The sequence below is a fragment of the Epinephelus fuscoguttatus genome, linkage group LG9 (assembly GCF_011397635.1).
Source record: "Epinephelus fuscoguttatus linkage group LG9, E.fuscoguttatus.final_Chr_v1".
NCBI classification, from domain to species: Eukaryota; Metazoa; Chordata; class Actinopteri; order Perciformes; family Serranidae; genus Epinephelus; species Epinephelus fuscoguttatus.
The window spans coordinates 10,831,346-10,886,417 of record NC_064760.1 but is presented as its reverse complement, the minus strand read 5'-3'; the positions used below and the strand labels follow the sequence as shown (position 1 = coordinate 10,886,417).

At 39.0% G+C, this 55,072-nt stretch overlaps 2 protein-coding genes across 2 annotated transcripts; one reads left to right on the top strand and one right to left on the bottom strand.

Annotated features, from left to right (window-relative positions):
• The first annotated feature begins 2,461 nt into the window (after positions 1-2,461).
• aga (aspartylglucosaminidase) lies at positions 2,462-21,197 on the top strand. Its single transcript, XM_049585147.1, has 9 exons — positions 2,462-2,773; positions 8,518-8,671; positions 10,758-10,870; positions 12,200-12,312; positions 15,401-15,509; positions 17,563-17,638; positions 17,772-17,879; positions 19,182-19,315; positions 20,980-21,197. Exons 1-9 carry the CDS (start codon positions 2,608-2,610, stop codon positions 21,078-21,080), a joined length of 1,074 nt encoding a protein of 357 aa, XP_049441104.1. The 5' UTR covers positions 2,462-2,607; the 3' UTR covers positions 21,081-21,197.
• Positions 21,198-21,205: 8 nt separating this feature from the next.
• Positions 21,206-41,375, bottom strand: neil3 (nei-like DNA glycosylase 3). The gene is made up of 10 exons (XM_049585126.1): positions 41,162-41,375; positions 40,928-41,037; positions 37,895-38,029; positions 37,286-37,499; positions 33,871-33,945; positions 30,724-30,890; positions 27,195-27,358; positions 24,080-24,494; positions 23,582-23,762; positions 21,206-22,080 (listed from the first exon to the last, which is right to left on the bottom strand). The coding sequence occupies exons 1-10, from the start codon at positions 41,264-41,266 to the stop codon at positions 21,898-21,900; spliced, it is 1,749 nt and encodes a 582-aa protein (XP_049441083.1). The 5' UTR covers positions 41,267-41,375; the 3' UTR covers positions 21,206-21,897.
• Positions 41,376-55,072: the final 13,697 nt, after the last annotated feature.

Sequence of the window (55,072 nt, the reverse complement as noted above, 5' to 3'; positions counted from 1 at the left end):
CTTGCTGCACGTAGGCATATAGTGTCAGGATCTCACAGTTTTCCCATATCTTCCTGCTGATGCCTCACATCTTGTTGCTTAAAAGCTCAGTCTTTTAGTACAGCAGCTTGTAAAAACTTAGTTATGGATGTTTTACCATGTTGGTAGTGCATAACACCACAGAGCAGCTTTTAGGTATTTTGTGTTGCTTGCCAGCAGATGGTAATGACAAGTAGGCACCTTCACGCAATACAAAATCAGTGGAGAGCGATGAATTGTTTTCCCCTCCGGTAGGGGCGGGACTTAAATGTGTTCCGTCTCCATAGCTGAAAGTATTTGCCGAGTAAAGTTAAAAATTCACCACCATGTTACTAATGATTGGGGGCTATTGAAATCACTAATGGGCCCCCCCTGGTGCCTCTTTTCCACTTATATGGAATTGGTTCTGTTCCAGTTCCCGCACCAAATTTTGAACCATTTAAACATTTAGACGAAAAAAAGAAATTGGTTCAGAACTCCAAAAGTCAGTTCTCAGCTGGAACCAAAAAATAGCAGGTTTCTGTTGACCTGAAGTGTGAACGGTAATGACATCAGTGGGCGTGTCATATTCTACAGGTTAAATAGAGAGGATGGAGAGGGCAACAATGGAGAAGTCAAGGGAGAGATAATAAAAAAAAAAGAGTGTGCAGGGGCGCTGGTGGCTTGGTGACGGGGCGGGCGCTCCATGTGCAGGGCTGTTACTGCAGCAACCCGGGTTCGAATCCAGCCTGTGGCCCTTTGCTGCATGTCATCCCCCCTCTCTCTCTCTCTCCCCCTTCACACTTACCTGTCCTGTCCAATACAGGCAAAATGGCCAAAAAATATCTTTAAAAAAAAAAAACAAAAAAAAAAACAGTGTGCGGTAGTCTCATTAGTCGTTGAGCCATCTTGTTTTTTGGGTAAGACTTTGATGCAAGGACAGGTGTTTGTTACCTGCAAGGCATGTCTGCCTGTCACACCTCCGCCGGAGACAGCGGGCCAGCCGCAGGGTCATCAGCTGGGAGCCACTTTTCACAGATCTTTCGCCCCTTGAATGTAAGAACATCTCTAGGCGGTGGGGTAGTGGCAGGGACGTCTCCCCTCCACTCCGTGCAGCCAGCCCTAGGATCCTTGGTTCCTCCACTTTGGGTGTCTTCTTATCTGTATCAATAAAACAAAAGTCTGCAGGTAATCAATGTGATCCATGGTTTTGCTTCTGTTCTTTACTTCAGTTGTGCACTGTGCAGTGGCTTCTGTTGATGACACATCCTTGGTTAAAATGGTACCGCTAAAATTGGTGGAAATGCAGGCTGGTGTAAAGGGGGTATGGGTTACTCTTGTTCGCTAACAAGGGGAACCTGTCTCAGTATGAAATTTGTCTCCATTATTCCCACATTTTCTGTCTGATTAGCATAGCTAGCTTAGTCACCCATACAATGCAGCTTTTATACATTTCATGACATTGCCAGCCACTTCAATACATACAGTAATTCTTTACACAGAATAATTGTATGCCTTAATAGTAACTAAAAATAAATTCCCTGGGGATATCATAGTTATTTTTTGCCTTAAGTCCAAAAGTTACTGCCCTTTTTTAGGGGGATATTTTGCTGTTGTAACACTAGAGGGTGTGGTTAGCAGTTCTGTAGCCTGCTGGTTTTTGTTCTGGCAGTTACAAGTTGTCATGGAAATGGCAGGGTAATGTTTTCAGTGATGAGCCAGGTGCACTAATTGAGCACACTCTAAATGTCACATCACCTGGTCGGGAATACTTGTTGTGTTACTAGCTTTGTAAAATGTCTTCAGAAACATATTTGAGATGAAATGCTAAAGAAAAACCTGCTATTTTTTGTTTTCAGCTGAGAACCAATTTTCAGGGTTCTGTACCAACTTATTTTTTGTCCAAACGCCCTAAACAGTCCAAAATTAGGTGGAGGAACTGGAAATGGCTGCCATACCGCTTCCTGTACTGTACAGGGGGGCTGAAAAAATATCAAGCAGTACTAATAAAATATAGACCAAGATTCTGTAACCGCGGTTGCCTATTTCTCGCCCACAGTGTTTTCGGAAGCATATTTTCCTTACCATTAACCGTAATTCCAAATTGTTTGTTGTGTTACCAGCCGCCCGCCATGTTGTTTCCATTGGAACAACCGGGAATAACGGCCAAACTTCTCTTTCATCAACCAACACCTGCGAGCTGGTGCTGCAAAGCATTCTGGTAGTTGTAGGTTTCTACCGCTTAGGGCAAAAGGAACGGCCACAGCTCTGTTTCCTCAGTTTTCTCTGGTTATGTAGCACCAGTTTTAAAACGAACTGCGTCTTTCTACTTCCTAGTTGTATGAAAAGACCATTTCCAGCAGTGAAATACTTTTTTAAAATCATACATGTAGGCTCTGATATGCGTGAGTGTCCCAAAGTAGTTGTACTGTCCCTTTAAGTATGAACGCGGCACGCGCCCACCAATCACGTGACACAATAAGGAAGTGAACTGTAACGTTTCACTAAAGCGGTTTCTCGTTTTAAACATATTAAAATAATAATAATATGCTCTGACTGCTAAGGTTAATGCGTACTCATCGGGACGTGAAATATAGCAATGAATAGGAAATGACGTCAGCAGTCCTCTGTGTGCATGTTCATGTAGCGTTGCGCCAGGACAACATGTTTGTATCGCTCCTGATTTATACTTTATTAACGTTACTGTTTCCTCTTGGACATGCATCTCTGCCTGTCGTTATCAATACCTGGCCATTCAAGAATGCAGCGGCTGCAGGTAGGTTACATAGTACTTTGTTTATCCTGCTTGTTTACATGGAAATAGTCCAAAAGTTTAACTCAGTCTCGAGTTCAGTCATGTGACATCATTGCCGAAATCTGCAGACATACAAATACAGTGCCACAAAAATATATTTGAGGATGTTGGTTATTTATTTTTATTGTTTTGAACGCCAACATATTAATCACAGAGACAGATCAGGTCAGTCACAACAAACTCTATAATACTAATAAAGGTTACTCTCCTATTTAATGTGAAGATGATAACATTAACGTTAGTTTGGTCATGTAGCCTGCTTGTGCTCCCACTGCAAAACAATATGTTTATTTCTGTCTCTGTTTTTCTGAAAAGTAGCCGTCACAATAAAGATTTTATTCATGCCTGAATAACTCTCACAGTGCAGATTACTGAGCCAGAGAGTCTAACAACAAATACATTATTCAAGCCATTTCATAAGGATGTAAACACACCAAGTGCAATTATTTAACTTTGCAGGGAGAGCATTACAAGGTGAGCCATGACATTTGAGAGAGAAGCAGAGGTTGTCTATTATCTGCCCTCCTGCTGACTGTCTGATAAGACTTGTAATTCTGGGATATAGTCTGCTCTGTGCACTGTGAAATGCATCTGCTTTAAATTCTTAAGTAACAGCTACATGTCTAACAGGGGTGTCAGTTGCAGAGCAGTAGTTGTATAGTGTTATAACTGAATTGAGGAGCATATAGTCATAGCTGTGCACACTGTAATTTTGCAAACTAATAGATTAATCACCATGCTAAAGATGTAATTGAATAGTGGTGTTCTGGTAGGTCTAGTTGTACTGATTACATGAATAAGTGATGGACTCTTTATTTAATTTTTTTACTGGAGCTTTTATTGATTTTCTTAACAAATATAAAAAAGGAAATAACATATTTAACTCAGAAACCAGCAAAGATATCTATGCAGTGTGAGATAAAAGGACAAAAAAGGTGAAAATTGAAATAAAGTCAAATAGAATAAAAAGAAAAAAGGGATTATGCATAGCTTAGTGAGATGAGTGTAGAGCAGTGGTTTTCAAATGGTGTGCCGCGATGCAGATCCAGGTCTGCCGTGGGATTTTGTGATGACCGCACATTATTATTGCAATATTAAACTGAGCCTATACAAAAAGTTTTGAGTGAATTTTTAATTTACTGTATCAGTATGTTGTGCAAAGAGGCAAACTCTTCCTAAAAAGATAATTTAATTTAATTTAATTTAATTTAATAAAAAGAAAGTCACAGGGAACCTATTTGTTGCTGATGACGTGGGAATTAATAGTGTGTGACACATCACATGATCTTACATTATTTCCCTTTTAAATGGATGTGTAACTGGTGCTTTGATGTAATTTTAAAAAGTTTAAAATGAATTCTTGAATCATTTTGTATGAAATATTTTGTGAGTAATGGTTAGTTGATAATTGTTATTTGATTTTAGTAAATAAAGAAACATTTATGTTGTGATAAGAGTGGCTATTGTGCACAGATATAAATACAGGTGTGCCTGGAGAATACAGCTCAAGCCATTTATCCACTAGAGTAATACATAAAGGGAACATGCACCATTCATGTTGCTTCTAGAGTATGTCTCAAGATTCTAGGGAAAGCAGATATTTCATTAACTGTGTTAATGACCACAATTGTTTCTCATTAAAAACTTAAAAATTAGATGCAGCTCCCTTCATGGAGCCTGTCTCCAAGAATTTTTGAAGTCACAGTCCCTCTTTCAGCTGATCTTTATCCCTCTAATTTGTCGCTATCAGTCTTGTAGGTGTCATGCATCCAGTTGTTAAATGTTGTTTGTTATGTTTGGACCAGTTTCCTTTAACAGTGTAACTCAAAAGACACATTTCTGTATTACAACAAACAGTATAATGATGGACTCTTTTAAAATTTTTAAATTATTAATAAATTTACTGGGCTTAAAAGGCGATGTTTTTTTTTGCATTTATGATTCTTTTGCTTATTTAAAAGATTTAATTCTTGATTTTCATTTATCGTTTGTTTCTGTCACTTATAAATTAAATATATTAGCTATTCTCTGCTTACAGCTTCTAAAATGAGCTCGTCTCTGTCATATGTGATAGTAATCTCTCCAGGTTTTGGACATTTAAGATATCTCCTTTGGCTTTAGAGGGTATTTTTCCATAATTCCTGCCAGCTTAAAGATCAAACGATCAATTAAATAATAAAGAAAAAGACCTGCAGATTAAATGACAATAAAAAATACTGAAATATTTATTTTTTATCTAATTTACACCCTTACTGATTGAACTCTATGACTATTTTCCATCACGAAAGCAGACAGAGTGAGTGTGTGTTGTACACGTTGGAGTGCAGTTCCTGGCAGGCTCCATAACTATAAGTATTTTCAGGATTTCCCCCTCACACTATTATAAAGTGCTTTTTGTATCCCTGTGACTCCACTGCAGCTTAACGGTACAACTATGTACAACCGTCAGAGCCCAAGATGGGGATAGGAAATGGGCAGAACCCACTAGGCTTCATAACTGCCATTGCCAGGTCTGCCCTAACTCTATTTGATTTCCTTCAGGATGATACATTGGACATGTTCAAATTGAAATTGAAAATATTTCAGCATTGCTTGTGACTTATCTGTCAAGTGGATTTCCACCAGGTGCACACAGCTGAACACCCCACCCACCCCACCCACCCCCCCAAAAAAATGATAGAAACGGTGTTCAAAACATCTCAAGCAACACATCAAAACCTGCAGGTGATTAAAGTTAACTCAAAACATCTCGCCATTTGATAGATGGATACCCTTTAATTTATCAGATGTACATCACCTCTTCTCCCAGAGGTGGGTGTGAAAATGAAAAATGTACCCAGCTATCTGTTCTGTGGGTAGATATTTAAAAGTGTAGTCTGTGAAGCCCCTACCATTGATCTGCCCATGCAGATCTCTTTTCCTTAGGGGGCTTACAGAAGCAGCTGACAATAGCAGGCTAATCTCCTCTTCCATTCTGCTGCATTTTCTAAGTGGAAAGGATTGTAATGCTGAGTTTGATATATTAAAAAAAAAAAAAGAATTATATCCCGAGACAAGAGCACTTAGCAAAGATGGTAGACGGACAGAATTTAAAGATGGATAAATCAAAAATGATAGGAGGAGGAATTTGTGGCAGGATCCTGCTGAACACAGTGTGATGGTCTGAGAATTTGGTGGCAAGCTGGTGACAGTGCTACCAGTTGGTATTTTGATCCCCCATGGGCACTTGGGGGATCAGTGACCAAATGCTTGTCAGCCCACACTCCCTGTTTATTAGGGATCCATGGCACTGGTCATCCTGTGCAACATCTGAACCTTTAACTCATCTGCCCAGATATGTTAATTTGATGAATAGATTTGATTTATTTAATTATTTCCCCAACATATTCAACATGATTAAAAATCACACTCTCCCAGAAAAGCATTATTTTTGTTTAGTATATATAGGATAAGATTACTTTTTGAAACCCCAATTCAAAACAGATTTATAGTATAGAACATACTTAACTAAACCTAAGCAATATCTAGTTTGCAAAAATGTTTGTGGTGTCACATCTTTTTATATTAGGTGTCAGAAATGCTTGAAAACAAGATGTAAATTGTGTCACAGAAAAGTTTTCTCAGAACAGGACACAAACTTACTTTCTCAGCATGGTTGGTTATAAGTGACCTAATCTTACTTCTTCTACGATGAAGTTAAAGGGACAGTTCACCCCAAACTCAAAAATACATGTACTTCCTCTTACCTGTAGTGCTTCTTTGCACCATTTTGCACCTTACTGTCAACTATTTTTGTTATCGTGTACCTAACCATCTTTTTATATTGCATAGTTATCAAGGGATAAATAAAATTGTGTCTTATTTATCAGTCTAGATTGTTTAGGAGTGAGTTGCCGTGCATTGGAGATGTCAGCCGTAAAGATGTCTGCCTTCTCTCAAATGTAATTGAACTAGATGGCACTCAGCTTGTGGTGCTTAAAGTGCCTAAAAATACATTTAAAAACAGTAATGTCTCTTTCCCGGAATCATGACCCGAGTTATTCAAGATAAACCACAGACCTTGTTGTGAGCAGTTTCACATAGAAACTATTTTCTTTGTTTCTACTGAACTTAAATGAACCGAGTTTTCAACGTGTGGCTCCAGAGACAGAACGGGTGATCCACTAATTGGAAGCACTTCGATCCCCGTCTCCTCCAGTCTGCATGTCAAATTATCCTTGGGCAAGATACCGAACCCCAAATTGCTCCTGATGGCCGTTCCATTGGTGTGTGAGAGCTTGTGAATGGTTGCTGAGTAGCAGGTGGCACCTTGTATGGTCGCCTTGGCCACCAGTGTGTGACTGTGTGTGTGACTCATAGTCTAAAAGCACTTTGAGTGGCTGAAAGACTAGAGAAGCAAATGCAGTCCTTTTACCATGTATACTAAAAGACTGTTGTCTCTGGCAGGTAATATTACATCTGATGCCTGTCAAACTTTATTTGAAAAATAGCAGCTTTTGCCATCACACAGAAGATTTAGAGTCTTACAGGCTTGACTGAACAGGTTGAGGAACTCCTTTGTTCCTCAGTCTGTCAACCTGTTACATCAGAGTATGGTTTCTAAACCTCAGTGTGCCCAAGTCGAACACTGAATGTAATAGGAATGATAACTTTGTTGCACTGTTTCCTCGTTTTGTAATGTCTGAAGTGAAGTGTAATGTTTGTAGTGTGGTTTTGTGTATTTATGTGTATTACTGTGATACAGTGGGCGGCAAGGTGGTGCAGTGGTCAGCATGAGGGTTCTTGGTTCGATTAACTGGTGACTAACTTGTCCGGAGATGTGAATGTGAGCATGAATGGTTGTGTCTCCATGTGTCAGCCCTGTGATAGTCTGGCGACCTGTCCAGGGTGTACTCTGCCTCTTGCCTAATGTCAGCTGGATAGGATCCAGCCTTCCTGTGACCCCTAAGAGAATAAGCGGTTACAGTAAATGAATGAACTCTGAAACCACTGATATCCTGGGATGCTATATGGGAATTTAAATTTGAGATTTTTTTCTGATCATGAAGTGAAAACAAATCAAAAGAACAGCACCCACTAACTGTTACACTGTACAGTACAAAGCGTACATCTACTGCGAGCTCACCTAGCACCTCTGAGCTAGCTAACGTTAAAGCTCTGCAGAGGAGGACACAATTAATGTTTAGATCTCACTGTCAAAAGCCTCTTGTGCATGAGTAGATGCACTCTTCCTTCTGTGCAGTACAGTTAGCAAGTGTAGTTCGGTAAAAAGAAAATAGCTCCTATTTGAAACTGCTCACAACAAGGTCTGTAAATTATCATGAGTAATCGGCTAATGACTTTTTTGGACAGAGGCATTGCTTTACATTATATTTTTTGATGCTTTGAACACCACAAGCTGAGTGTCATCTTGTTGCATTATATTTGAGAGAAGGCAGACATCTCCAGCACTCGGCAACTCACACCAAAACAGTCTAGGATGATAAATAGCACTACAGGTAAGAGGAAAAATAAGTATTTTTGATTTTGGGGGTGACCTGTCCCTTTAAGCTGCCAAATATTTTGTGGAATACAACAGCATGGCCAAAGTCACTGTAATATCATTTGACTGGTGGAGGGTGTTTACCTCTTATCCAGGGTGTAACGTGTGTCTTGTAGTGTATCATAATACCGAATGTCTCTCTGTGTTGTGTTCCATCCTGTAGCATGGAGCGCCCTGCAGTCCGGTGGCTCAGCGTTGGATGCAGTGGAGAAGGGATGTGCCCGCTGTGAAATAGAGCAGTGTGATGGTTCTGTCGGTTACGGAGGGAGCCCAGATGAGACCGGAGAGACCACGCTGGATGCCATGATTATGAACGGGTAAAATGTGGTCATAAAAAGCACTTTTATTGAAAGTAAAAAAAAAAAAAAAAATAGGGAATGAGATTATAAAGGATATTTGTAATGTAGCATATTGAAGCAGTTGATTAAGCAGAAGATTGGTAACATGGAAAATGTATGTAGGCTATTGGAGTTTAACAGCTGTTTTGTTTTTATCTAGCTGCCAGATGTGCAACATAAATGCAGCTGTGGAAGACAAAATAAAAAAATCTTATGTTTGTAGCAAGTAAACAGCTTTAATCTCAGCAATGCTCTCACTCTAAATTCCTTCAAATTGAGAAAATATAAGCATAAAATGTCCATAAATGAACAGAAACGACCCGTATTTAATTAAAAATGATCACTCTCATTAGACACCTGCAGCTGTCATACTGTTACCATTACAATTTGTGCTGGTGCTGTCTGTGCATCTTTAACATTTACAGCTATTACTGGTTGACCTTTCCAGCCGGCCGTCCTTTAATAAAGCACTAATTAAGAGTCTCATTAGGATCTGAAAGCTTGCCCGTTATCAAGTCCTTAGCTACAAACATTTACACACTCAGAAGTTATCGTGGGAGGCAAATGTCAGCTCACAATGACACACAAAAGGGAAGCAGCATGCTGTTTGGTTTGTTGTTACTCCGCGGCATGCTCCTTCTTCTATTTTGCAGGAAAATTGACTTTTTTATTTTGGTTAGTCATGAATACATTGATGGTGGAAAGAGAATAGTCTCCCACACACAATCCAATATAGCTGCATGAGAAATACAGCTGCTATCACGAGCAGACATAGTATGACAAGAATGAAAACACCTGCACAGTTTAATGTAATCCAGTAGAACATCCTTTCAATAAATATGAGCTTTGTAAAACTTGAAACAAGGTTCCCACGTTTTCAGGGACAAAATTTCAAAACCTTTGCCATGACTTTTCAAGTCAAATGGTAGGGCTGTCCATTTCTATGAAAGTCAGACCCTGCACAAAGGAGTGAGATGGTGTATCCTTCATAGCGTATGAGCGTTGGAATGACCAATTTCACACTTTGTACCACTTCCTGTGTCCACGATGTGGCAATGGAGAACTCACTATTTAAACGTCATGTTGCGGTTTCAGGTAAATCAAAAGATAATTGTCTGACAAGTCTTACTTCCTGTTGCCAGTAGGCGGCGCAATCACCGTGACACCTAATGTGCATGTGGTTTGCTTTGGGTCTGAAGTATCATTAAACATTTGAAGTCTGGGGCAGATTGGACTACGTAGGCTGGAGTTACAAACCACTTCCTGTTTGGTGGAGAAATATTGACATTTGACACCTTGCCATGGTCACATGGTTCTATGAAAACTCAAGCTATAAACATATCCAAGGGGTTAGATGGTACAGAAAAAATTTGACTGCAGTCGGATAATAGAAAATAATAAAATAAATTAGTTGTTACGTTACGTTACGTTACGTTACGTTGTGTTGCGTTATGTTGCGTTACGTTATGTTGCGTTACGTTACGTCGAAGATAATCCATGGAAGATTACTGTAACAATTTCATTACACAAAACAAAATTCCACGACTTTTCCAACACGTTCAATGACTTTTACTAATTCCATGACTTTTCCAGGCCTGGAAAATGTGCGTTAAATTCCATGACCATGGGAACCCTGTTGAAAGTAGTATGTTATTGTTTTTATATTACATCTTGGTGAATTCAACTCAACTTTATGGCAACATGGAAACTTAAAGTTGTTGTGGGGTATAAATATTAGAGATACCTTACTATGATGCAATTCATTACATCACCACAACAAACTCCAGCCTCCAAGGTTTAACAGATTTACTATTAATCACAAGGCATTTCAAGTAAATTGCATCACACAGTAAAGGGGGTGCTATTTTTCTGTATTTCTCTGTGTAATTAGCAAATATCACACGCTGGGTATTTTGACGTCAGCCTGAGTAGAAATTTATAGGCTTGACTCAGTGTGCTTATTAGCTAAACTCATCCACAATATGGAAGAGATATCAGAGGTCAGGTTACCTTTAAAGAGTGACTAATTGTGTCCAGTGTTGATTTTCTGTGTCTCTGTCACCAGAGATACCATGGAGGTGGGCGCAGTTGCAGACCTGAGAAGAATCAAGAATGCCATTGGAGTAGCGAGAGCTGTGATGGAGCACACTGAGCACACACTGCTGGTGGGAGAGTCAGGTACGTGTGGATTAACGTTCACAAAAGTTTCTGTGAAAAAAAATCATGGTTAATAATGAAAGAGATAATCTTAACATTTTTAAATCTTTACTTGAAAATTCGTATTTACCATTGAATAGTTGCTTATTAGCATACATATACTTTTTTTTTTGTCTCTGCGCCAGCGATACCTGTAGCCAGACGCATTGTGTTTTCAGGTTGCCTGTCTGTCAGATTCTCAAGAACGTACCATATAGGCCCACGTACTAGCAAATGGTACGAAAAAATGTTTCTGTAATTTCTCTGCAGGGTCCTTGCCGTAATGTTATCAGACACTGTGCCTGTTAGTGGCAAAAACAAGCACTCGTCATGGACGTAAATTGACGGTGTACAAGTGCATGTAAGGATCACATTGCAGCTTGTTTTGCCTCTGCAGCTGCAGCACTCTCTCTGTCAGTACTGGGCCAATTTCAAAAATTTTTGTTCCTAGTAGACACACAAACTGGACAATAGGGTCCAGGTCTCACTGCAAGTCTTTCTAACCAAGAATATGTCCCCCATTCTAAAGTGAGGTCTTTGCGTGCTTTATAATGATTAGTAAAGAGCCAATATGCTCATTATATGCATGCTAATAAGCAGCAAGTTAATAGTGAATATGTTTACCTTAATATAAAGTGCCATCCCAAGTTTTTTTTTAATATATGCAGCTTTAAAGAGAGTGAATGAAGTGTGTTTTAAAGAGACAGTTTGGTATTTGAATTTGCATTAGTTATTTTCATCAGACGGCCAAAACATCTTAGGCACTCGATCACCAACATCCGCAGTTAGTGATGAAGGCATGGGTCAGAGCCACATCTAACACTCTTACCATATGTAAAATGATAAACAGTGCCCAGAAAGGACACATAAATAAGAGCGTTTGTACGTGAGGGCGGTAGGTAATTGAATAGAGGAGCACATCTTTGCAAGTAATTTAAACAAAAGTGAAGGCCACTATTGAAACTTTTCATTCGACAGTCCTAAGTGACTTGTAAATTAAATAATATGGTTCATATGTCAAAAGAAAAATGCTTTTTTTTTTTCCTTCAGTGAGATTCAATTCATTAAATCAAATATTCATCTCTCATCAACTGAAACATCATTCTTACTGGAAGCATAAGGTCACTGCTTTTCAAAACAGCAGCGTTGTAAGACTTTTCCTCCATCATGCGCCAAAACTACAAGCCCAAATGAGATGAGATTGCCTCCAGCCCCTCCTTTGTTTGTGACCCTTTGTTTTCTTATAACCCAAGGTCAGTGTGGACTAGAATGTGTAACTTGACCTGAAAGTATTACTTCTCTCTTTTATAGCGTCTGTGTTTGCTGAAAACATGGGCTTCATCGCAGAAGACCTGACTACCAACACATCTGTGAATATTTTCTCACAGTGGCTGAAGGGCAACTGCCAACCTAATTATCGAAAGGTGTGTGTATGTATTAGAGTGTGTGTGTGTTTTTCTCACTTGTGTTGGCTACAGGCATGCTGCCTCTAAAAGATTGATAATAAGCGGAAAAACTGACAGGCATACTAAAGGAGTTCATAAAAAAGTCAGCTTTTGAGGTAGAGGTGATGCCCTACAGCGCCGGGGTGTTGCTGTTCTTTAAAACGAACCTGTTCACTTCCTCAATAACGCCCCTAAATCTCCAGAATAAGATTTCTTTTTCCTTTTAAGTCAGCTGTTATTGTTCCAGAGAGAGTGTGCAGCGTCCTATTGATCCAATTTACACCATTTTACACTTGGGGCTGTCCAGTACAAGGACCTCTACTGATGGCCACTGATCTGCTTCACTGCAAACATAGGAGTTAAGTGCCTTATTCAAGGTTATCTTGACAGTGGTTGAGGAAGAGGCAAAGATACTTCCAGCGCCCAAGTTTTGCCAAACTGTTCGTGCCAATAAATCATTTATATTTACTCAGAGGTGGGGGACTGGAGTCAGAGCCCTGCATCAGGTCGGGCACCTGGTGGGTAAGCCACAAAAAAGATGATTTGCAGGTGGTATTTTTTCTTAATTTTATATCCTGGTTTGGTTCTGGGCGAAACAAAGAACATGCAGGTTGGATAACAAATATATTAAAATAAAATGAAAATAATAATTTAATGTTTTAACCTTTTAATCCTCTGACTGCTGACTTTGTGTGTGTCTGCTCTGTCCTCTGCACCAGCCGGAATATGAGAGCAGCTTCATTCAGGTGTGTTGCTACCAGGCACGTTAAAGCTCAATATTGTGAGAATAAGCAAAAAATATTCATTGGAACTGTATTTTCTGAATTACCTTCGTTTTAAAATATATTAACTTAGTTTCATATGTATGAAATGTCCCAAAATGATCATTTTAAATGTGCTGCCTAACCAAATTATTTGAGCAGCGCATAGTTATCAGAATCAGGATTTACAGACAACAGGTCGGGTCAGGTTGCGGAACTTATTGGCCATTTATGTGAGAAGCAGGGCAAGAGCGGTGTTGCAATTTGCAAGCCCATTTAATTTAAAATAGGATGGAAAAACATAAGGTAACACCTAAATGAGAGCGGAGTTGTTCTAAGAAATAGAGCATTCTATTTTTCTATGAATTGACGATAGGGCTGCAACTATTAGTACTAATCGATGACTAATCGACTATTAAAATAATCTGTGACTATTTTAGTAGTCGACTTATCAGTTTGAGTCATTTTTCATAGAAAAGTACTAAAAGTACCCCAAAATACTCTTATTGCAGCTTCATACGTTCAAATATTGGCAGCTTTACACACTCCCGTGACGGTGAACTAAAACCCTTTGGCGTGAGTACGAAACAAGACGGTAGATGACATAATTTTGGGGTTTGGGAGAGACAGACCAACATTTTAACACATTTTTCGATAAAATGATTAGTCAACTAATCGAAGAAATAATCAACAGTTTAGTCGACAATGAAAATAATCGTTACTTGCAGCCCTAATTGACGAGCAGTTTCACTTTCACTGCACCTGGCGTTCTGCTGCTCTGTCTGTGCCCAGAGTACGCTCTTCACTCTGAGAGTGTTGTGCTCTGAATAACAGAATGGTACATATATGTTCCAACAGCACTCTGAGTGAATGGTCCACCTCCAAAAATAAAAAAAATATGTTGCGGCGAATACTTTTTTGAGACGAGCTGCCACAAATCGATGAATGTGTGGAAAACCCTGGTCTTCCCTGACTTACAGCAGGGACTTGACTTGACTTGCTTGATTATCACCACAGTAACCTGGGACTTGCTTGAGACTTGCACATATGTGACTTACTCCCACCTCTGCATTCACCAAAATTTGTTATAGACTTGGTGAAGAGGTATAGAAAAGATTTAGCAGGAAATACTGACAAATAGCACAAGGCCAAATCTAACACTCATACTAGGGATGCACAATATTGTATTTTTTGTCGATACCCGATATGTAACAACTCATTTGACCAATAACCGATACCGATATATCCACTTTTTCCCCACCTAATTGTAGTGATCATCAAGTCTCTTCTGTTGCGGAATTAACATCATATTATGCATGCATACTCTCAGCCCATATGCGATACAATACTTTCTGATTTTATCAGCAATATTTCATTTTTAAAGCCAATATCGGTGATACCAATGATATGCCAATATTACTGGCATACCTAACTAAAACACCATACATTAAATGTGGCAGTCTTTTTTGTTTAAAAGTTCAGGTTGTTGTTGAGGTAACAGGAGAACAACTGAACCTAAATGTTTTATAATTGAAGAGACTGTTTTCAAGGGTTTTACCTCCACCATCATGAAATGGAATATTACAGACTTTGCTTTATGAATAATGCACAGGCACTTTCATAAAGCAGACTAGTTGATCCCAACTTTGGTTTATTTATGGCATGATGGCAGCTGGCTAAAAAGGTAATGCTGATACAGATACATGTTCTGTATGAAAAGACCTTTGTTTTAACATTTCAGTTTACCTTTCATGGCCCGCGTTTCGTGACTGCTCACTTAAACGCAAAATCTGACATTTTCTAGCAGTATCCCTCTAACATGTAACATCAAAGGAGCAGCATGAACTTTTCACACCTCCCTGCAGGTCAGGCTGGTACTCTCAGCCCCTCATAAGAGCAGAGAAGACACCTTGAGGTAGAGAGACAGGGAAACCTTTTCTCAAACTACACTACCCTCAGGTACAGTAGGTTGTCGGTCTCAATAAAACATGGGATTTGACTGCTGAAGGACACATTCTGGCTGCAGCAGGAATTTAAACTCGGATGTTTTGTTCCTTTAATGGTTCAGTCACTGGAAATAAGATACTAGAGCGAGTCCCAACGGAGCAAGACTCCCTACTGTTTATTATTAAGTGCCAAAGCTCTTGGTGACAATAGTGCTAATAGTTTTATTTCATTACATGACAGCAAATCAAAGCAAATGGCTACAATTTACCACATGTCTGGCCTGTGTGTTATTACAATAATTAAGTCCAAGGATTATGAAATTATGCAAACGGTGATGTTGTTTTCTTTCCTGTCAAAAGAATGTAATGCCAAATCCTTCCAAGTACTGTGGACCCTACAAGCCCAAGGCTACACTGCTACAGAACAGGAGGGTGCAGCGTGCCAATATACACTCCCATGACACCATAGGTAGGTTTTATCTGTTAACACAGTCAGCTCTCCTCTGGCATTTTATACCGTTTAGTATTTAAGCACTTCATTAAATCTAGACATGGATGAGAGAGTTTAGGAGAATAATGTTGCAAAAAGGAACATAAACAGACCTATTGAAGAAAAGGGGAGCAGGGAATGGTTCAGTTTTGAGGTCTTGATTTTTTATTTCTGTCTAAAAGATCAAATCTAGAGAAAAAGTAATGACTAATTATTGCTATTTTTACCTGCCTACACTCAAGTGGATTTCAGGTTTTGCTGATCCAGTGTAAAAGCTTAAACTGCTTTGATTTTATGCAACCAGCTGGACCAATATTTGTCATTACCACAATCCACACATTCTTGGTGTGGACTGTATTAATGACAAATACCGGTTAAGCATAAAATCATAAAGTAGTCTACATCTGCAACCTGTGCAACAGGGTGACCACGCTTAATCCAACTTTTATTGCATTATCAATAAGCAAAATGACAACGTGATTATTACGTTACGAAACTGGCCAACAGAGCCACCGTTTTCTGACAGGCCGTGTGCAATGTACTGCAGAGCCGAGGGTCAACATGAAGGAGATCAAATTTCAGTAGATATGGTACAGGGAAAGATACGCACGGTGCATGAAGTGTTTAAGTTCAGAGAACAGACGAGGTAACGTAAACCTGCGGGAGAAAAAAGTCGTGGCTGCACTCAGGAGCGCTGCTAAGTCAAGTGTAAGACCTCGTGGTTAAATTTGGTACACTGGTCTGGTGTTTGGCTTAAAATCAAACTGGTTTTAAAACATTTGCACAAGCTGTACCCTTACCTGCCCCATTTTTAATGTGGTCTGAGCTGGACTTGTGTACTGATAAAGGCACCTGGAGTCCCGAGGAATTTAGTGTTTTGCTCACTAAAAACCGTCAGTAGCATAAGCACTACCTCATGTAATGGCCTCATGTTTAACCCTTTGAAACCTGGAGCGACATCACTTTTCTTTTGCTGCTTTCAGACGCCTTTCGCAAGTATTTAAACCTTTGAACCCTGAGCAAACAGGTGTGACGTCTTTCAAAAACATGGGGAAAAAGGCAATGAGCAACTTGGAAAGAAATGTCCCACAAATTATAAAACAATTATAAGATTTAGAAAATTATTTAAAATTATGTTACAGAATTAATATAATTTTTTCAGCATTCTTCCAGGTTATTCTCTTGTTTGTTTGCTTTTTCTAAATTTTGTATTTATTTTTACAAATTTTTCTCTTTTTACTAGTTTCTTTCAAATTTTTGGGGGGCTTCTTCCCATGTTTATAAAAGACAATTTGCTCAGGTTTTAAAGGGGTCAAATAACTTTGCTGACTTTTATTTGGCTACTAGGATGCACTGGTGGTGGCTGACATTTCAATCGCAGAAAGGGCTGGACTCCTGAAAATGTCTAGTGAATGGGCCCTCACCAAATCTGCTTTATTTAATTCAGTGCATGTGCATGCTCTCTCTCCTAATTTAGATCATTTTTTATCAGCTCATATGGCGTTCTTTTTTTTCTTTTATACAATGGCTGCGCACAAAAAACTGATTTACTGATTTTAATCAAGTGGTTTTCTTGAGTAATGGTGAATGTTTTGTTTCAAATTAAAATGTGTTTAATATAATTATTTTTGGCATCAATGGGCCCCTCTGGTGGCTGCGCCCCAGAAAGCTTTCCCCCCATTTCCCCCCTCAGTCCATAGGGACTTGGGGTGGGAACAGGAGGGTTGCCGGTTCAAGTCCCTGTCCGGACCAAATATAGAGCATGGACTGGTGACTGGAGAGGTGCCCTTGAGCAAGGCACCGAACCCCCCAACTGCTCGGGGCGCCTGACAAAGGCAGCCCCCTCACTGTGACATCTCTCCACTTTGTGCATGTATAGGTCCTGTTTGTGCATGTGTGTGTCTTTCAGACCTGTGTGTTAATGACAAAAGAGTGAAAAAATTGAATTTCCCCTCAGGAGATTAATAAAGTATATTAAAAAAAAAATTAATTAAATTAAAAAATTGTATCTCTTCCTTTGTTTTGGCACCAGGGATGCTTGCTCTTGATCAAGATGGCCACGTGGCTGCTGGTACATCGACCAATGGACTAAAACACAAAGTTCCAGGGTATGTAGATTTGTGTCATCATCTAAACTCAAAGTCCACTCTCAAAAGAGTCATAAGCATTCAGTATTTTAAATATGCTACCTAAAATGAGTGTACACGTAACAGTGGTGTATGTTTAAACCCTGTCTTGCAGTCGTGTTGGGGACTCTCCTATTGCTGGAGCAGGGGCCTATGCTGATAGTTCAGCTGGTGCTGCTGCCGCTACTGGAGATGGAGACGTCATGATGCGCTTTCTGCCAAGGTACCTATTGTTTGAGATGATTTCTCCCTTAATCCAAAATGTAGTCATCCATCAGAATTTTTCCAACTGTGATGCATTTAAAAAGCCATGAGACATGCTGTCTGGATCACAACTCCTATTCAGGGTTATAATAATATGACCGTTTCTTGGCCTTTTCCTTGCCGGAAGGATTGTGTTGTAGAGAATATTGATATCTGTGACACATGTAGTTTTTAAACAGCCAATTTCTGGTGTGAACCTCTTGCTGCAAGTGTAACAATGGTATTATAAAGTGTGGAGGCGTGACTACATTGCCCCAAAACTGTCATTTGTACATTGCAGAGAGGAGGCGAGATTTTTTTAGAGACTAAAGCAGCTGTTTGTTTCCAGGCTGTGAGAATATGCCAGTCTCAGAAGGCTTATTTTTTAAGATTTATTTATTCAGGATGGTTTCAGGAGCACACATACTGTTGTTTTTTTTTTTTTAAGTTGCACTCAGCTTTACATTCACAGTCACACACAACCACACCTGAGGGCCGTCTATTTCAATCATAGTTTTCTGAGTCACTTCCTGGAACGATTGGGGGTTGTGTTTTTCAAGAAGACCTTGCTACTAGTGGACTGAAATGTGTTTATCATTCAGTGTCCGTGCCAATTTTTTTTGCCTTTGCAGGGACTTCACTGTCAAAATGTAGCAGTAACACATCATCACCAGCAAAAAGGCTGTTTTTAAAATACATCTGTTGTGTATGTTGGTCCAAATATCCTGAATCTTCCCTTTAACAAGTGTTATGATACATTTTTCTCAAACTAATTAGCTTGCTATATTGTGCAGAAAATAGCACCTTACATGGTACATCTCCTGTCAGAGGTACTCACTGAGAAATAAGCTTGACACATTTTCCACTTAAAAATCCCCAGTGTCAACAGAGGTTGATTTTAGGAAATTGCAATGTGTCAGTCATTGTTTTATACATTTGACCTCAGGCTAATGGAGTTAATGGTGCCCGTAGTGTCTGTGTAGAGCAGGTAATTGGCATTGTGGTGATGGTAAATTACTACAATTTCTCCCCATTTGCTGATTATACACACTTGTGAACTCCTAAAAAGTAGCGTAACAACTCTTTTGCAAACCACAGAGTGAGGCTGGAAGTCTTATTTTTCTAATCACATATAATCCCTGTTTCTTGACATCAGATTTGTTTGCATTACATTCATCCCATGCCATAATCTCAGTCACATCCCCATCATCATGTTGGTTGGTGGCCCTGAAAGCACTCGTTAGTTTTGCCTCATGTGTACTGCGTGTAATCCTGCCAACAGTTACTTGGCCGTGGAGCTGATGAGGGCCGGGGCAGATCCCTCGGCAGCCTGCAAGACGGCCATTTCCAGAATCAAGAGGCATTACTCAGAGTTCTTTGGAGCCATCATCTGTGCTAACACAACAGGCCATTATGGTGAGTGTTAAGGTTCACAAATACAGACTGTTCAGCTACTGCCAAAGGTGTTATGACACACACCTGATACACACACTCACATGTACAGGGGATGAGGACAAGCATGTGTATGCATACTGTAGATATATTAATGAGGGCAGTCTATTTGAAATGCATTTATACATAATTCAGACAGCATGTTAAACTTCCACAATGAAGTTCTGAGAAATGTATTCAAAACATTAACAACACAGTCCAGTGAAAACTGTGCCTGACCATAAAATATCTCCATGAATAATAAAACAGGCGGCTGTAATCTCAACAGGTTCCTGCTTCTTTTTGGTCATCATTAAAATACTACAGCTGGTTACTGAGTTTACACATGCTTATAGAATATGGGCATGTTTGAGGATTTAAAACAGGACTTAATCTAAAACCTAAAAAGTTAAACCAAAGTAAACTGAACTTCCAGAATTATTTAACCAGCTGTCTTTATAGAAATAATGTCTTTTACATAATGCTGCTACAGTAAAAGACTGTCTTCAGGTATCAGACAGTTTCAATCCAATTTATAAAGAAATTATATATATATATATATATATATATATATATATATATATATATTTATTTATTTATTTATTTATTTATTTATTTATTTTTACTTAAAAGCAAACATATGATACATCTGTCTGATTTTTTTATTTTATTTAATTCATTTTTTTTATTTGATATATTTTTTATTTCTATTTTATACATTTTATTTCATTATACTTGCATTATAACTCTGAGAGCAACCTGCTGAAAATAATAAAAGTGCAAAAGTTATCTGTCAAAATTATGCAAGAGGTAAGGTCATTTAAAAAGTATGGACAGAATGAGTAACTACACCTTTGACGAAAACCTTTTTTTCCTCAACATCTAGTCATCTAATGATCACTAAAACCTTGAGTTAAATAAACTTATGTTAAGCTCATGCAGGGTAACACAATTTTTTTTTTTAAATCTGAATATTACCTATTTAATTTTAGCAAGTTCGATCTATTTTTTTGAAATTCTAAAAGTTGGATTTTTGGATCTGAATTTGTGAACACTGAAAAAAAAATATATTCAGCTGTTCATACTGCACATCAATTTCGTATTTTATTTTCAGAGGTGAATTCAGAACAAATAAATTGAAATACATGTTTTTTTAAGCTAAAATGCTTAAATTATATAAATTCAATGATGTTTAAATTTAATACATTTAATTTATATGCTTACATGCAACAAAATTCTCAGAAATTCAAATTTAATATTATTTAATGACTTAAGGAATTGCAGACATGCTGAGTAATATCATAAACAAAATATTTAACACTGAAATTAGGCCTGGTAATAAATAAATAAATAAATACAATGTTTGGCCACTTAGCTTTGACTCAGATGACTGGCACTTTGACAGTAAACATTAGAGCCTGTTTGGCTTTAAAAGGATGAGTCAGACTTAATGTCAGTTTGTGATATTTGCTTTCACAGATGTCTTCAGAGATCTGTGTAATAAAGGGGATGTGATCAGGCTTAATAGCATTGGCACTGCAGATTACATTTTATTACCAGTATTAAACTGGGGTCTTAATAAGGACAAAAAAGTAAAAATGTTATCTTACCTGTAGCACTGAATATTGTTCTCTCTCTGATCTCCAAAGGTGCAGCCTGTAACAAAGTCCCTGGCTTCTCCCAGTTCCACTTCATGGTGTCAAACTCAGAGGCAGACATACCACTCCTGAAATCTGTGGACTGCTTTTAAACTGTGTGCAACTGAGAAGAATGAATCAAGTCTCCATGCTGTATTTTTATGCTCGTGATTTTGTTTTTAAATCAGAAATAAAATGTAAACAAAAATAAATGTCACATGAAATTTTAATTATTGTTGTGATGACTTTTTTGCATTCTTTATTAATCATATATATTTCTCATAACTTGGAAACATACGTGTCTGAAACATGGATATCGAAAGGACATGATACAAATCAAATGCAAATAAAGACTTGATCAGGTGCAGTTTTGTACCATTGTCCATTAAATGCACAGTTCAGTACAAATGTGTATTTCACAAAGTTCAGGATGCAATATGCAGGATTTTTCTACAAACAAAATATAGACTCACACAGATGTAATCCCTCTCAATCATCACTAATGACCCACGAGAAGTGTGTGGCGGTGTACTTATCTGCAGAGACTCTGCCCTCTGCCTCTATTTTCTTCTTATTTTCTTCATATTTTTTGTGTTCGGGATGTTTATGAACTTGTACCCCCACAGCGCTGAGGTGAAGTCAGGGCTTTATAAAAAGGTAGTGACCAAGTGCCAGACCGTATGTAGCAGGCATCCAAGAAACACAGAACTGAAAAATGCAAATATAGCGAGGCGAAACGCCAAACAAGTGTGAATATGGGGTTGGATTTTACTGTCACTTTTGCTGGCAAGTATGTTTACACAGAGTAAATAACAATCCTGCATAGTCTACCTTTAATGATTGAGTTGTCTGTTCCCTCTATATCCATTTATGTGTCTGGACGTATAGGCATCAGGGTTTCACTTAGATGTAATGCATTGCTAAGACACATTAACAACCAGGGAGGATGGATACCCCCGGTCCGTTCTCTGCCCACTGGAAAAAGTCACACTGTTTACCCTTTTGAAAGCTGCAAGTGTAGAAATTCCGGCCATTGTTGGGTCCAAGTTTCAGAACCGTCCTCATTAAACAGCGTTTCCCATGGTGACAGAAAGGAAAGTTCAAGTCAGCCCACTGCAACAGAGGAAACAAGATTTCTATAAACTTTGTTGTGAACTTGTATTTCAGGCATTTGAATTTAATGCAGACATATTACAGTGACTGTGTGTACATGCACAAAATATTATGTTTTTTTGTCCTTATTCCAAAAAAGAATATACTCCTACTAAGCTTTTAAAACAAGCTGAATATTTCACAAATATTTTTCCACCAGTGGCGGACTTGTTCCACCCTGTGAGTACACGCTCCCTCTTTCATTCAATGACTACCTCCTTGAAAAGGTTGGTATTGTGATATTTGTGCATATCCAAAAACCTGTTGATATCTTAATCATTCAAAATGTTTAGAAGCGGAGGGTCACATGGGATAACATCCTGCGGGCAGACTACTTCCAAGTCTGATTTCTTAACCAGGCTGTGTACAACGGCCTACCAACCCCGGCTAATCTCCATGTCTGGGGCAAGAGTGAAACACCATCTTGTGCTCTGTGCTCTAGATGAGAATCCCTCGAACACATCTTGAGTAGCTGCCCAAAGGCCCTTGCAGAAGGCGGCTACCACTGGTGACATGATCAAGTGCTGAAAGCAGCTGCCGAGACGGTAGCCTCAGCCATAACCACCAGCAAACACCATCGCCCAAAGACGATCATCACCTTTGTTAAGGCTGGAGAAAAAAAACATCCCACAACCAAGATCAAGAACTGGCCCAAGAACGAAACGTCCCAAGCCCCAGGAGCTGACTAAGCAGTGCAGGAGGCGGGGCTGGAACACCCACTTTGCAGGCCGGTCGCTCTGCAGGGTCCTTGCAAAGCTGGGGATAGGGGGGCTGGCTAAGAGGAGGGCCATGAAGAATATCATCAGTGCCGCAGAGAGAGCCACTAGGTTCCTCTAGCTGAGGAGGGAAGCCCCGTGGTCAACTGCTGCTGAGATGCAAGCCGGGGATTGATAACCTCCAGCGGGGTCGCCTGGGTAAAGGTGTCTGATGTTTGAAAAGACCTTAAACACCCGATGACCTCAGGATACATCACTGATGATGCATCCCAGCACATCCACAGGATGTTTTCTATACGTTAAGAAGTAGGTTTGTTTCTCCAAATGACCAGAAATGTGGGCATTTTTGGGGGGGCCTTGCAAACTGTTGGCGAGGTGGTGTGTGTACAGCGTGTCAATGACAGCGCACAGAGCTGACAGTAACAGACAGGGGGCTGTGTGTTGCAAACTGCAGTAAAAACCCTTATTGATACACATATTCTGAATACGTTGTATACATGTCACATGAATGCTTCTAAAGCCAGAATAATTTCAGCGTATGGAAAATGTTTAATTCGGAAAAAAGATATGCTGTTTGCATGACCCGTATCAAATTCAGATACTGTCATATGTGAAATAATAGTGGAATACTGGTCTGCATGTAAATGTACCCGATGTTTGTGGCTAGGCTTAAACCAAAGATGCTTTAAAAGAATATTTTTTTTCCCATGGCAATGCCATAGAGATACGCTGGTTTCCATTTTCACCTCAAAGAAGTTACACTTGGTCTCTCTGGGCAGCGAGCAGGCGTAGAACTGTCGTCCCTTATTCTCCCCCTCCTTGTGGACCACTCTGAGGACAGCTGGGCGACGATGGGATGCACAACAAGGGGCGCTGGGACTGGAAGAAATGGACGAGCTGCGGCTTGTCGCCTCTACTTTGCGCGTGCTGACAGGCGGTGAGGAAAACAGTCTTGTTAGTTTAAAATAAATTGAAAATGAAACACAAGCACACCTGTCACATCAACCCTTATTAGCGAGCAAACCACCCCTCTTCAGCCGTGTGTGGTGATATGTGTTAGTGATAATGGTATTTGCATGGTAACCTACTATTGCTATTCATCAATCTGAACTTTTTTTTTAACAATGTTGCATTGAAAATTCCACCGTCAGATGCTTTTTTATCCCACTTATCTCCCTGAGGTTGCAAAAAACTTCTCTCATTATAAACTTATTCATGAATAGCCAAGCGAGAGATTCACTCACCCTGAGTTGGGGGCTCCATTTTGAGCATTGTTACTGGGAAAGGGACTGTGATCAATTCTCATTTTCTTGGATGGGTGACTGTAGGAGGCCAGTGATTCCCCATTGGAGAGCTCGGCACTTTGCCTCTGCCAGCCACCAGAGGCATAATTGGGGCTTGTTGTCCCTTGGCAGACGCTGTATTTATATAAACCTCGCTCTGCCGCCAAGGAATTCAAATGACTGCCGGCTGGGGAGAGTGGGGAGTTTACAGGCTTTGGCTTCTTGCTCAAGTCAGAGAAAACAAGGGTGGAAGTCCCGAATGCAGACCTCCAGTTGACTTTGAGCTCCTCTTGTGGCTTCTTAAACGCAGTGCAGGGATATTTAATCAAATCGCTGGTGAAGGGTGATGCCTCAGTGTTAATGTCATCTTTGTGGACTGTGGAGATGGAGCCAGAGTCAGAAACTCATTTCATGTTCAGCAGCTGCAGCTTATTCTGATGCACTGGCTGCTTCTCATAAAAATGCAGGTTGCTGTTGGCTTTAAGTGGTTATCTTGCCATAAAATTTACCAGTAAGCGGCAGACGGCCGTGCTGTCGTCAAATAAAATGTCATACAATCTGTTGTGGTGAAGCCCTTATGCAAAATTCTGTGAAATGAGTCCCCGTATAATAAAGCTGAACATAAGTACGTGTTTTCAGTAATGGCGAACTACGATGCCTGACAGAGTCATTAACACAGAGCTGTGAATAAGCACTACTCTCCCCTCCCTCAAAAACCATTAATGTGCCCTTGAGCAAACCACTTAACCCCCAGCTGTTTTAGAGAAGCAGCTCAGTGGTCAGCAGTAGAAATATGTAACTGTACAAATGCAAATCGGGGCATTACTGAGGAGAACAAGTGTGCTCAGTCAACTTTCCCTGGAGAAATAAGAGTCCATTAATAATTTCACAGATTTTAAGGGAAGACACTGCCAATGGAAACTGTTTTTTCATGCACTGGTCAGTTTTGATATTTTGGGCTGTTTTGCTTTGGTGAAATGTCTTCTTTAAACTAGTGGAAGGAAAACATCCAAAATAAATACTTGGGTTTATTTTAGTTCAGATTTCTGTTCTGGAAAATGTGTGTTAACAGTGAATATTTAATTAGATAACGCCTCATCTGCATATTTAAACATCAAATTCCAGTTATATTAAAATATTGTTTTAATATAACTACTCAACTGGGGAAGTTTTATGGTCAAATCTGTTAATTTTTTTGATCCAGTTCACCTCTGGTGTCTTGTTTTTTTGTTTAAAAACTGTGATGGAAATTTACAGTACATATCTTTAAAGGCCATGTTCTCAAAATGAGTTTTTTGTCACACTCCGAACCAGAGATCTCAACTTCAGTGGCACTTACATACACCAAACTTTCCAGATTCCTTCCTGTCAGTATTCTGAGGGGTTTTACAAAGGGCTTTTCCTACATCATTTATAGCCTGATTTATAGAACATTTTACCCCTAAAAACGTGGTGGGGGGCGGTTTCCTCAGACAAGAATCTTGAACCTGGCTTTATCCAATGTCCAGATTTCTGTTCTGGTAATGTGTGCAAGTCAGGACATCTTTAATAAGATAATGCATCATTTGCACATTTAACTTACTTAAAAAAAGAGCCCTTACTATAAATAATAAATAAAACTTAATGGCAATATCTATTGGTTAAAAGTTTAAGCTTATTCACCTGCAGTGTCTTCCCTTAAATGAATAGTTTATCTAAATATGCAGATATTGTAATAACTCACCCAAAATCATTTCACTTTAAAACTGGTGAACTTTGCACATATATATGGAACACTTAGATTCAGACGACTCATATTCATTTCAATTTTGATCAGTTGAGGACAACACCTTTCAACAACTCATGTGGTTGCAAGTACAGCCCCTGTAAAAAGTATTCACCTTCCCTTGGAAGTTTTCATGTTTTAAAAAAGTATTTTCCAAACTTTTTTAAAACATGTAAAGTCTTTGAAATATGTTTTTCAGCAGAATTTCCCTGACCAGTGCTAAACATTTTTGGTAGAAACACACAGTGAGCGAACATGAACATGATTGTGTTTGTTGCAGCAGTTGACAGTTTAACCACTGCAATTAAAATAGCAATAAAAAAACATAAAATGTGGTTTATCAAACTTACGTTTACTTTTTTTTGATTGAACTTATTATAGTATGATTATTTTGGGAATTATGCATGACTGAAAAAAATCTCCTGTACCCCTTGCTGTACACCAAAGTACCCTTAGGGGTACCCTTACCACCATTTGAGACACACTGTTTTAAAACAGAGAATCAAAGGGGATTTGTTGTGGTCTTTTTTTTTGCATAAATCAACCGGCACCATTCCTTCCATGTCAAAGTGGAAATAAGATGTCTACACAGTTATCTAAATTAATTTCAAATATAGTATATGCAATGCTTTTTTAAATAAGCACTGTACTTACAGCCTCATGCCTGAAAATGGTTTCTGTCCTGTCTGAAGTGTAATTAATTTCTGCTGAGAACATTATCTGAACCTGCAGGAGTCGAAGCCAAAATGTAAGGCTGACATATGATAGTCTGCAGTTTGCCCATGCTTGGAAAGCTCTGCATAATCAAAAGAGCCATGGGCCAACTGCGGTCCTGAGTAAGTCTCATTCAGTTTTACAATCAGCTATAATTTCAAAAAAACGTGATCTGAAACTGGGCAGTATGATCCCATAAAGATAAAAACTGTGAAATACAACAAATAAACCATTCAGCTGTGGTTTGTTGCAACAAAGAGACAGCAAGGACATTTCTTTTCAAACACCAGTTCACTGCTGCCATAATGCATCTCAAGATAGTCGGAGAAAAATGGCCAACTGACAGACACGCTCATTACTTGCGCAGCAATATACTGTACACACACACAACTGCTGCTTGACTGCGTTTTCACTTCAACAGCTTGGTGTCTGGTGCCTTGCTCAGAAGTACTTAAGTGTCAGTGGCAAACAGTATCACTCAGGGATCATTCAGCTAAACAGCAAAACTACAGCTACTATTATTTTATCTCTTGCTAACAAGGACCTTCTGTCACCCCATTAAACTGAGTGACTGTAAAAATGGAACATTTCACTCACCCTCTGGTCTTGGAGTGAGGCAGGCATCACAGGCTTTTGCTGCTGGCGGGTTGATGAGCGTGCAAAGTTGACAGGCCCAGTCCTCTTCCTCCCTCTTAGCCACATTATCATTGGTTCTCTCGTTGTAGGCCCAGCCAATCAAACTGTTTCTGACCGGGAGCTTACTGGATAAAGAAACACAAGAGTGACAGCGTCGATCCTAACAAACCTTTGTTGCTAAAACAGGTTCACTAATGAGTCAAACGTGTGCTGAAGCAGAAATAATGTTACTGTGTAAAAATATAACTCAGGTTTCTATAGTGTTAAACACATGCACGCACGCACGCACGCACGCACGCACACACACACACACACACACACACACACACACACTTCAAGGACATTAAGAAAACTTGACACACACTTGTATCTTGTACCCATCAAAGTAGACAAAATCTTTTGAATATTTCTACATTTTCAAATATTTTGTCCACCGCATTGACATTTATATAAATTACAGTAAACTATATATTATTAAATAAAATAATATACTAAATGTAACTGAACATTATAACCTGCATGAAGAAATGATTTCTGGAGGGCTTTTGTATTATTCTACATTAGCTTTAACTAGGTGTGCCTAATAAACTCGCAAAGGAGTGTATTTCCATTTTGGGAAAATGGCTCCTCCTGCACAAAACTGTACAGCTCACAGTATATTGTACATATTTGTTGTGTTGTATTATTCTTAAGTTTCTTTTTCATATTTAATTGTAATATTTTTTTTCTATATTTATGTTCTCAACTGTTGCAGTACTTTGACTTTATTTTTATTTCCTCTTAATATTTTTATTGTATGTTTAATGTATGCAGCAAAGTCCAAAGCAAATTCCTTGTAAGTGAAAACCTACTTTATAATAAATCTGATTCTAATTTGTGACATAAATTATTCTTTCATTTTATTACATTCTAGTTTTCCGGACTTATTTACAATGTGTGCATATGTGAACATACATTTCCTCAAATAGAGTGAAAATCGCTCATAAAGATCATGGTTCCGCTGATCCAGGGTGTCTACAGATATAACCACGTTAAATTTAAGACCTTTGAAGACCTTTTTAATATCACCTTACATGAAATTTAAGACCAAACCTGTGTTTGTTCAAGATGAACAATAAGGACAAATGACAATTTGGTGAGTTTAAGTTTAATGTCTTTAATGTAAAAAGAAAACAAAATCTTGTTGCTATCATAAATGCTATTTATTATTGCAATTCCTCAGTCTGTCCAATGATTGTAAACAGTCATTGTATCTGTCAGTCAGGCTGGAGAAATTTTCACGATATTGTGACCGAAAATATTTAAGACCCATCATATCTGAATTTAAGACAATTTAAGACTTTTTAAGGAACTGTAGACACCCTATGATCTACCACTTCTATGGATCAAAAATCGGAGACAGAATCATTCCGATACAAATCCTGTTTAAATAATTTGCTTATAGTCATCATGTTGTCCACTTAACTGACTTTACAAGGTCTTTTCATACATGACAACATATGGAAAAATAATTAAAACTACAGTAATTCGATTTTTCGTGACTTTATACTATATTTTGCCTCATGGTTACCCTTCTGCTTCCAGCTGGCCACCCGAGACTGCTGCTGCATGCACACTGAAATAAGAGTTGCTCTGGAAATGATACGATACTGCCTAATATGGTGGATTGGGTATCAGCGAGTACGTGAGTCTATGCACCGATCCAATGCCAGGTAACTGATTAATAAACTTTTAAGTAGTTTCACACGTGGATAAAATGTCAGCTTTCCCTGAAATCAGTTTTTCCTCGCTGTCTTAAAACTGTAGTCTACACATAAAGCTGCACTGTGTAGCCACTGGCATTTATTTAAGAGCGGCAGGAAGAACTGATTTTTCGGTAAATAGTGTAACATTATCCGTTAGCAAATGTCAATTCAGGTAATAAAAGAAAATTCTATGGCATTAGTCATCTGTATGTATTTGTTCATGTTTAACAAAGGCTTTAACCAGAGCCATGCTGTACAATGATAATATTAATTTCACAACTGTGGATTAATAGGATCAACTGAAATGCAAGTTTAGGTATCGGAATCAGTAAAGGGAAGCAAAACAGTATCAGAACATCTCTGCTTGAAATCAAGATGGGAAAAAGACTCTCTCAATGAAAAACATTCTCAAAACAGTCTCCTTGATGCTGATGACGAACTGCCAAAAAGAGCCAACGAGATGCAGCAGCAAAGCCTTGTGTTCCTCTGGCTACCTTGTGTAGTCTGCTCTAACAAAGAGCAGTCATGCTTGCTTGTAATGGAAACAGAAAATAAATGAGCGCAGGGAAAGCACCTGTGGTTTAAGCTGTCCTCATCAAGTGGATTGATAATGTGCGGTCACATAATGAAGCAGCTCTATTTAGAAACAGTCAATAAAATTCAGTAAATAGCGAAGATGTCCATTTCATTACTTTACATTCATGTAATAAACATACAAATGCCAATTAGATGGTGCTCTGCATGAGAAATACAGAAGAGAAAAAAATGGTGATAATCCACTTACAGTGATGAATTTGACCCAAACAGATGTGCTCACTGTAAGCTGTTCTCACTGTACCTATACTGCAGGTAATTAGTCCTGAGGAGCTGCAGGTGCAAAATGAGCAATATAGAATATAATCAGCTATTTTTGTAACCTGATGATAGAGAATACAGGCAAAGAGGCGGCTTTAACTAGACAAACATTTGCAGTTCAAGCAGAGGGTGAAGATATGCGACAAGACGTGTTTCATTTAATTGCTTCAAGCATACATGTTAGTGCTCTGACATGAAGCTCGACTATGTTTGACAAGAAGGCAAATCTGCAATGCCAACAGTCACGGTGGAGGGAAAGTAGCAGCGGCTTTCAGGAAACTTTCCTCACAGATTGCTTTATCAGCTGTGTAATGCGTTGTAAGGGCTTTAGGCTCTAACCCCTCTCAAAGCTTTGCTCAAATACAACCCAGGAGGTGTTGAGCCTGTGCCCTGTCTGGCAAACACAGCCTTATATGCGCATTAATTTCCCCCCGTAACACTTCCCACTCCCTGCCAAGCCCATCTGCCTGCAAAGATGGCCTCTCTAAATTTGAACGTATTATCCTAAAAATGCTTTAGAACTTTCTGCAAAGAGTAGGTTTGGAAAAATGACACCTAGCTTTACCATGCTGCTTTTCTGGAATTAAATTGAAATCATTAATATGTGTTAAAGAGAATCTAAAGCCCAAAAAAAGGTTTCATCTTCTACTGGAACACTTTATTGGAGATAATTAAGCATCATCTAGTTAATTCCTAAAAAGTAAACACTCTAAATATAAGCCAAGCAGTAATTACTGCATAGATTGCTGGAAAAGGGCACGGTCTTTTACATACTGTGGGTACTGGAAACATTATTCGTATCAGATATTTCTGAGCAACCCACAGCCTGTACAAGAATACAAGACAATACCTTTTCAGTCAAAGTTCCAAAGGTCTGTGAGGATTTCTACCTGATGTCGACCCCGCTGGGATCTCCCTTCTGACAGCTCTCGCAGAAGTAAGTCATCCTGCCGTTGTCTCCAAGACGACAGACTGTGATGACATGAGAGCACTGGCCACACTGGGGACGCTTGTAGACTTTGTAATGTTTGTAGAGCGCAGAGCCAGATTTGCGACACTGATAGAGATGAGGAGGGCAGACATGAGTGAATAAAGAGAGCAAGGATAAAGAGAACAAGAAAAAAAACATTCACCTTTCCTTACTTGTCTCTTATGCATAGACAGGAATATTTGTTTTATCTACTCTCTAGGCAGCCGGGCTTTGACTTTCTCTCTCCATTAATCCATCACTGCAAGTCAGTCTAAATGAGGTGCCAGCTAAAGAAATGTGTATCCATTTTAATAAGCACATACAGATTTACGATTTACACCACAACAATTTTTAATACAGGGCTGGAAATACTACATGTATACACACTGTAGTGAACGTAAAATTTGAGCTATGCACGAGGGCTGCCCCTGAATAGTCGACCAAATGTTAATCGACCAGAGAGGTCATTAGTCAGCCAGATTTTACTGGTCGCTTAGTCGCAGAAATAAAAAAAACACAGAAAAAAAACCAAACTAACAAAAAAAAAAACCTACTGCTGTCAAACTAGCCGTGGCCGCCGCACCACAGTGAAGTTAGTTTAAAGTTGAATATTCAAGTGGACAGACATTCACTCTGGACCAAAGGTCGCCTCTTTCTCAGTTTCACTCCACGTTGGCAGTCGGACAGTTAGCTCACCTCCCAGCCTTCTGCTAAACTGCTGGGGGCTGATTGAAGGATCATCAACGTATTGCTGTTTAAGTAACACAAAACCCATGTTTTATTCAACACCTTCACACTAACATTAGTGAAAATTATGATTAAAATGATAATAAATTGGTCTCAGGTAGCACACTTATTTTCATTATTAATGTGCAGTTCATTTATTTTACATAAATATTCTATCAGAAAGTAATAGCAGTTTTTTAATAAACTCCATGTAGGGTGTCCCGGTGACTCAAATTTAATATGAAAATGTAGAACTACACAGGACGCAGCTCTTCACGCAGGACTTTAGTGCTTCTTTTACTTTATATTAATGTTTTTATGGAAAATACAGTAATAATATTTTTGTTAAACTATATCTTGCCTAACGGTAACCAGTATGCTTCCAGATGGCCACCTGAGACTGGTGCTGAGTGCACACTGAAATAAGAGTGGTTCTGATACCAATATCAGAAATGTCTCTGATGATGATCCAATACCAGATAATTTATTAATGAACTTTGAAGTAGTTTCACACCAGGGACTCAAATTTAATATCAAAATGTAGAACTCACAGGACCCAGCTCATATAGGACTTTAGTGCTTCTTTTAATTTATATTAATATTTTAATGGAAAATTACTCCCCCCCCCCCCAAATAAATTCCATGTAAGGTGACCTAGTAACTGAAAATTGATATCAAAATGTATCACAGGACACAGGAGGACACACGAGGACACACCTCTTCATATGGAATATAGTGCTGTTCATATTTCAAAATTAAATAAAACTAGACTGTATTTTGTTTAGTAACTTCCAGTGTGAGGCGTAGTTTCATTCATGCTCACAAACTGAACTGAAAGCTGTTGTTATAATGCAAATTTGGTAACTCAAGTGTAGAATTAACTATTTACTCAATAATATTTATTTGTATATAAATTATTTAATATGAATAAATATTCATATAAAATAGAAGGAAAGAAGTCACCAAAGAAGTTTTCAAACTGACAGGGAAATTCACCCATTTTTAAAATTCATACATGTTATTTTTATGATCTAAGACAGGGGTCGGCAAACTTTACGATCAGAACAAAAACAAATAAAATAATAAAACATTAAAAAATCTGTCTGGCGTTGCAAAACATATTTGAGCCTTATAATGTAAGTAACACAACCTATTAAGTCTTAATTAGCCTATTACCATTACCAATAGGTCTAAATGAGCATCCATTGATATGTTTTACTACAAGGTGGCTACTCTGCAGTGGCCTATTTCTAATAATTTAGTACTTTAACTTTGCAGCATTAGCAGTGAAAGCAAACAAATCTGTCCACACACTATTGTATTCTCTATTTTCCTCCGAGACTTTTCGGTTTTTTTTGGATTTGGAATCAATAGCTAGTTTAACTAGGAAAACTTAAGACAAGCCACTGCTGTTTAGGTCTAGCAAAATTCATAGGAATACGTGTCAGGCCACAGAATTTGAAACTTAAAACGTTAAACTAACCCTAACCCTAACTTTAATAATTAATTTCCATCCTCTTTTTATTTGGTTTTTTTTTTTTTTTTTTGTTAAAGCCACAGGAAGCAACTAACAAGGAGCTAAGGAGATGCATGCAGGTCCGGAGCCTCAGGTTGCCTACCCCTGGTCTTGGACAGTCCAAAAATGTTAGTAAAAATGAACAACTTTCTCCCAAATCCAAAAACTAGAGTGCTAAAACTCAAATTTGTGATGTCATAGTGTATAAAGTCTGGAGTGTCTCCATAGACAATGAATTGGGAAAGATGTTATATATGACACTGAGAGCACACAGGAGAATGTTCTGAGTATATGGGAACATTTTCTGTTTCAGAACTGAGAACACTACAGTGGAATAAAGCTCATTTGGATATAAAAATAAAAACAAACATTCTGTGGGTCCATAAAATCAGGCTGCCATTCACTATATGGAGCAGCTCCAGACGTTATACAATATGACATCACAAGTTTGAGACTTACTCCTCTGGCTTGTGGCTCTCAGAGAGAGCAGCTCATGTTCACAAATATTGATTAAACTTTCCTAGCCCGTGGAAATAACATATTGGAATTCTTAATTTAAGTGGCGCTCCCCTTTAAGTTTGCTGAGAGGCTGCTCAAAATGTTCCTGTATCCAAAATTGAAGTAGTTTCACAGTATGTCTCTGTAATTTTGATTAGATCTGTCTGCAGCCATGGCAGACGTGCAGATAAAGAAGGACAAGCATACCAGATGGAGCAGTAAGAATCTTTTTTTGGTACTTGTACATGTTATTCTAAAAGTTACATGTACGCAAAGAAGTATTTTGAGCCCTGATATGTTTGTGCTATTGATGTTCAAATGTCTAACCTTGTAAAACAGAAGAGTGAAATCCCGCGTCATCTTCACCAAGTGATGGATCTGCTCGTCAGTCAGCTGTTGAACCTAAGAATGAAGTAGCACAGTTGTTTACAGTTCACAGCACGAGAGCAAATAAACCTTTGTTTAGCTCTTCATTTCAAAACAGAGACGTTGGGCGCTTCACAGTCAGCAAATCAATAATACAAGCAGTGTTCAAACAGTAAAACACCAGACATGAATGAAAAACTGGATTTAAAATGATGCAGCAGAAAAAAATTATATAGAAAATATTTCCAAGACCTGACTTTCGCTCACATAGAGTAAAAAAGAAAAGATCTGAAGCACACAAACACACACCACTTGTAGCTCTTTCAGGATACCTCGGGGCTCGGTAATGGAGGGGAAGCTCATAAAGATTCAGTGGTCCCAGAAGAAGACGGGGCCAAAAGTCGTAGATTAATGTTTTGGTCCAGTGTGCTATATTCTTAAACCCCGACTTATACTTTCTAAGAGAAGCAGAGCAAAGCCCCTGGTAATAGTTGAGTAATAGAAGTATTCATGCTGCAAAGTGTCTCTCACTGACAATGGATAGGTCACTCTAAAAAAAACGGAACACTTTCCTTCTATAGTTTGCTTAATAAAAAATATTCCCTGAGAGCAATGTGAAGTGTTGGATCTCTCACATTTCACGTGACAGACACTGCACATTCTTACTGTGAATGTCTGCTCATTCTTTGGACAATTTTGCATACATCTGCTCAAACTACCACTTTAAAAAAAATGCACTGCTCTTTAGTTTTAATTCAGATAAATAACAGTAGTTTACAACACTTACAGATAACGACCCTAAATCCAAAAAAGTTGTGATGCAATGATCTGCAAATTCTTTTCGACCTTTATTTAATCGAACAATGTTCAGACGGATAAATTAGGGTTGGGCGATTATGAACAATTATGTACAATATATCTTTATATTTTCAAGCTTTTGCTAATATCTTAAATTTGTTTTTCATGTGATAGAAGTAAAGGTTGTTTCATTAATGTGTGTCATTGAATTTGCGCTCATTCAAATGACGTGTAATGAAGGACTGAATGACTTTAAAACTCTTTTATTTATTTTTTTTTTTTAGGTTGCCTAGGAGATCAAATGTGTGCACCGTTAATACCAATGTCTGATCTAAATATCATGTGAATATCTGCACTGAAAATAAGCTTCATGAGAAAACATTTTTGAATACTTTGTTCCCCAATTGTATGTTGAAAAGGATCATCAAATCATTGCATTCAGGTTATATTCACATTTTACAATGTTTGGGGAGTCAAGGTACATATACATATTTTTGTAGTATCTTTTTATTATAAATTTATAATATACAGTACAGGCCAAAAGTTTGGACACACCTTCTCATTCAATGCGTTTTCTTTATTTTCATGACTATTTACATTGTAGATTCTCACTGAAGGCATCAAAACTATGAATGAACACATGTGGAGTTATGTACTTAACAAAAAAAGGTGAAATAACTGAAAACATGTTTTATATTCTAGTTTCTTCAAAATAGCCACCCTTTGCTCTGATTACTGCTTTGCACACTCTTGGCATTCTCTCCATGAGCTTCAAGAGGTAGTCACCTGAAATGGTTTTCCAACAGTCTTGAAGGAGTTCCCGGAGGTGTTTAGCACTTGTTGGCCCCTTTGCCTTCACTCTGCGGTCCAGCTCACCCCAAACCATCTCCATTGGGTTCAGGTCCGGTGACTGTGGAGGCCAGGTCATCTGCCACAGCATTCCATCACTCTCCTTCTTGGTCAAATAGCCCTTACACAGCCTGGAGGTGTGTTTGGGGTCATTGTCCTGTTGAAAAATAAATGATCGTCCAACTAAACGCAAACCGGATGGGATGGCATGTCGCTGCAGGATGCTGTGGTAGCCATGCTGGTTCAGTGTGCCTTCAATTTTGAATAAATCCCCAACAGTGTCACCAGCAAAACACCCCCACACCATCACACCTCCTCCTCCATGCTTCACAGTGGGAACCAGGCATGTGGAATCCATCCGTTCACCTTTTCTGCGTCTCACAAAGACACGGCGGTTGGAACCAAAGATCTCAAATTTGGACTCATCAGACCAAAGCACAGATTTCCACTGGTCTAATGTCCATTCCTTGTGTTTCTTGGCCCAAACAAATCTCTTCTGCTTGCTGCCTCTCCTTAGCAGTGGTTTCCTAGCAGCTATTTGACCATGAAGGCCTGATTCGCGTAGTCTCCTCTTAACAGTTGTTCTAGAGATGGGTCTGCTGCTAGAACTCTGTGTGGCATTCATCTGGTCTCTGATCTGAGCTGCTGTTAACTTGCGATTTCTGAGGCTGGTGACTCGGATGAACTTATCCTCAGAAGCAGAGGTGACTCTTGGTCTTCCTTTCCTGGGTCGGTCCTCATGTGTGCCAGTTTCGTTGTAGCGCTTGATGGTTTTTGCGACTCCACTTGGGGACACATTTAAAGTTTTTGCAATTTTCCAGACTGACTGACCTTCATTTCTTAAAGTAATGATGGCCACTCGTTTTTCTTTAGTTAGCTGATTGGTTCTTGCCATAATATGAATTTTAACAGTTGTCCAATAGGGCTGTCGGCTGTGTATTAACCTGACTTCTGCACAACACAACTGATGGTCCCAACCCCATTGATAAAGCAAGAAATTCCACTAATTAACCCTGATAAGGCACACCTGTGAAGTGGAAACCATTTCAGGTGACTACCTCTTGAAGCTCATGGAGAGAATGCCAAGAGTGTGCAAAGCAGTAATCAGAGCAAAGGGTGGCTATTTTGAAGAAACTAGAATATAAAACATGTTTTCAGTTATTTCACCTTTTTTTTGTTAAGTACATAACTCCACATGTGTTCATTCATAGTTTTGATGCCTTCAGTGAGAATCTACAATGTAAATAGTCATGAAAATAAAGAAAACGCATTGAATGAGAAGGTGTGTCCAAACTTTTGGCCTGTACTGTACATATATTCTACATTTATGCGTCTTGATATTTGCAATACTTGCTTTTATTTTCATTTACTCTTCATGTATGTTAAAACTTTACTGGCAATAAACTGGATCCTGATTCTGATGGGATTTCCATATCAGGAGTATAAAGTATTTAATGTTAAATTTATGGTACAAATCAGAGGAAAACCCTCATTTGAGTCTCAATAAAGATCATATGCATTCTTAGAAATAAATGAAAACATTCCCAACTCAGTGAGAGGCATTTCTGTGTCGCATTGCGCTTGTTTGTCTCTTCCCTGTTTCACCCTCCTCATTGCAATGCATCACTCAGTAATACAAGGGCTTAAACTTTTTCGGTGAGAGTTCTCTTGCATTTTTATTCCCTTTTTTTGTTCCTCTGCTGAACACCATCTATCATCTTTTCCATACCTTCACGGCTGGGTGGAGGCCCGAGTCAAACAGGGCTTCGTTTTTAATGATGTTGCCGACTCCTGGCATGACAGCCTGGTCTAGGAGAACGTCACAGAGCATCCTGCTGCTTTGGCTCCTGACTGCCTCCTCTGAGCGGGAGAAGCTGAACTTGGGGGAGCACACATCCAGACTCTCCATAGCCCTCACCCTTTGCTCACAGTCCTCTGTCAACCTGAAAGCACACAGTTTCACAGCGCTGGAGGAATTTAGAAAATACATCGCTGGTGTTTGTGAAAGTGTGCCACGAGGTCACCTGGTGCGTTTGAGGTTAGACATTTCAAAATTGTTTCTTTCATAGATTCTGTTTGGGTTTGTTTGTTATGAGACAGGACAGCGCAGGTTAAATTTTCAGACAGTATAAATAAATGTCTGTCTGGCTACTGAACAGCACACCAGGACCTTACAATCAATGAACAGGACAAATGTCGAGGCTGTGTTTTTCATGCAACAATGGCCACTGTCTTCAGACACAGCCTAATGTAGGACATACTCACTGAATGAGACTCATACCCCAAGGTGAACTTCTGTCACCTCAATCTATCTAGGCTATGGCAGTGTCCCCGTTACCTTATTTCCACGGTGCTGTCAAAGAAGCACACAATGTCGTTAGTCAGGTGTATTTCCAGCACTGGTGCGGAGCCAGTTCTCTCCTTCCTCTCAGCAGGGTTTATACGCATCGATCCATTCATACCAAAGTGGACTCTAAAGGATGTGAGCATGAAAGAAAGAAGGAAAGGAAAGAAAAATTCCACTTAAAGATAGCATGTCTCAATTTATAAGACCTGACAACAAAAGGACAGAAAGGAGCCTGGTGGTTGGAGATTCGGTTGTGTGATAGGAATGTCACAGGCTCCAATCTAGCAGGAGCTTGTGTGTGTGTGTCTATCAACAGCCGTGCAAACTGCTAAAGTGCTCTCACATAAGGCAGTAACACTTCAACCTGTTTGTTCACACCAACACAGCTGTAAATCCCATAGACTGACTTTGTTTAAATAACTATAACACTGTAAATTGTTAGAATTAAGGTTGTGTGTTTTGAAATTTATATACATACACACAATATAAGCGTGTCAGCTATATAATTATATGATACTCTTTATGCAGTTGAAGTTTATACAGTTGAAATTATCCATCTAATATCTCCAAATCTACCCAATGTCTTTGTTTTACATTCAAAGCTTCTATTGAGGTTTTCGAATGAGGCCAGTCAGTTTTTGTCAGTTGTGGTCAGTTTTTTGACCACAGTAAAAATGTTGTTTTTAAAAGGCTAAGTGCCAACAAATATAGACTGAAGCAGGATGTTTTGATCGATTAAAATGTTGGGATTTTGGAAATTTATAAACCTGTCTTTTGTCAATACATTTGGAGTGTCGGACTGTACAGCCCCTCTGGAGTTACTGGAAATATCTGGAATACATGAATCAGAAACAATCCTACGCAACCACCACTGGAAATTTATCTGCTACTGTTCACAAATGTTCAGAAATAACGGGTTTAAACAGGACGGATACAGATACACACAAGAAAAAAAAAAGCTGCACTATTCAAATGTTGATTTAGAATTTGAATGTCGACATTATGAATAGGGCTGCAACAGTTTGAGATTTTCACAGTAATAACTGCCTCAGAAAATAATAATTAAGAACTTTTTTAATAAACTAACAAGGTGCTTTAGAAAGTCGAATCACAATTAAAACATGTCAGGACTGCAATGAGGCAAATAAAATCAGACAGTTACAATAATGCAAAAGTAACACCAACATATGCTCGGGCTGGGTGGCTGTCTTTAAAATTTCTGAGGCTTTTTCACTGGCATTCTCTCCTTTACAAAGCTATTCTTGGCCTACCTCCAGAATGTTAATATGTGTACATGAAGCAAAAAACTGAAAATGGCTCTGCTCTCTGTCCTCAGAACATGTTTTATTGCCTATACCTCAGGTACGTACAGAGTTTGGTCAACAAGCATTTATGTATGCAACTCCTTGTATGTGGAATCTTCTGCAGAAGGACATAAAGATGCATTCATCGGTTCCTCTTAACTGTTTCAAAGCCCTGTTGTACGCTATCATTTATATGGTAATGTCAGAGTGTATCTTAGCTGGACATAATCATGTGCAGTTGCCCCGTTTTCCATTTCTTATGGGTCACTTATAGCCAAAATTAACTAGGGCTGGTCAATATGAAGATATTACATTGCCATTGAGATATTAGACGATATATCATCGTAGATTTTGGATATCGTTGTATTGTGATGTGGCGTGAATGTTGTTTTTCCACACATGTTAAAGACTGTAATACAGTAAAGTGATGTAAATTAATGAACTAAGCGATTGTTCTATTTGTTTTAATACTTGCCTTAACCCACTTAGCTGTTACATCCACATTACTGATGATTATTGATCAAAAATTTCATTGCGTTATTTTTTTCTGGCCAAAAAACAACAACAACAACAACAAAAACAGTAGTTATCCCTACACTTTGTTGCATCAGAGAGGGTATTTAGTCAGAAATATTATGTTCAATTATGTCTCCCAGTCCTATCATTAATGAAATGCTTTTGAGGAGATATACTCTGTTTATTGCGGTATGGCCAAAAAGAAATCTTGATATAATTTTCAGCACATATCACCCAGCCCTAACATTAACATACTTTTTGGCTTTTCTATGTAGTATTCTCATTAGGTGTTTTATATTTCTTGTTTTGAAGCTCAAGCTGTATATATTTATTTTGTAGTTTTTGTTCTATGTTCTCTGTCTGTATCTTATGTCCCTGTCTGTCGTAGCCAAGACACTCAAAAATTCATGTCAAATGTTTTCTGGTTAAATAAGATAAAATAAATAATGTCAAAGGCAGAATTTATGCAACAAAATCACAGCTATCAAAGTTTGTGACTCTTTATAGTTAAAATATAATGGAGGCACCATGTTTAGTAACAGTAATCACAATATAATAATGTGACTAAGTATGATTAGTAGCAATATATTTATATATTCCTAATCAGGTCACATAATCTGATGGGTAATGGATTTTATTTTTTTTTTGGTGAAATATTGTGACAGAACAAAGAAAGGGTGGCAGCTGTACATGTATAGAAGGGAAATGGGACAAAAGCAATTGATTGACACAGACAATAACATAAAGCAGTTATGATGATGTATGCGGTGATATGATTAAGTCCAGGGCTACAGATTAGATTGTCTCAGGTAGGGTATGTGCTAGTTTGTGTGTGAGGTAGCGGTGTGTGTATGTGGTTACTAATTTGTTTGTGGGGTAATGAGAAGGTTATGGGATGTGTGGCAGAGAGGAAGAGAAAAGGGAGTTGTGTTGATGTTAAAGTGACAGGAAATGTATCTTGTGTGACAGCAATATATTTTAAATAGTAATACACTAATTAAGCACTAAAATTAAGTGATATGATAATGATGTAATAGTCATCAATCAATACATTGCAATATAATAAGCACTGTTGTGGTAAACTGAAACTATACAGTGATGAGGAGCGAGCAGCTGGTGCAAGGGAGAGGCAAAATACAAGCTAACAGACACATGTAACGTCAGCGTCAGCATTGAGTAACGTTACAGTTACAGTTTACGTTACCTCAACGCTTTCGGACCGAAGTACATGAAGAGCTCCTTGCCCAGAGTGTCAACCCCGGTGTAGAGACAACCATTAAACCTTTGGAAGACATTTCCCTCTGGGTTATTTTTCTGTAAAGAGACACATTAAGCAGATTAGCATGCAGCTAAACGGAGCTGGTTAACGCTAGCTTAGTAACTGTTAGCTAACAACAAACCCCTGCGTAGTATGTGACATAACCATAACGTAACTTACGGTGGATTTTGTCAAACTGCCTCTCAGCTCCTTCGCTTTCTGTCCTTTTTTGACTTTAGACCGGATCTTCTCTCCGTTTAATGTGCACCCCGGACCTTCAACCATCTTTGAGGTCAGATTTTATATAACATTAAACCTAAAACTGTCCTGCTGCGGCTGAATAATAAAAGTTTGTCGTTGTTGTTGTCGTCGTCTTGTCTCCCCGCCACGGCATTCAATTTCGCGCATGCGTGGTGCGGTTTGTACCCGGAAATAGGCTTTGCATGCTTTAAAGGCGCATTAACCTATTTATGTTACAGGCAAATGATCATAGACTATTTGCAAATGATCTATACTCGATGTATTTGCACAACATAAACATTAATCAACGTGGGAGATACATTTTAAGTTTGCATATTTTTTTCATACTGATTTTAAAGGAAATTAAGCAGCTAATGTTGCATAACGTGTGCACAGATAGCCAACAAATACTTGTATATGCATACTTATATAGTTTGTGTATGTAAAACAGAGCAAGGAAAGCTTATTTATGTTGCACATCTCAGCAGCAAGTGCTCTACACATAACATAAAGCACTGAGACAGAATAAACATATTGCAATTTTTTAAAAATGCAATTAAAAACTAAAGAGTTAGAGAACTGAAAATAAAAACAAGCTACAAAAATACTAGGACAAGTATAAAATCCAAAAATAAAAGTTACAGTGCTGTGTAAGAAATGAATAAATATATGATTTAATAAAAGGCAAGAGCAAGGAGAAAAGTCTCCAGCCTTGATTTAAAAGAAGTTGCACTGGACCTGCAGTTTTCTGGGAGCTTGTTCCTGATATTTGGTGCATAAAAACTAAATCCTGCTTCCCTGTGTTTATTCCTAACTCTGGGGACACAGAGCAGAACAGTACCAGAAGACCTGAGGGGTGTGAATGGTCCATAATGTAGCAGAAGGTCAGAAATGTATTTGGGCTCTCAACCATGTACTTTATAAACCAAAAGTAGTATTCTGAAATTATACCTACAGATGTGTTGCTCCTTCCCCTCAATCATTCACTCACTCATATTTCATCAGTCATGTAAAATTTTGATAAAACATGGCATGATGAAGCAAAGGAGATCAAAATATATTACACTGAAATTGATGATTTAGTTGGACACCCACCGACACATGATGAGAAGACTTTCCCTAATCTCTAGATAATTTAGTAATTCATTTATTTACTTAATCCTACAGTTTAGTCTGCAATCTAAAAAAGCATGTAGCTTAAAATGTATTCCTGGATGCCTGGTCTCAACTCTTTTAATCTGTTTGAGTACTCACTTACTCAAGCTGTGATAGCCTTTAAAGATGCAGCACCCTGACTCATTCTGATTTTTCAGGTTGCAGCCTTATTGTAAAGCTTAGGCTACGCTCAATACTTGGACACAAACTTTAATCTTAAAATATAAGTCTTGTGTCAAAGTCTTACACTGTTTGTTTTTGAGACACTTTGGTGTGACAATAATCTGTGGTACATCTCAGGGTGGGAGTAGTTTTATCGACTGTCCACTTGAGGGCGGTGGTGTACCATTGTTGGGCCTGCAGCCCACACAAAAGACATGACTGAGATAACCTGTCATTTAATATTTTGTAGATAGATAGATAGATAGATAGATAGATAGATAGATAGATATGTGACATTGTGACATAAACTTTAATGAATGAAGATATACATAATATATACAGAAATGTCAATAGGCATTCATGTCGTTGACTTTTTCTGCATTTTTAAGTATTAAGTCTGAATTACAAATACTTTGTGTAGTGTCATTGATGCACAAACACTGTCACAGCACATAATGTTAAAGTATAAAGAAAATATAAAGAGGAAGTACGTAACCACTGCACCAAAGTTTGACCTTTATTTCACACTACCTTGCCTTCAAGTTCCAGGAAATGTCCTTGCCCTGTCTCCCTAACTCTATCCATTATACCCTCATCCCAGGTTGAATTTACCTGCCAGATGTGTGCCTTATGGCCTCGTCGTAATACTTTCCATACCTCCTCCATGTTCATTTAAGGTGTCCCATCTGGCTGCCAAAAAATTCAAAGGAATTATAATTTGCATTATTGTCAAAAGATTTTCTGCATGGCTTGCTTTCGTAATTGCAACAACTTGTTTGCTCTGCAGTTTCACCATCCAGAAGCCCTTCTGTGGACCCAGATAAAAATAGATAGACTCCATGTTCTCCAGCCAAGTGTACAGCCATGCCCTCCTTCAAAAAAGGCAGCACTCAGCAATAATGCGTATTAACATCTGAAGCTGCTCTCTCACATTGGCTCCAAGGGAAGTGGCGCACTTGAAGCTGGGTCTCACCCAAGGAAGTGTAATGTAATTCAATCCAAGTTGGAAAAAAAAAAATCGGATTGTGCCCTCTTGCAGTGCTTTCTCTCCTGCCTCAGGACACACAGTATCCAGGATAACAGTAAAAATGTTCCCCTGTGTATCTGCAGAGTTCTGGTCCCAGTACAGAGAGACATATTAAAGACATATTAAAACTTGAAGGGCAAGGACCATACCATGTTCATAAAAACTCGGACTTATGTTGGCAAAAAGACCTCACACGACAATTTAAATGTAAAAAAAAAAAAAAAAAAAAAAATGAGAGTATCTCATCGGGATTGTGTGTGCAAGTTAACAGTGCAGATTTAAGGGATTCAAATACTGTGCAAACAGTCAGACTGTATTAAAGCACTGTCTTGCATTCAATTCAATCACTACTTAACTGAGTATATAACCCTTTAACACCAAGGCTCTGCTGTGAATTGTACTTGGATTATTTTCTTAACAGGAAGTTCTTTTTGAAAATGACCACAATATCCAAAATGTTGGAAGACAAATCTAGCAAAACATGTATTTCCTGTACATACTCATGTAACGTTTCATCCCAAATTTAGGGGAATTTGTGGACATGCTCACCTGGGGATATTATAAACCATACCATAATAATCTGGGCTGCTCGAATTGCAAATCAAGGATCCCCAATAATGCCAACTAAATGTGGTCTTTAATACTCTGAATTGAATACTAGGCTAACACAAGAACATTTATTCAATAATATTAGATTACTTTAGGGAATAGCATAGATTTAGGGCTCTAAAGAAACATTTGAGGCTGGAGCCAATCCCCCGTTATGCCCCTGGCTGAGAAAATGTAAAGACAACTGCAACAACTGTATAAATTATGTAACTATCTAGATAAACATCTTATGCACTAATTTTGTGATACTGGACCTCATGCTGGTTTCTATTAAAGTTGTATCAGCAGCCAAGGACAGACAGATAATGTGTTGCTTCTAACTTACTTCAATCACCTTACTGAAATCAATTCATTTGACCTCATCCACACCTATAAAGTCAAATTTCACACATTTTCTGAGCATAAACAGTGCATAAGAGCAAATTTTTACTTTTATATTATCAACCCACCCTTTTTTTGTATATCCCTCAGACTGCCTTTGCACTGAGACTGCCTTGCAGTTTAAACTGCACCCAAGATTGAACTGTGACACTGTCAGTTGCTGATGTTCCCCCACACCAACACTCACCACAAAAAACCCCTGTTCATTTTGTTTTGCTGCAAGATGAAGACAGTGACAGTCCACTTTTTGACTAAGTACAAGAAAGGGCATACTGTCTGCTCTTAAACATCTTTAAAGGGATTTAAGCTCAGTGAAACCTCTGAGACTAAACTCAACCACAGACTCAATGGAGCGAGCAACACAGAGCCTTGCAGTTTGTCAGCGAAAATATTTTTAAAAAAGTGCAGCTACAGAAGTACAGTACTCCACGATCTAGATGATCACCCAGGCGTGGCCGGCAAACTGATGAGCACTGGGGGGAAAAGTGTCAAGGTGTGTCAAGATAAATGCACCGTGCTCTCAGGTGTGACACACAGGAGGAAGCCAAAGTGGATCCTCAGAATGTGGATTTGGACAACTTTACCTGGTGCATGTACAAACAGAGGTGTGTATAGAAGTGTGTGTTTATTTTATGTGTCTGTGCATATGTGCCAACTGCTGAGTGCAGCATTGTACACGTGGAGTCATGACTTCATATTCCTCTGCAACAACTCATTCAACTATGAGTTTCCATAATGATATGAATATAAAACACACAAACCTAAATGCACATCAGTGATCATGTACAGCTGCCAACAGGCTGTTGTTTTATGTGACTGAATTATTTCAACCCTCTTTGACTGCTGCATAAAGTCACTGCTGAAATAATACTGGATTCATCTCACTCGTTGGAAATAGCTATTATATCCAGCCAATTTAGGGGTGCAGTGTTGAAGGAAATCTTTTCATAAAAACTCTCTCAGATTCAGCAGCTGGTTTGTATGTCTCAGAAGACTTTAAATGTCCATTGACAACATATTTTCACCACAGTTTGCATGTCATTTCAGCACAAAATTTCATATCTCTTACAGAAATGTATGGGTCAGGCTAATTTTAATGGTCAGGCCAAGTTTAGGGTAGATGTGGGTACCACTGAAACCCATTTTCATCCAGATATCTTGAGGTGAGAGTTCAAGGTACCCCTTTGAAAATTGCCCTACCATATGTTCTCTCGTCAAAATATAGCCTAAATTCAGAGCGTTATTTAGACCCCTTCCCAAAATGCTATGCTGATATGGTTGGGATCAATGGCTGCTTTAGGTTGTCTAGTTTCACACTGTCACCTCTCTCAGTGACAGCTTACCGGCTCTGAACTATAGTTGGGAACACGCTGGCTTATTAACATTAAATTAGCTTGGCTCGTTATGAGCTGGTAGCTAGCTTCTAACAGTCTGGACCACTTCGCAGAATGAAGGATGGCGAGGCATTTGGGTGTTGTTCACAGCAGTGGCTTTATTGCAGTCTTCACCACAAAACATGAGGTTAAAGAGTAGCTCTGAGCTCATCTAGATACCTAATTGTGCTGCCACATGCCGTCTTCACTGAGCTGCTTCCCTCCATATACACACTGAAGCACTCATCACACATTCACAGGTTACCAACAAGGCCACCACCCATTAAGGGGGAAAAGGGGTGAGCCGGTTACAACAAAATACCACCTTGAGCTAGCTTAAAAAATGAGCGCACCACATCTTTTTAAAGACAATAATGTTGGCTCCAATTATTTTCTCCAAGTAGTGCCAGTGTAGAGGGGCCACATCTAAAATAATGGATGTAGCTACTGTGACGTCACCCATTAGTTTGTGGACTCACGTTTTGAAGCCTGGAGTTCGGCCTTTCGGGCGTCTCCATCTTGTTCTTTTGGAGCCAGAAGGGACTGTATATTTGAGAAGCCAAGGACACTTTTGGCAGACAGCCTGTCACTCAAAGCGGCTGTAACTTCAGGCCTTAATGAAATGTAAATGGGTGAGTTATGTAAAAAAACACCATCCATACAGTTCTGATGATGATGGCTGCCGCTTGGGGGGTGCAGATATTGTAACAGAGTGGCCATGACCTCATCCCGGAGGTGCCACTGTTGTCTTGTTTCAGTTATGGTTTTACTTGAAAAAAGGGCCCCGGTTAGTGTCTTTAATTTTCACGCAAATAAACGACCTTTTGTACATGTAAGTACCAATTTCCTTTTAATCAGCCTCTCAATTGAGTGTGTGCTTACATAAGAGATTGAGGTACTCACACAAAATCACATCTGGCAATCACTCAGCGCGCCCAGTGCAGCAACTCTGCTCCTGCTGGCCACTGAGCTCTTACAGTTTGAAAATGATCTGCCAAAAGAAAAAGATTTTTGTGTCCAGAAAACATAAAGTTGATATACCTGATGGGAGCTCAGTGCCTTGCTTCGGGATTTTCTTGTAACAAATAACTCTCCGACTTCTGTTAAAAGCTGAATTCAGGAAGACAGTCGCTACTGAACAGCGCATTCTGACAACAGTAACACTTTGACACGGCTGTCGATCAATAGCCAAAGACTGCTGAAGTCACTGTCAGACCTGGACTCTGTGTTACAGAGGAGCATATATACACACACAGATGTACTTTAAATTAACATAAAGCCCTTCCAATCCATAAAATTTCATTGAACCATTATGAGACTCCTAATGGATAAAGCAAACTGCCTTGAGACTTGTAAAACTCTTCCCATTCCCCTAATGGCCCTCTAATTGTTAAATGAAATTTGGGGGCCGCAGCTGTTACTCTCTTTATGGATTATACAACATTTATGCTTATGTGTCTTTCTGTGCATCGATCTGCACTTCTCTCAAACATGCACATAATTCACATGTGTATTTGTATTCAGGTGCTGTTTGTGTGTGTATGTAAGATGTCTAGGTGGCTCTGATAAATACTTTACGAGGTCTAAAGTGAAATAAGATTTCATTCATTAAACGAGAAGCAGGAGCCTATTCAACTGCTTCAAGTGGAGCATAAAGCAATGAGCTGGCTGTTGACCTGCCATGCATAAATAATGAGTTTGGCATAATAAGGAATGTTAAGTCAACTATGTGATTTAATATATCTTAATTTCATATTTCTGACTTGTAGCAAGGTATTTTCTGTAGAAACTAATCACCTGTCATTTGGGACTTTTTTGGAGGCTGTTTTTTAAGTTGCAGGGCCTTTATTTAAGGTACGGTATAAAGATATGTGAAAATGGCACAATATTTTAAAGAGGAAAATAGGCTCATACTCTTCAAACAGAATTGTGTTTATGTTTTTCTCCGGGAAAGTTTCATTGTATAAAACTGCCTGTAAAGCAAAAATGACAGTTGTTTCTTTGGCGGAGAGAAGCTTAACTGCAGATGGAGATGCGTTGCTATGCAACTGGGATTTCAAAAGTACTTGCCGCACCAGGGTCACATTTCAATGTCTGTCTCTACCAGCTTGGCAGGAAGTGATGACTGCTAATAATGCTACTTTAAAAAGCAACCCTCTAAATGTGAATATTCTATAGAATATATAATGTGGTGAGACTGTGTATTATTCAGGAAATATACTGTAACTTCTGCCTTTTCTCTCTGCTTCATTTCCTGCACCTCTTAATCATACTTTATTACTCTAAGGACAAGATGAACACATTCATATTGCCATTATCAAATGCTGCCAATACTGTTGGCAATCCATTGATTAAAGGTTAGACAAATGTTGACCCTGGCAGTAGCAGAGGATAGGTGGTGTTTTGTAACAGCCCATCACTGTGTTTCTACCAAGAATACTGCCTGAAAAACTGTTACTCCAGAGGCCAGACAATCCCCATAGACCCCCACCTTAAAATGCCCAAGTGTAAGGTAGAAATAAACATGTTTACAGCGAGGTACAAAAACAATTTTGGTCTCTATGGCTAATTTTCCCCTTCATGACAACTTTACGGGGGGTGAATTTTTATATAACTCACCTGTATACATTTTATTCAGGCTTAAAGATGCACATAATTAAAGGATGCTTTGATTGACAGGCTGTCTGCAAATAGTGTCCTCACCTTCTCAGTCAGATCCACCCCTTGCTCCTTCATAGGTCCTCTCGCCCAAAAATGGTCACCTAGGCTCCAAAAAGACAAGACAGCAACAGCCGAAATGCTGAACTTCAACATGGGAGACCACAAAACCAGTCGGTGACATCACAGTAGCTTTGTCTATTAGTTTTACAGTCTGTTTTTTACCAAAACATTGCTGCTTTTCATGCCAGGATAGTGCTATGAAAAACAGCTGTTTTGAGATTCTCTAGCCTTGATTGTACCACCAAAGCCTAAAGAGGATCTTTTCCTAACCACAACCAAGTCATTTTTATGCCTAAACCTCACCACACATTAATCACATCATTGCTGAAACATAAAGACATATAAAGTTTCAGCGTATTCACTACATAGTAATGTGCAAATATCTGTGGTTTTTGCAGAAACGCACAATGCTAACATTTATTCTGGCACTTTAGCTGAAACCCTGTGACATCCTTCTGCTTCTGAACGTCATAAAATTGACTTATACTGTTATCTTTCAAAATATTTCCATCCTTAACAAATCCCTCTTCTTCAAAGTACAGTCCATTTTCTCAAAGACCCCCACACCCCAGCTCCTCCTCCATAATCTACTGGGTGTTTAACTTGCACATCATATGTAATATGATCATTGTGTCATCTGGCCTGGAGGATTTTTTATTATTGTTCCATCAGTATTTTCACTGGTCGAGAGTTATGAATAGTAGCACACACTGGGTAAGGGAAAAAACAACTACTGAGTCTCCACTCCACCACTCCATCCTGCACACATGCACAATCAGAATAAAGTCCCTCTTGTTTGGCTCTCTCAGCTGGAAACATCCTGAGCAGTGCTATTTCATCTATGTAAATGTGTGATCATGCTACTCACGCTACTCAAAAACTTAAAAACTGCTTGTTAGGATGGACTTTGAGGCTGCCTGCTCATGGTCCACAGTTTCCAGTTCACCACATGAAACCACATCCCAGCACTCAACTCACACACGGCAGCTTTCAGACGTGGAGGCCCACTGGGAGATGGAGAGGTCAGCTGAGCAGGGCGGGTGCAGCCTGTGAAGTCATGTACTGAGTCTACCGTGGAATGACCTGGAAACCAGGAAATGCTTTCCACCAGTTCCTTTTAATGTGAAGGCAGTCACTGCAACAAAACATCACAGAAACACTACACACACACACACACACACACACACACACACACACACACACCATGCAGAGGCAGTCAAAGGAGCAAACTGTCGAAAGGCTAAAACAGCAGATGCACCCTGCAGCTCTGTCAACAGCTCGACACAAAAGCCAAGTTGGTGGCTTTTGACATGATAGTGATGAATTCATTCACAACAAAATGGCTGCAAGGAAAAGCTCCACTTCAGTATTAACATATTACACCACTAGGTGACAGTGTTCCCTTCTTCATCAGTGACGCTGTCTTCTGGAAGGAACTGGACAAAACCTGGACAAAACCCACTCATTTCCTCATCAGCAGCTCTCACTACGCTGCACTTGTCACTGGGAGAACTGGTGCAACATCAGGCATTGAAGTAACTGCATTAAATCAAGCTCTCTGAGCTCGTCCAAACACTGCTGTCAGGAGGAAAAGTTAATTGTCAGTTTACATCATTATTGTAATCACTATATCCCCCATACAGCGCAGAGCCTACTGTTAGACTAATTTGATAATGGTGCATTTAATTAGATGTAAATGATGACACTTGTGGTAACGGACATGAAGCTAGCTCAGTGAGTCTCAGTATGTTCAGGATCAAGGGTCAAAGAGCAACCCTGCTATGTGTCCATAAGGAGTTTGCTGCCCTGTCTGGTTCAAAGTTTCAAGTCTGTTTCACCTCTCACCACACACGATTTAAACAAGACGTGGCCAGAACAGAGGTCCTGTTCTGAATCTGACCTCTGACCTGTTAAAGAGCAAAAATAAAAATATTTCCAGATTATACGATTATTCATTTTGATCATCCCTGTCCTATTTTTGGGCATTTTAAATGTGGATTAAATTACTTGAAGTAACTGTATTGGTGTTATGAGTAGAATCACATGGCTGCATTCTTGTGTTTCTGCTTCAAACATACATTTTACTTTACCAGAATGGCAAATAAAAGGGACCATAGCTTTTAGCGCTTTTAACCTCATTTTACAGTCTACATTCATCGAGGGCAATAGGCACAAGTGACATCACGTGGCCTACATATATATGGAGCTTTGGTTACATGATAACAAGTGGTTGCATATGGGGGAGAGATTGTAATCTCTCTCCGTTTAACAATGTGTCGTTGCTTTGGAGTTGCCTCCATGACATTCCTCTGTGATCTGATGTCCACATTTGATGTTGTGAGTAAGTTAAGCACATTTATTCATGTAGCACCCTCCAGCACTTCACAAAGTGATTCACAGTTAAAGAAAATAACAGATACAAAGCATAGAAATCATGAAATAAAAGTCTGTTCACCATCCATGTCTCAAAGGTCCAGTTTGTGGTATTTAGAAGTATCTTGCGGTGAGGTTGCAGGATTGAATTGAAGAACTGAAACCTCTCCCATTTGCCAAGTATCTAAGAGAACTACAGAGGCCGACGCTACAACATGAATGGTTCTATCTAGAGCCTGTGTTTGGTTTGTCTGTTCTTGGCTACTACAGAACAATATGGCGGACTCTGTGGAAGAAGAGCTGTTCCCTATGTAGATATAAATGACTCATTCTAAGGTAATAAAAAGACTGCAATTCTTATTTTCATGTGATTACATACTATTGAAAAAATAGTTGTGAATATAAAAAGCCATTTCTGCTGTAAGACACCTCTAAATCCTACGCACTGGACCTTTAAGCTCAAAGGCAAGAGTTTAGGAAACACAACCTCAAGAGAACGGTCTTCTTTAGTACTGGTAAGTTTTTAAACAATACACAGCTTTAATGTAAGACAAGTGCCTGATCACGCAGAACAAACGTGATCATACGAACCTTGAACTGGATTCTGAATTTGATAATGAGCCAATAGTTTTCTGCTTCCAGCGCTCATTCAGTCTTTTGCTCAGGGCCTTCACCCCTTCATATATGTAATGTTCCCCATTACCACTACATCCTGGAATTTAACTTGTTCCCAAAGGTCAGTAGTATACTTCCATGCTCAAACATTAGTCTTCATTTTCATGTATGCATGTACTTCACCAAGAAAGAGTGATTTCATTTCCATTTTTTAAATTTTTCTATTGACCTTTTGTGACACCGATTAAAAGTAAGGTTATTTGTTTTAGCACTTAGCATTCTTGTGTATTTATTACACTTGGCAATTAAAGTCATTGTAATTATGTGGACTGTAAACGGTAAATGCAGCCAAAAATTGGATTGCCCCTTGATTAAAACTATAAATTTGACTTTTTTTCTCCCCTAATCAGCAGAAATATCTGAGAAAGAAACCTATTAAAAACTATCCAAATGGAAAGGGGGAGATGCATAATGCAATTTTTCTTGCGAGCACAAATTCTGAACATGTCTTCCTCTTTGAGTGAAAATGCCATTCCCAATTACATCTTGTCTCACAGATAATTTTGCAGGGCTCTCTGTTTATTAATTCCAAACAAACCAGCTCCTGCCAAATGACACTGAATGATTAACTGAGCATTTCCTGAGAGGCCGTAGAGATGATTTGCGGATTTTAATACTACAATCATGACAGCTTTAAGCCATTCCTGTCTGATAAAATTTAGAAGGCTACGAAATAAAAAATAAAAAATATTGGTCGGAGCCTTAAATGGGGCTCATCAATTAATGGCATGTAATGAAACCAACAACCTTTATTCAGGGTTCAGACATATTTCAAAGCAAATGGTTCTGTATGTACTTTTCAGAGGATCCCTGTTAGTAGTTAAACCTCTCTCTGAGGCCGTTAAGTGAACTACAGTCAGCATCCTCTGTGGCATCAATAACAACAGTGATTAACATGAGACTGACCATATCTGACTGGCACCCTGTTGACAGAATAGGCTTAATTACACTATTAGCCCTAACTGTAACCTATGTTCTTGTATTTCATTTGGACCACTGGCTCCATGATACTACCTAGCTTGTCTTTTCCAAATTACTTTATCAACTGGTGTTTCAAAGCAACCACGCAGCGTAGCTTTAAAGCTAACTGGGTAATCTGGCATATGTTTGGGTTAGCTCGTTGGCCGCCCAGCTAGCTGTAACCTAGCTACGCTGCTTGGATCTGCTGTTGGTTGCTTTGTAGCCGATGGAGTGATTTGCAAAAAAGCCCTGGGAGTCTGGGTAAATTAGCTGACGTTATCCATCCAATATAATTAATTTACTAATTAGACAAATTAGAAAAACATTTGGTAGCGCACCCATTTTCCTTCTACTTGATCCCCACTCTTGAAAGACTACTTCGACTGGAGGAGAGCAGACGGCAGCTTCATCATTTTGATGTTCTCTTAAACAATTATTATTCGTATCATTACTATTCGACTGGTCATTAGTCACTTGAATGCACCATCATCCATTATAAAGGTTTCTGACATCTGTCAATCAGCTGTCAACATCTCATCTGTTTGCAGCTTAGCTGATGTGACGAATCTTCTACTGTGCAAAGGACTGTGGGTCAGAATAGCCAGAAATGTGTGCTGGCTTGCACACTGCCCAATGGGACTAGATGTAGTAGAACATCCTGGTATGTTTGGCACACTGAATTTGACATACTATGTACTGGAACATACTAAATCTTTTTCTGGCATACTAAACAGCATGATAGTGTAACCCACTGCCTCTGCACGCCTGTCGCCAGACTCCCTCTATACCTTCCATGGGCTCTGTATTGTGATTTTTATTTATAGGTGTGGTGGAGTGTCATGTCAAGAGAAGGCAGCACCAGAAAAGCAGGATTCGGGATTGCGGTTGAGACCTTGATAGTGTTTTATTTCACAGCAACACTCAGTCACATCATTGCTGCATGCTGACATCCTATCCTCAGCAAAATAATAAACCTTTAGGCCAAGAGAAAATAAACTTTGAAAAACATGGCATCTTACACAGAGCAAATCTAAAAGCTATGGTGCTCTGCCAGGGACAAACAGTGTGAACTGCCACATTTTTAACACAGACAGCAAAACAGCGCCTCCTACCGGCTTAAACAGGTAGCTGCCTTGCATTAGCATCGTGCTGTGGTGGGTGCCAGTTGTTTGTTGACATTAGAGACTCCATTTTTAGCTCAAGTTAGCTACTGTTGCACACTGTTAGCATCGTAACGGAGCTGTCAAGAGGTGCAGCACGCTGTTGGAAGAAGTTTACCTCAGAGGGCTATTTGCTAAAAAGGGATTTCTTCAAGTTTATCGCATCCTGGAAAATGTGGCTTGAATCCTTTATGTAGACATCAGTCCACGGGCTGTTATAGGCTACTGAGAAAGTCAGTGAGGGTGTCAGTTTTAATAATCCATTCAAGCATTGGCAATTAAAACCATTAATACATGCAAAAAGTTACTTATAGTACCTTTAATACTCAATAATTTCAATAAAGCCGTCTAGTAGTCAAATTTCTATTGTTAGAAAGTTTTGTTTTTTAACCTACCAATACCTTCAGAGACGCACTGCATTGTCATTTAAGTAAATATATCTTAACTGCACTGCGAAACCATTACAGCCTAAAAGCTATCTTTAGCATATTTTAGTAAACTATCCAGGCAGGACATTGCAGTAGCGAAATACAGTACCTACAACCTGAAATTTGCTTTTAACAGGCTCAATTTTCCTGTCAGTGGATCCCTAAATCTCTATGACAAATTCTGTTTATTGTACGCATCAGAATTGGAATGGATTCATTGCAGAGCTCAGCCATGCACATAAATCTATCTTGCTAATAACTGAGCTGGAATATATTCACATCTTTATTAATGAAAGTACCGACATGCAGAAACAACAGAACAGAGGCTGTGGTTTCAGTGAACTCGCTGAGATCTTTCAAATGTTTCATAATTTTGATGAAGCAAAACTCTTTTTGTACACTTTGCAGGGAGCTGAGGTCAGTGGTTTGGAGCAATTTGTAGACCACTAGAGACTCCGTTTGAAGATGTGAACTGTCCCACTCGACGTTCAGTCGAACCAGTTCTTAAAAGAGGGACTGACGTTGCACTTGATATCGATTTGATCATATGTGCATATTTGATGTTTGCCACAGTTACCAGTGATGCACCGTGCCCTGAATCATCATTTCATAGAGTTAGTGGTACCCACGTACTCTTTGAAATATTTCTTTTGAAGCAGATACTACAAAAGGAATGTTCCAGCAGAATTTAGTGCATATTTCCAGGCACTTTCTCTCAACTCCAACTCCACTTCAGTCTGGCTGGCATTATGAATAACCAGATGTTTCAGTCCTCAGCCCTTGATAATTCATAATTACCAGCCACAATTCACATGTGCCTCTCTAGA

Excerpts from the sequence above, each read along its gene's own strand:
- aga (XM_049585147.1), top strand. The coding sequence starts at position 2,608 with ATGACGTCAGCAGTCCTCTGTGTGCATGTTCATGTAGCGTTGCGCCAG. Across the intron at positions 17,639-17,771 it reads CTAAAACACAAAGTTCCAGG|TCGTGTTGGGGACTCTCCTA; the intron begins GTATGTAGATTT and ends CCTGTCTTGCAG. Across the intron at positions 17,880-19,181 it reads ATGATGCGCTTTCTGCCAAG|TTACTTGGCCGTGGAGCTGA; the intron begins GTACCTATTGTT and ends TCCTGCCAACAG.
- neil3 (XM_049585126.1), bottom strand. The coding sequence starts at position 41,266 with ATGGTTGAAGGTCCGGGGTGCACATTAAACGGAGAGAAGATCCGGTCT. Across the intron at positions 38,030-40,927 it reads TTCGGTCCGAAAGCGTTGAG|AGTCCACTTTGGTATGAATG; the intron begins GTAACGTAAACT and ends CACATCCTTTAG. Across the intron at positions 24,495-27,194 it reads CCTCACTCCAAGACCAGAGG|TCCACAAAGATGACATTAAC; the intron begins GTGAGTGAAATG and ends CCATCTCCACAG.